The sequence below is a fragment of the Lontra canadensis genome, unplaced genomic scaffold, assembly GCF_010015895.1.
Source record: "Lontra canadensis isolate GAN:19392208 unplaced genomic scaffold, GSC_riverotter_1.0 scaffold130, whole genome shotgun sequence".
Taxonomy (NCBI): domain Eukaryota; kingdom Metazoa; phylum Chordata; class Mammalia; order Carnivora; family Mustelidae; genus Lontra; species Lontra canadensis.
The window spans coordinates 2,396,562-2,468,650 of record NW_022631124.1 but is presented as its reverse complement, the minus strand read 5'-3'; the positions used below and the strand labels follow the sequence as shown (position 1 = coordinate 2,468,650).

Here is a 72,089-nt window from a genome sequence, read left to right as displayed (position 1 = left end):
TCTTTTGCTGTCCTGAAAAGACAGAGTTCAAATTCCAATAAGGAATCCTAATAAAGAAGGCTGGCTTCCCTGAGCAATTTGCATTCTCTATTCTCAACTCTGTCAACATAAGATGTTGCTTTGGGCTAATGCAGCTTTAGTTTCACTCTGTTCCACTCTGCCACCTGCCCCCTCATGGGCAGCACTCACAGAAAAATATCAGCTTTAGCCCTGAGAAGTTCCACAGGAAGAGAAATGGGTTCATGTGACAGCTCTGCCATTTATTCGTCTGTCCCTAGGCCGGTGTTCAGCCTCTGTAAGTGATGAAAGGCTCTGCTCTTTCAAAGTCTCCCAGGTGACAGTTCTCTGTATCTTTGGCATTCTGTGCTCAATATGTAGCAGTCAAGCAGTCCCTGTTTAGCTAAGCTTCTGGTTGTGTTCAACTGTGTCCTTTGTTTTAGCCTGAACACCAGGTCTGGTCGGTGAAGGTGTCCTTCCGTAAGTGAAGTCTTAGAAATGGAGGCTGTTGGGCCAGTGTATAATTCGTGCAGGTATTTCTTCCTTGGCCTGGTTGACTTCAAGGTGAGCAGAAAAAAATCAAATGGAAGAAATTGCAAAATAATGCTGTTCAGTAAATACTTGGGAGTGGAAGACATTGACCCTACCGACTCAAGTCAGAGTTTGGAGCCACCTGTGGGTTTTAGTTTGGTGTTGATATCCCCTGCCTCCTCAAAGTGTCACTGCTTAAGGCTGTGGTAGATTTCCAGAAGCTAGAGTAGATACGTTGTTACTAGAAGCTCAGAGAGCCATGCTATATGTCTCTCAGCAGGAGGGTTACTTCAATTTTTTTTTTTTTTTAATGTATCAAGTGTCAAAAAAACACATCCAGTATTAACATATGGCAAAATTGGCTGCAGAAGCAGCTGGAGCCTCAATATTTTCTCCTTTGGACTGTTTCATTTTTTCAGTAAATTACCCTTGTGGAAGAAAACATATTATCACCATCCACATTTTGATTTACTGTCAATAAGATGACAGCCTAAGACTTACAAATAATTACAGTCATATCTCTATCACTTTATCTTTTTGCGTTGCTGAAAAATAAGAAAACACAAGTATATATACACATATATTGAAATTTTTATATATTTGTAGTTATGTATTATATATTTCTTTGGTTTCTGGTTGAGATTATGTGTGCAATTTTATAGCAAATTATATGTAACAAAAGAGTGAGTTTTTAATATAGTAAAAAATTAGTAGAAGCCTGAAAATTAAGATTAGTTAAAGCCAATGTGACCAGTAGAATTAAAAGGAAACTTGCTACTTCTATTTGCCAAATAGGAATTGACCATGCAATCTTAACCTCTCTGTAAATGTAATAAAAATGTTCTAAGAAGAAATAGCATCTGAACTAAGGGCATTTGTGAGCCCAGAGTTGTGAAATCTGTCTCAGGGCTCTATTTTGATAGAGCAGATTTTAAAATGTGAGGAGGCAGCCTGTAGGAAGCTATAGTATTTTCTAAAGATTTAACTGAAGAGTCCAGGTTAAAATTTTTTTTTTCTTTTAAACCAAATTGTGAGTTGCAGGCCTTTCTTGCATTAACTGGAAGTAACAAGTCCTGATAGTTTTGTTCGGGGAGTTTTGCAAATTCCTGCTGAGAAATAGAACATGGGACCAGAAGCATGAGGTTAGGGGAAGTAGAGTGGACAGTAATACATAAGTATATATATTACATATATAAGTATATAAGTAATATATATATGTTACTTAATCATTATTATAATTAAGTAATCATTTATATATAAATATAATATTCATTAACTAAATTTAATTTACATTATTTGTGTGTAATTATAAATATTATATTTTATATAATATGCATATTTATTTAAGTCTTTCATCTTAGGGCTATTTCTCCAATGGTTTTAATCAAGTCATTTTCAGTAGTCGTGAATTTAGGGCTTTATGCTAAAGAGAGCAGCCCACTTGGGAGGCACTTTCAAAGCACTTCTACCCTGGAGGACAACTGAAAAGGACTATGACACTAAGAGCAATTCCCAGAGCCTCTGCAAACCATGACCTGTCTTCTGCAAGAGTCATTCCGGGCCCAGCTATGCAGTAGCTAGTCAGTGGAATTCTGCACTTAGCTGAGAAGCAGCCTCTGGCCTCCACAATGACGGGATCAGAGATGCCTCAGACAGTGCAATTGTACACTTAGTAATGCAGAAGAGCGAGCTTTAGGTTTCTGTTCTGATAAAGAAAATTCTCAATTCAAGAGAAGCCATCAAAGTCTGGCTCGACCTAAAATAGTTATCTTCTCTGAACTTTGAACTTCTGTTGAGCACATAGCCCAATCATAGCAGTGTCATTTTAATAATCAAATTCACAGTGTCATGCCAGCCACCTGTCCTTGTAAGTTTGGATTAGGCTAACAGTGGGAGTTGAGATAGGATTCATCTTCATCAAAGAACCAAACAAGCTAAGACACCAGTCCCAGACCGCACAGTGCGTCTGAACAACAGACTTCGGCTTCTCTTTGAAACACTTTACAACCACTGGTGCTTTGTTGTGTTTTCTTACTGCAGAAACATCTCTCACTTGTAAATAAAAGTGCATGTGATGAACATTACAGAACATAAAATGGAGCTTCCAGTGTGCCAAGTGTTTCACTCATGACCAACACAGAAAGTGGGGCTCCAGATGGTGAAGAAACTTCCCAACAGCCAACAGGGGTTTGAATCATGATGCTCCCACATCCTTGATCTTCACTGCTATGCTCTATGGAAAAGAGAAAAAACACACCATTTTAAAATTTAAAAAACATAAAGCGAGCTAATTTTTGAAGCTGGTCATTTTATAAAGTTTGGCACTAAAAGTTTCTAAAAATCCTGTTCATTTTGTGCCCCTTAAAAAATTATAATCAGAAGTAGACCAGAACCCTGCAATTGCACTACTGGGTATTTACCTCAAAGATACAGATTTAGTGAAAAGAAGGGCCATCTGTACCCCAATGTTTATAGGAGTAATGGCCACGGTTGTCCAACTGTGGAAAGAACCAAGATGCCCTTCAACGGAAGACTGGATAAGGAAGATGTGGTCCATATACACTATGGAGTATTATGCCTCCATCAGAAAGGATGAATACCCAACTTTTGTAGCAACATGGACGGGACTGGAAGAGATTATGCTGAGTGAAATAAGCCAAGCAGAGAGAGTCAATTATATGGTTTCACTTATTTGTGGAGCATAACAAATAGCATGGAGGACAAGGGGAGTTAGAGAGGAGAAGGGAGTTGGGGGAAATTGGAAAGGGAGGTGAACCATGAAAGACTATGTACTCTGTAAAACAATCTGAGGGGTTTGAAGCGGCAGGGGGTGGGAGGTTGGGGGAACCAGGTGGTGGGTATTGTAGAGGGCACAGATTGCATGGAGCACTGGGTGTGGTACAAAAACAATGAATACTGTTATGCTGAAAATTAAAAAAAAAAAAAAAAAAAAAGAAGTAGACCAGAACAAGTGAAAAGGAAAGGACAAAATACAAAATATCCACTGTGTGTATTAATAAGTGCATTCACCCAGGGGCTGTATCAGTGCATCATGCCCACGTGGTGAAGCGAAGGCATTTTATTTGAAAGAGAATGCTCTGTGCGTAATAGATCAGCTCCCTTTTGTCAATAACCTGGCCTTTAACACCAGGATTGATGGATATGCCCCGACCTTCTCTTCACTCCACCTCTACCCGAAATGAGTGAGTGACCTACAGCATAGTTCATCAAAGGTTGTACATTTAAAGAGCAAACACTTTCACTCAAGATTCAACTAGGGTCACTTTCTGTCACTCTGCCTCAAGTGAAGAAATATATACTAAGGGTGCTTCATTGATGACTGTTTTTTCTCTAAAGAATTTCCTCTTTAGAGAAAAGTCTTTTGGAATCCTTGAAGATAAAATGAGTCTGTTAGTATGTAAATTGTAAATTTATTATATGAATTTTATGGAACTAAGTGACAATGTTAATGAAAATATTTGAGACCAATAAATCCTAATATCTGGGACCCAGGTAGGAGAGTCTGACTTAATGCCTTCTGGAGAGGTGATAGGACCTTGGGTTCTTAAAAGTGTTCCCAGGAAATTTTAATGTGCACCCAAGGTAAGAATCATGGTATGAAACTCTTCAGATTAAATAAGTGAAATATTCCTTTATGAAATTAGAATTCTAGACAAAAGAGAAGAAAATACACAGAAACACACATACATGCACACACAGAGTTCCTAGTACTGTCATACCTGTCAGTATGTACTTGCTGAGCTACAGAGTCTCCTCATGAATGCATGCATGGCAGTGGAGGGTGGTGAAGGGATCTGGGCTGGTGGTGTGAAAGTGCATAACTGGAGGGGCTTTCTGGAGGCAAGTCCAATGGTATGGGCCAGTGATAGGAGCCAGGGCTGGAGTTAGGCCTACAAACAACTGTGTGGGTTTGCTGCAGATGAGCCAGTGGTACAGGCCAGGTATGGGAGACAGGGCCAGATCTGGGCCCACAAGCATCTGTTAGGACCTAGGTTATTTGGGTGTACTTCTGTGTCTGCAGGACCTTGCCATGGGCACATACATGGTGGCAGAGTCTGGTGATGTGTAGTGCACAGCTGGAGGGATTGCCCCTAAGCAAATATATGAAGACAGGGGTTACCTGACAAGGTCTAGGCTGGTGTTTTGTGCTCACACAGCTGCAGAGGTCTGGGCTGGCTATTGGTACAGTTCCTGGGCTCTGGTATGGTGGTAGTGGATGGGGGGCAGGAGGGACTCAAATGACTGGCATCTGAGAATGCAAATACTTATGGGGAGAACACCTGGTAAAATCTGCAGCGGGTTCATGACTGCTGTGCTGCTATACATTTCTTCAGAGAGGAAAGCTACTGGGGTCTTCTGCAGAGGTCATGGGGACCTCAGTCATTCAGCATGGCTGGTACCAGTATCCCTTGCTTTTATTCCCTGACCCTAGCTTCTATTCCTTGATCTCTGTTCATCTTAGCTTTACCAGATTCTGAGTGGGGTAAATTTGAAGCAGGCCTTCATGTGGTTCCCCAAAGGCTGGGAAGCTGGTTGTTTCTCCTGCTCTTTCCAGTGATGAATATTCTTTTTAGCTGGGGAGCTCCCATATGGTGCTCAGCAGTGCTGGCTTGGAGAATGGGATGATGCAGGCAAAATGAAATTGTTCTTCCTTACCTTTTTTGCAGTTATTCTCAGGTTTTCCCACCGTGTTCCTGAAGTTTCTTAAGTGGACTCCTGAGGTCTCCCCAGGATGTTTTTATTCTTAGATATCTGCCTAATTATTGATCTTTGTGGGGGGATGGAGCCTGGGGTCTCCTACTTTGCCACCCTGGTGATGTCCTAGAGTCTTTTTGCAATATGGTTTATTAAATGAAATTGTAATGTGTTTCTCAAAAATATGAACCCTCTGCTTTATAATAATTATAGTTAGAAGTATTGCTATAGCTGGTGCAACCACTCTGGAAAACAGCATGGAGGTTCCTCAAGAAGTTGAAAATAGAGCTACCTTACGACCTAGCAATCTCACTACTGGGTATTTACCCTAGAGATACAAACGTAGTGATCCAAAGGGGCACATGCACCCAAATGTTTATAGCAGCAAAGTCCACAATAACCAAACTATGGAAAGAACCCAGATGTCCATCAACAGATGAATGGATAAAGAAGAGGTGGTATATATATACAATGGAATACCATGCAGCCATCAAAAGAAATGAAATTTTGCCATTTGCGATGATGTGGATGGAACAAGAGGGTATTATGCTTAGCAAAATAAGTCAATCGGAGAGAGACAGCTATCATATGATCTCCCTGATATGAGGAAGTAGAGATGCAACATGGGGGGGTTGGGGGGCAGGAAAAGAATAAATGAAACAAGATGGGATCGAGAGGGAGACAAACCATAAGAGACTCTTAATCTCACAAAACAAACTGAGGGTTGCGGGGGGGAGCGGGTTAAGGAGAGGGTGGTGGGGTTATGAACATTGGGGAGGGTATGTGCTATGGTGAATTTTTTTTTCACCAATAATTGATGATAACCGTCAATTTTTATGGCGAAGTGTGTAAACCTGGTGATTCACAGACCTGTACCCTGGGACTAATAATACATTATATGTTTATAAAAAATAAAAAATAATAAAATTTTTAAAAAAGAAGTATTGTTATAGCTTGATCTTTGATTTCTACTAGTACCCAATAAAATTTTTGCCTGTCTCTTAAAATTGAATAAATGATTCTATTTCCACCCCAGAAATAGCCTTAAGAGCCTCAGTGCCTTTTTGTTGGCTAACCAAGCATACTATGTTTGTACTAGGCAATATCTGGAAGGATACTTCTGACCTGTGGACTTATTAATATTCTCAGAGGGAAGATATCTGAGTTCCATAATTCTCTAAGCATCAGTAAGTTTTCTTTGCATAACAACTGGGTTAATATGGACAAAACAATGTTTTTAGGGAATTGGGTTGGCTTCTGTTCGCGTCTGTTCTCATATAATAAAAGCCAGAATGGAATATGTGTACAGTTCTGTTTCTTCTGCACCCTTAATTAGCTCCCTTAATATCTCTAGTAGGGAACTGCAAAGAGCAAAGGCGAGGAATCTCATGGTTTGCTTCCTCTCTATTCAATTCAATTTTTGATGTATTTACAAAGAACATAGATTAGGACACTTCCCCTGAATTATTTGAAGTCCTTTGTAAGATACGTCTGAAATCAACAATATTGTTCCAGATAAGATGAGTAGCTTCCACATAAATGATAGATGAGTCCATGCTCTCATGGAAGTTATTCCTTCAGTGGAGAGGTAGAAATTAATTCACAGAATATGGTATCTTATAACCGTGTGCATTATGACCGTGGTCTTTGATAAGCAATGGCTTTTGCCTGTAAAATTAAAAGCATTCTTTTTTTTCCTGTTGTTTTAGTTTATTTTAGCTCTAGATTTTGTAGACATGCCTAAATATGGTTTTAGAGACCATGAGAATGTTGTGCTCTTAGAATATTAGCAGAGTTGACACTCCCAAATATTGGGAAAATACATTTTTAAAAATGAAAGCTATGTAGATAGCTTCTACCTTTCTCCTGGTCTAAATAGGGCTTTGTAGGTTTGCCACCTTTATTCTGCTCATCCAAGTATAAAGAGAAGATACAGTCCTCAGGAAGACAAAAAAAAAAAAAATTCCATGAGGACAAAAGGTGACAGGAATTTACTATATTAATCAGATCATTTGTTACTGCCCATATGGCATCATCTGTACCTATTTGAGTAGTAAGAATGTGACATTTCTGTTACATTTTTCCATCAGAATTGTGGGTAGGGAGGTTATACCACTCTGTGGTATAGAAAAAGTTTTTGTTTCAAGTTTAAGGGAAATGCAGATTTTGTTCAATAAAGCAAATACATGTTAAATAGTAGGAACTTTGTAATGTTTGAGTAGGCTGACTCAGCAGTTGGTGAATATCCTTCACCAGTATGTTCCAATGTGGATTGAAGGACCACCTGGAAGGAGGGAATAGGTAAACATTATTTAGAGGTCCAGAAATTTTAACCGACTTTTTCAAGAATGCAGTGGATCTCTTTTCCTGGGAAAGCTTGGAAAAGGAAAGAAAAGGAAACCAACTATAGCCCTACCAGGGCACGTGCTTTCAGGGCCATGACTAACACTCATTGTCTCCCTTCTCTCCTAGACATCTTAAATGCCGTCACTAGCAAGTCTGCTGGTGGTGACTCATGCATACTTCATTCTTGAGGGGTCTAAGGATGGGACTCCATGTCCATTTTCAGGTATATTTGTTGAACTTGCTCATTTTTATCCTCTCAAGTGAGCAAGAGAATACCAAAAAGCACAGAGCAGTCGCTTGGGTGCTAAATGTATTCCTCCCTGCTCTCACTGGATTAAAGCAGTTCTAGCTCCATCTCACGATCAGGACCAATATCCCCATTAAGATGATAACTTTTCTTCTTGCCTGCTAGAGCCTTGGTAAATGAGCTCAAGTGCCCAGGTGACAGCGGTAGCTTTTAATGCAATGAGATTCTTGCTGGTTTCACTGGCAAAAGTGATTCACCTTTGGGGTCAGGATTTCCAACTATGCAGAGTTCAGAGCTCATATAGGGTCATATAGGTCCATTGGGTCAATAGTAGTGTTGTTTAGTAGGATCAGTTCTGCTTCCTCATTCCTTGGTTTCCAGACACATCTATTTTTCCTACTGGGCACACAGCACCAGGTAAAGTTCTCTAATCCAAGGTATACACTGCATCCTAGAAGATGGCACTGTATTTTCATAAAGTCTTTCCTCTGAAGCAGTGTTTCACTTGTACTTTCAGAAGGTTGTTATGTTCTGACAGGCAGGCAGCTTCTGGGTTGTATGTTGTAGAATGTGACCAAAGAATCCCATGGACTTGCATACCCTCTTTGTTGTAAAGTGGGTCCCTTGGTTTGATGTGAGATTATGAGTGATCCTGTGTCAGAGCAACCACTCTATAATCTCTTAGATGGAGATGCTGTCAAGCATCTGTCAATATATATATATATATAATATATATATGTTATATATATTATATATATAATTTTTCTGGGTATGGGTTGACTTTCTTGACAGCATCTCCATCTAAGATATCTATATATCTATATACATATAGATATATATATCTCATTCTTGTCAGAATTAATTGCTTACTCTTCAAGAGTGAAAGAAACCCAATGAAATCAACTTTCCATAGTGTGGCTTGTTGGTTGCTTCAAGGAATGATGTCATATCACACCTTTGTTAGTCTCTGTTCCTGGTAGGCTAGATATGTGGACGGTAGTATCTAGATCAGCTTGGTAAAAAGGACCCTGTGTCGCCAGTCTCATCTATAGCCTCTACTCTTGCCACTATAGCCAGTTCATTCATGTGGTCACCATGTCAGCACTTAAGTGGTCGATGACAAGGAATGTGTTGTATACTCAGTTTTTGGTGTTTCTTCCAGACAAGAAGCTAATTGATGGGGGTAGTTGCCTAAGGTACAGGATCTCTGGCAGGGACCCCTAGAGATGGTGTGAACTCATTACTAGGATAGCTGTAGAAACATGAAAATGTTTGGGCCTGGCTCAGTGAAGTTGAAATACCAGAATTGTCATATTAGATAGTAGAGGAAGGGATTAAAACATTCTGGGAAGTGGGCTTACTGGGGTGGAATACACAGTAGTGCTGGAAATTCAGTGGTGCTTTCCTTTGTAGGCCAAAGCAGATGGTAGCAGGGGCTCATTGAGAACAGTTAGAGTAAGGGGTAGGACCACAAAACAGTAGAGTCCTTGGGGCACCTGGGTGACTCAGTCAGTTAAGCCTCTGCTTTCAGCTAAGTCAGGATCTCAGGGTCCTGAGATCAAGTCCCACATCTGGCTCCCTGCTGAGCAGTGAGGCTGCTTCTTGTCTCTGCCCTTCTTCTGTGATCTCTCTTATTCTCACTTTCTCTCAAATATATAAATACAAATCTTAAAAACAAAGGAAAACAGACAAACAAAAAAGTAGTAGAGTCCAAATGGAGGTACTCAATTATCAGGAGGCAAGAGACACAATTATTGTAATAGGCAACAAGATTCAGGGGCCATTAAGGGTGCCTCATTCATAAAAAGTATGGTAACGGTGTATGGCATACAATGTGAATACTCCACAGTTGAGAGATGAGGAAAATGACTTCTTTTTTACAGAGGTGAAGAACACAGCTGTCTCCTTGGAAGGAATTAAGAGGCATTCCAAAATTTTTTTTTTCTTTTTTAAGATTTCATTAATTTATTTGACAAACAGAGATCACAAGTAGGCAGAGAGGCAGGCAGGGGGCGGAGGGAAGCAGGCTCTCTGCTGATCAGAGAGCCCGATGCAGGGCTCAATCCCAGGACCCTGAGACAGTGAGTTCACTAAGCCAAAGGCAGAGGCTTAACCCACTGAGTCACCCAGGCCATCCTAATTCCAACCCTTTCGATATTAATTAATTAATTAATTTATTTATTTATTTATTTATTTTAAAGATTTTATTTGTTTATTTGACAGAGTTTGAGAGAGATCACAAGTAGGCAGAGAGGCAGGCGGGGGTGGGAAGCAGACTCCCTGCTGAGCAGAGCCCAATGTGTAGTTCCATCCCAGGACCCTGAGATCATGACCTGAGCTGAAGGCAGAAGCTTAACCCACTGAGCCACCTAGGCGCCCCACAACACTTTTGACATTTAAAGAAAATCTCTCCAAAACTCAGAAAAACTCAAAATTTGGCTTTTATGACTTAGAGACTCTTCCACATTCTGAACCTCATTTCTCTTGAAATGTAAATATGTAGTAAGAGAACTCTCCAGGGCTCCTGTCATCCTTGGAGGTAATCCAGAGCCCTCCTGTGAATATTCATTCGGTATAGGAGATGTTTTGTTCATTTGGTATAAGAGAAGTTTTCTTACACTTTGGGTCGGGTCCATTAACTAGAAAAATGGCCTCAGAGCTAATGCTTATGGTATTTAGAGTTTCAGAAGCTTGGGTTCTCACAGGAACACTGAGAGAAGGCAAGTCTTGTTTCCGCTGTTGTATGCAGCTGTGTCAGACGTATACATTTTCCTAACCAGTGCCATAATCAAGTGAGAGGACAGGTCCATCACCACAATTTTCTCTTGCCATTCCCTTCATCCTTTGGTTCACAGGAAATGGGGAATTTGAGATCCAGGAAATTCAATAGTTTGAATAGTTCCAGGATGAGTAATGAAGTATGTTTGAACTGATTTGGAGGAGAGATGTATACTCATGTAGTTGTTAAATTCCTGGTCAGAGAGATGCTTTAAAATCATTGTTTACAGAAAATTACTCAGCACCAAGAAAGGTCAATTAGCTTATCTACCCATGAACAAAGGGTAATATCTCTTAACTTCTTGTTCAATTAGGGATGAAGATAAGAAAGTCGAATTTGTAATAGGTCAGCAAAATGAATTTTGAAAACTTGTTTCACTTCAGCCTTTATTGTTTAAAATTCTCTATTTTTTTCCTTAAATTAGAAGGTAGAATGAGCTAAAATTAATTTTAAGGTTTTTTTCTAGCCACCTTTCTAAAAATAGTGACCTTAGAATTATTTTGTAGGTAATAGGTATAAAACAATAGAAGACTGAATCAAATATGCTACATGGTCAGATAGGTGGTTTTATTTTATATTATGTTTCAAAATCTCTAGTAGGAACTGGTTTGCTGGAGCCTTATAGCTTTCTCTGAAAAGTGAAATGTGGAAAATACTAAACATAGTGTTACTTCATAGAAATTTTATTCAAAAAACTAAAATGAAGTGAAAAACAAGTTGTTATGAAACGGAAGCCTATGTGGGTTAGATTTTTTCTGAAGGCTAAATGTCAACTCAACGTTGAGTAATAGAAAATAGTTCATGTGGTATCCATTGTATCTAATCATGCTCTGTGAACACAGACAAAGGTGGCTGGGGCTGCAATTGCTTTGCATGCGTTCAATCCAAAGTGCTTTCTACACTTAAGTCATAGCTTATATTTTATGCCCATGGCCATCTGTGGTCAGGACATCTTAACCTACATAGATTAATATGGTTTGCAATGCTTTCTTGATCCCAATATTTTTAAATTTCATGTTAATTTCTATTGGTGTCTATCAGCACTTTCCACTCCCACCCCCAGCAAACATTTATGAGCTTTGAAGGCCAGCTTCAAGTGGTTTTCAAAAAACAAAATTTCCTTTTTCAATATCCTATCATTTTTTTCTTCCTTTAAAAAATTTTATTGAGTCATGTGATGCTTTTAAATGGGATGACCAGAAATACACACAACAGCCAAATTAAAGAAACTTTTGATTGACTTTTCCAAACTGCCCACAGACTTTCCATTTATTACTCTGATCACAAAGTACTCTTGGTAGTGGGATTGCCTGAAAATTCCCACACGAATAATGGATAAATTTTCCCACAGACTTCGTCACTCCTTCTTAAGTTCATATTCATACATGGACCACAACTGTGGTGCATGCTGAGCCGCACTAAAATTCTGCTACATTGGGTTCTTGGAAAGACAAATAAAGCAAATATAACCTATATGTCAATGTACTTTAAAAGACAACTCTTCTTTCTTCATCCTTAATTTAGAATCCAGACTTAAAACTAGTTGAATATGACAAGATTGACAGGCAAAATAAGTTCCCAAATAACTAGATGTGTTTTGTCCAATTATCCAAGGTGGAGATCTAGGTTTATAGTTCCATATCTTTACACTTATTAAGTGTGTTCTATCTACCATATAGCCTTTAAGGTATCCTATAATTTCAGCTTAGTAACAGATAAATGCAATTCTCATTTGGAAAACTAAGGCTTTAGAGGTTAAGTGCCTTGACTAAGACTATGACTGTTGTGATCCTCAGTCGGAGGCAGAGCTGCTGTTTGAAGCCATACATGCTTCTTCTGCATTTCTACTCTTACCTACTGTCTTCTAAGTGATGCTGCAATCAGGCCAGAGGCCATTAAGTCCAAGCCATTCACTCACTCCAGCTGCATTTTGCAACACCACTGGGAGGCTGTTTTCAGTTATTCCTTTCATTAATATCCACTATTCTATCATGGTTAGCCTTTTGGTCCTATCTGGTTTATGTTTTTAACTACTTCTAGTTCAAAAATTCATAAATCAACAGCTTCAAAATACATAAGGTGCTACTTATTTTAAATAGATAACCATAGCTTTCCAACCAAAAACCAAAACAAAATTATCACATACTTCTTGATTATAAAGAATTTAAATACTAGAAGTTGGCTGTTTTTACTGATTTGGGGTTCTTCTTTGGGTGATTGTATAAAACGTGAAGAAGTAATCATTTATCATGATCTTGTAATTCTTTGGACCTCTCTCAGAATATCTTCCTTAGAGGAGAATGCTAACAATCAAATTAAACTCTTAACTCCAGGGTTAAAATGAAGAAAGCATACACAGGCCCCAATACACATTGTCTTTTCTAGCTCCGAATACTTTCCTCTGTAGTATAGCTTTGTGATAAAGCAAAATATAGGATCTCTGAAATGTGTCCATAATGACAGACAAACTGGTATATTTCTTCCTGTAACTACTTATTCTTTCCTTCATTCATCCTTAAGCTCATTCTAGGTCGCTCCTCTCTCTCTATATCCAAAGGCAGAATTGCTTATGATTAAGGTGTAAGGGGCAAAGTTCTTCAGAGGATACATATAATTATACTTTTCAAGACACTTAGAGAGAGTTAGTAAGATACATAAAGAATATATATAGAACATAATGAAGACAGTTCTTTACTTAGTGATTGCTTGTGTATCCTAGATCAGTAATTATCAGACAGCTCTTTGGTTTTTAAGATGCAGATATTTTGATATTTATGGAATAGATATTCTGTCTACTGATATGCTTGACTCAAAGAAAGGCCTGCGTGCAGTGACAGAACTTCTTTTCCAGGAATAGCAATTCATATTTCTTGAGATATAATATCATATATTTCCTTAAGATTTATGCAAGGTGAAACTTTTCCATTTCATATTTTTATATGTTCCAGCAGTGAGATGGTTTATTTTAATTCCATTCCATAATTGTCTCCAAGCACCACTTATATTTGTTTTAAGAGAGGGCCGCAAAAAGCCAAGCCTGGACAATGATCTCCTGAATTGCACCAGCACAATTTAATACAATACCATTACATTGAAAACATTTACATGTATAGCTGCAAATCTACTTATTTTAAACACAGTTTATATAATATTTGGACAGACAAAAATATATGTTTAGAACCATTATATGTATCTGTCTGTTCAGTAGCAAACTTACAATAAATTATACATTATGCAGGAATAAATTTTCTCAGAGACTAAAAAAAAGTCACACTTCATGTTAAAATACAATGCCAATTCATTATTTCCAAATAAAACAGCTAATAGCCATTAGAGTAGATTCACTTATTTCAAGCTTACATTCATTTGACATTCACATAAAATTCATTACTTTTAACAATAGCAACAAAGTTGCATTTTGACATTGAGTGTTTGAAAGCTTGTTGACTTATGAGTCCAGCTACAAGCTTGATGTTTTGGAAAATATGTGTGTGGGGAAGAACACATTAAAATTACCCAAAAAAACATGTTACAATTATTGTAGAAGTATGAAAATAAAATATGTGTTTTATCCTAATGTTTTATCCACAGGTATTGCCTCCAGAGGTTAATATAGCCAGTGTCTAAAACGTTTCTGTTGTTTTATTTTCAGAGAATGGGTTTTTGAAAATTAGATCCAGAGTGAAGCTGGAAAAATACAAAGCCACCAGCATTACCCGTGATGTCAAAACAGAGCAGAGATGAGCATAAGGCATTGTCTTCTGAGAGTCACAACTTTGTTCCTTCCTTGGAAATGGGAAAATGTGCGTGTGAATGTGCCTAGCAACCCTGTGATCATTGTTTCATTCCTTCTGATCAACATTTTTTGTCCTTTTAAAAAATCATCTTACTAATATTTAGCATATTTATTAGTGGATTTTATACTAAACTAGCTTTTTCGTAAATTTAGTTTGAGAGTAGGTATGAAACAACACATGAAATAAAAATAAGGCATTATTTATTGGCTTATATTATTTAAGTGACTTAGTATATTATTTAAGCGATTTAGTTTTTTATATTTTGGACAAGGTAAACCCTTTCCCCTGCTTTATCTTTCTATTATTACAAAATGAATGGAATGGAAGAAATTTTCACTGTTAATATTTATTCTATTTCACTGAATTTAAATATGGTTATTGCACATATCTGAACATATTTGGACAACTGTTGCCCAGTAAAATTGTAAACTACAACATCTTCAAAGAGACTAAATCCCTGTTATATTTTATTATAACATGGGTGATGTTTTCCATGGAAGTCGCCACCTTAATAGGTTGAAACAAAAACTCAGGGTGATGGAGTGCATCAAAACAATTATTCAGGCGATGTGTTGGAGAGCATGGCACATCTGAAGGATCAGAGGTACCAGGAACAGCAGTCCCCAGCAAGTCATCACTTCCGTGCCAAATGTTTCCATCATTGTACTTTGTCCTTTGTGAGCTTCCTGCCCTGGGTTCTTCTCTCCATCCATGTCGTAGAATCTTGGGATTCCCACCCTTACCATTTCCAAAAATGTGCTCCTTCCAAGTACTCCATTGGGCACTAGGTGTAAAGAAAATTCTGAACAAACAGAAAAGTGAAAGGAATTTTCTTTTCACTTAAACATAGATGATGTTCTATAAAGATTCTGAATGCAACATCATATTCTCCATCAAGCTTTTATAAAGCATTAAAGTATGGGACATTATAACATGTAAAATTATTTAATTCATATTTTAAAAAATTACCCTGTGAATTTAACTCATTTAATAACAAAGAGATGCATTATTTGATGCTTTTAGACAATTATAATTTACTGAATAGGAATTCTAGCTTCCTGGATACAACTTTTATACTTAATGTTGAACACGGAATTAACTTTATTTTGTCTATAAATTGCAAAACAAATGTTTTTGGACAATGTGCTTTAGTTTAAATAAGTCATGTTGCCTTTCCTTATTGGATCAAATGCTCAGATCATATTTTAGCTCATCAATTCACTCTGCTTTTATAGACTCAGCTCTGGTTATTTCTATAATGTGGCCTCTGAGAAAGAATTTTAAATTCTAAAGTGGATACAAACAATTGCATATATATATTTACACACATGTGTATTTTTTAACTCCAGAAAAGGAGAAAAGTAATATTTAATGACCAACCTCATGAAAGTTATGTGGACACCAAATGTTCAAATTGATGGCTTTTTCCCCTTAGGACTTATTTTTACTTTCTGCTTTCTTCTGCATTTTAAAATTCACTATCTACTCTCTGTAGTGGTGATTTGTCTAGTACCTAAGACTGGCTTTTGCAAGAATTGCCGCAGAGTCACTCTCTTGACACTAAATCATCCCCATGAATGAATGTCCAAAATTAAGTGAGTTTTGTTTTTTTAGTTTTATCAGGAGGTGCTGTTTATCTCTCATTAACCTTAACTGGTGCTATGCTGCTACCTCACCTTCTATATGGCTCAATTTTACTTCCAGTACCAGGTTAGATAGGAAGCCAAGACATTACTTCTTTTATCATGAAGCAAAACTACAAAAGCTTCAGAGGAAGGCGAAAACCCACTCTTCTTCCTATCACTTTCTGCTTAATGGCCTTCTTGATTTACTGCTTTAAGGTTGCCGAATTATCATGACTTCCATCCTCCAGGTACGTGTCTCAATGCATATGGTAGCTGCTAGACACACTCCAAGGAAATAGTGCTCCTCTACAAAGATGGATTCTACTTTTCTATTACCTTGTACCTAAAGAAATGACACAACACAATATTTTTAATGTGTTTGCTTTGTCTGTGCTCAGAATAATACGTGCCACTACCAAAAGAGAAACGAATTGCATATTCAGCAAATGTTCTAGTTAAGAACCTGAAAGAAGGAATTAATCATCACATCAGTGGTTAATTTGTTGCACCATTTATTGGAGTGATGGCAAGTTCCTCTCCTGACTTCGCTGTGACAATAAACTAGACCCACTAGTGCATTAGTAGACAAGGTCTTGATCAAGTCCACCTAAATTCCTTGGCTCTTATCTACTTTTTTTTTTCTCTTCAGAATAACAATAAATACTCTGCTTGGCCCTCTGTTCTTTGAGGGGGGCTTAATTCAATTTTGAATACTTAAGAAAACTAACTAGATCAGAATCGAGTGACGATGAGAAATATTGATGAGAAAGCAAGCTGTTGCTTTCACAGATGCTTCCTTCTCGCTCGGCTTGCATTTGTGCAATTGCACTTCTATATGGATTTTTGTCCTCCTGAATGCTGTTCACTTTGAAAGTATATTTTTTATATGCTGCAATCCATCCCTCCCGGACTAGCCTGCCGTGGTACTCAGTTTGTGAAAGCAGTATTTTATTTGAATGGTGTCATTAAGCGTTATCTTCAGTCCCAGACCCTTCTGGGCTGGAGTCGATGTCGACGAAGGCCTCCTTATTGGTAAACGTGGAGCTGAGAGTTAGGCTTTGTCGGGGCTTCACAGGGGCAAGTTCATCCAATTTAATATTTTCATTTTTGACCAGAATCGTCTTATCCATGTTTTCTTCACTGTGCCTTGCAACAACAGCATCAAACACATCTAATTTGGGAGGCAAGCTTCCACTTTCAAATAGGTATTTGGCTAGATAGGAGATGCAAATGTTGGATAAGAACGAGGTAATCATGGCGAGGGTTTTAAATGGGAATCTCTGATTATATATGCCGTTCTTATCAGAGTAGTAACCAGGGTAAAAGATCAAGGGCTGAAGGTACAGATATGGCTCCCCGCCAGTGATTCTCAGGAAAAGGCCAGACACGTAACCCGCCACAGCCCCGTACGTGTTGGTTCCCTTGACGAAGAGCACACAGAGCAGCTGGGGGAAGATGATGATGTAAACGAGGTCTGAGCTGAGGTACCAGAGCCCGTACACGGTCTTCGTGAGTAAGGCCATGGCTGTGGCGGACGCTCCAAACACAAACACCGTGATTCTCATGACCCAGATGATTTCTTTGTCTGATGCCTGCAAGAAATTGCCACAGTGACAGCTTTTCAGTGCGCTGGTTCATTTAGGTGAAGAGTGAGATGCCTCTCTGAGCTTTAAAACTGGTCTAAAAATTCCCCTGGTTCATACAGTTCAGCATGGGCAAAATCAGCCTAAACCACAGCAGAGGAAGTAAGCCATCTAGGTGGCCTCTCTGGTGGGCCTTTGGGAGGGGTTTCTGTGTGCCATGTGTGGAAGCAAGGGCAGCTACACGTTTCCCTGAATGTGCATGGGAGAGGGGCGTGAGCTACTGTGCCGTCGTAGGGGAATAATAATGCAAGAAAGGACTTCACATAAAGGACTTTACATATTAAGGAATAATTCCTAGGTGGCTGTGAGAAAGCATGGCTCAATCTTGCTTGCTGTCTCCTGGGAGTCCCACCATCTTTAAGTCTAGCCACCTTAAAAACAAGTGGGACCATTTTGTTCGCTATGACCTAGAAAAACTAGAAAGACAAAGCCTTAGTGAAGGAGGAAGGTGAATAAGGCTATTGGCTCCTCAGTGACACAACAGTGCTGCTCTGCACTGACTTGATTCAGTCATGTCAATCACACCGAGAGGCAATTTTCTTACCGATGTAGACTTGGGAGTTCAACTGCACAAATGCCCACAAAATAATGTGCTCACTATGTTCTGCTTCAAACTTGATTAAACTCAAAGTTTTTTGATATTTTAGGTTTCATGACTCTTTCATTAGAAAGACAAGAAATGTAAATTATAGCAATATGAATGTACCTCTCAAAAAATACTAGTGTTGATATGTTCCCTTCCATACGAACATGAATGATAACATGCATTAAAAATGTTTATGTACAGCTTAAATAAAATTCAGCATTATTTAACCTTGTGTGCTTAATCAAACTAGGCTCTGATTTTAATATAGGATATTACTACATATATAATACTATAGACATAATAAACATAAAGGTGACAGCAACAACAACAAAACAACAATAATGTTACGTCTGAAAAAAACATTCTTACATTTTGTCTGAACGAAAGCTGGTAGATGTTCCGGGCAAACATGGAACTTGCTGACAAGATGGAAGAATCTGCTGAGGACATAACAGCAGCAGAAACTGCACCAAGACCAAAGAAAGAAATGTACACAGGGCAGAGGTACTTCAGAACAATTGGTAAAATCATGTCCGCTTCATCGTTGTCTTTGGGATCTAGAGGCCCATATGAAGTCTGGTTCCAGTCTGTTGAACAGAAAAAAAAACAAATATAAAAACATCCAAAGAACCGTATGTTCTTTAACCATCTGGGGGTCATCCTATCTACTAAGAGATTTTGAAATTCAGAATGTATTAATAAGTCTAATTAGAGGAGAAGTCTATAATTTGGTCTAGAAATCTAACTAGGTATGTTGGTCTAAGTGGGTGGGAAGTCCATTGTCTTATATATAATTCTGGCTTCTAATGGGTTTGGGTACACTTAGTCTAATTCATAAGACCTGTTATCTATCTATCTATCTATCTGTCTATCTATCATCTATCTATTTACTAATCATCTATGAATCATCATCTATCATCTGCCTATCTATCTTTCAATCATCAGTTATCTATCTACTTATCTACCTAGTTATTACCTATTTCTCTTCTGTAATTATGACATAAAATTGTACAGAATCACAGAACACAAATGTTATAAGACAAAAGCATGGAGTATTTCTTCAATCAGTTGGAGATGTGAGAGGACACTTAGTGATCCAGGCCTCAGTCACACATGATTTAATGTTTAGGCAATAGTGGAGATATTCTCACCCATCCTCTTCCTGTATATAAACTTGGTTTTGGAGAACCCTCAGCATTATTTTTCCCCCAACTAAATTCCTTCTTGCATTGGATTCCACTTATTGGAAACAGGAGGCGTGGTAGATAAAGGAAAGTCCTTGTTTATCAAGTAGAAAGTGCAAGTATGAGACTGCACTTGAGAAGGATTTTGGAATCTGGGTAAAGGGACTCAAAACATAAAAGATAGAAAAAGTCTCAAAGGAAACAGGAGGGAATGGGCACCAGAGTTGCCCAGACAACAGTTTGCAGCACATCTCTAAGTCTGTGGGCCAGGCTGTTAAAAACAATGTTAAAAGCAAGTTTGACATTGGGAGGATAAGAGAGAAATGGGCAGAAAATGGCAAGTGCTTGATTTTATGAAAGCAAGAAGTAAAAGGAAGAATCATCATTGGATTCATTCAGTGGTTCACAAACCTTAATGAACATTGGGATGTCTCAGGCATGCCTTTACAATGCAGAATATCCTGAAAGATTCTGATAGCATAGGTCTGAATGATGATACTATTTGCCAAGTCTGAGAAGTCACCAAATTATAGTTAGTGCAATATATTAACCTTTGGAGTAAAATTTTATTAAAGAGTGTTACCAGTTTATTTTATCTCACAAAATAACAATGTGAAGCTGATTTAGAAATTACATACATAAATTATACAACCACTACATTTTTATACAATAAATAATATATATGTGCCTGAAAATTTTTTTAAAACCACAAAGCCAAAGTAAACAACATGCAGTTTCTTCAAATATATAAAAAGGTTTTTGAAAAAAATAAAATAAGAAAATGTGCTTTCAAGTTTTTACACTTGAAACTTAGAAATTATATCTGATATTGATACTACAAAGAAAATAAGACACTGTATTTTTTGTTTAAGAAAGTTTATGTCTTTTTATCGTAATTGAAGGAGTTGCATGATCAATTAAACACTGTCAGCATTATTTTCCAAAATTTACCATTATTCTTTTAAATGCAGCCAAAAACCTGAGTGTTTTGACTTACACAAACCTATCCATTACCAGTTGAAGACTCACCAACATTAATATTATTCTTTTTCAACAAAATCTGAGATGAACCACTAGTAAAATAAGGTATAAGATTATTTACATTTTATGATGAGTTGGTCTGCTGAACTGTAGAATTCATAGAAGAAATTACATCTTCAAACTGACTTTTTAGCTGGTGAAATTCTGCATTGTGCTAATTAATCTGTTTTTTTCTTATTAAGTAGAAAATGGCCATTAAGACTTTATTGTAAAGGGTACAAAAATATCTTGTGCACCATGCAAGATAGAGAAAATCATGGTGAAAACAAACAAAAAAATAAGTTTATCTTTGAATATATAGTTCTTTTTTTTATTGTGTTATATTCATCACCATATAGTACATCATTAATTTTTGATGTAGTGTTCCATGCTTCATTGTTTGGGTATAACACCCAGTGCTATTTACTCATACTATTGTGTACTGAACATAATTCTTTTTTTTTTAAGATTTTATTTATTAATTTGACAGAGATCACAAGTAGGCAGAGAGGCAGGCAGAGAGAGAGAGAGGAGGAGGCAGGTTCCCTGCTGAGCAGAGAGCCCGATGTGGGGCTCGATCCCAGGACACTGGGACCATGACCTGAGCCGAAGGCAGAGGCCTTAACCCACTGAGCCACCCAGGCGCCCCCATACTATTGTGTACTGAAGAATACAATGGAATCTTTAAATGTACATTAATATAGCTCCTTTTTTATTTGCTGAACTTTGATGGTATAATTCCAGGACCAAATAAGAGTAGTTTCCCTTGGATCTTACCACTTTTTTCTTCCTCCATTTTCTACTACGGTTGTTCAAAGCTACGCTTTGTTGAAGCCAATTTTATAGCATTCATTGAGACTATTATGGTGCCAGAAATAACAAGCAAGAATGTGTACTCAATCCAAGAAAAAAATAGAGTTCACATTGGTTTTTTCTGTCTGTTGTCCTACAACACACACACACACACACACACACAGGCACACCCATACACAGACAGAAGTCAGATCTGTTTTCTGATTGTGACATAAGTGCTATCTTTTACTCAAAGGCACACAATCACCTTTGTCAGTCATCTTTTTAAGTGTTTGTTTATGTCATGAAGGAACAATTGGAATCTAAAATATACTCTATGAACCATGACTGCTCTTGTAAAGGTTACATAATCCAATAAGTAGCTCTATTAATTGAAAATCAAAATAGCCGTGAGTTTATCACCCTGTATCTTCTCTACAAAACATAGCGGAGTGAAGGGCAAACTTCTTTAGTTTGTTTTAATGATATCTACCTACAGGAATTCTTTGAATTTGGGTTACTGTGATGTATTTTCATGAATGCTCATGGAAGTTATATAACATAGATATGTAAGTGTCAGGAATAATTAACAATTTCAGTTAAATTAATGGTGAGATTTAAAAAATGTTTTAGATAGAGGCTAACTGGGAGATAAGCATCTTATGATGATCTTTTTACCAAATTTGAATAAATTATTCCCTAAGTCCCAGTGCTTTAACTTTACCTTTACCTGCGCACTTATTGATTTATTTCTCCAAGAAAGAAAACTCTTAATTAACAAACAATTACAAATGTAAAGCAAAAATCTCAAGTTCAAACTGGTCTTTAGGTGTCATTAAATTTCTAGGCCAGTAGATTTCAAATCAGGTTAAGTTTGACCAACCAAGGGGCTTTAAAAAAAACCCTGGTCTCTGGCTCCACCTTATATTATTAAAATAAAATCCCTGTGGAGTAGGATAGAAAGAGCTATTTTTTAAAGCATCTCTTCTCCTCCCCAGATGATGTCAATGTGTACTTTTGTTGAGAACCACTGTTGACAGAATTACATATACACAATTGATAAGTATATCAACATGAAGGAGTATGCCCACATATGTTTTATTGGTGGGGAGAGCATTAAAAAAATGGAGACACTGAGCTATGATACAATTACTTGAATGCTATAATAAAGGTCTCTATATGAATATGATGAGAAACATTCAACTAAGTGGAGGTAAGAGGGCAAGTGAGAGAGGGAGGGCAGCTGGGTGGTAATTGGTTATTTCAGTGAAATCTCAGTGGGTCAGTTAGTGAAGTTGCAAGAGATATACCTGTTGATGCTCCAATGGCCCCAATGAGTATGGCTGGTAGAGCCATCACCAGGCATCCAAAAGCTGCCAGGAAAGACAGCACCTGAGCATAAGTGGCTGAGGATGAAGAGAGGACCCTCTGGAAGTAGGCTTGCCATGGGATTCCACCCAGCATCTGCATGGGAACAAAAGGGACTCAGAATGAATTGGAGCCAAGCAATATGTATTAGGTATTTTTAAATAAGATTTTTTTATAGTCACATTCACAATAGTCCTATGTATGATTCTTATGTACCATAAATGGTCCTACCTGCCAAACACCTCAATTGCAATCACGTCATTGTCCTGTTTTCAACTGTGCAGAATTTTCTGAAGTTTTTTCCTTCATCATTACATAGCCCGATCTTTTCTATTCTTTAATTTACCTACTTCAAACTGCACTACAACTATCCAGAACCCTTCAATTTGTTTTCACCTGGAGGTTTTAACCATCATAATTATTTTTCAAAAATATTAAGATTCTGAAAGGAGTAACTTTAATTTGAATTAATAAAACCCAATAAATATTTCTGGACCAGGTAGTAGGATGGTTTTGAGGGGAATGGTTCTTGCTCTGGACCTCCCTGTTCACTGGAAGATTCAATGAAATGCAGCGTTTTCCAAAGCAGGGTGTGCAGGGTGCTCAAGACAATATAAAGAGCATTAAAGGAAATATTAGAATTTCTATTTATACTCAATTTTACCTCATACTTACATGTTACTTTTTCAATTAAATGATATAACATATTAGTACACTACGTGTAAGTAATTCATAACTACACATACCTACATCGGGAGTATGCTTAAAATTCTTATTGATATATATATATATATATATATATATATATATATATATATATAAGTTTTGGAGACAGTGAACTGTAATATAATTTGTTGCCTTCTATAAGGAGGTATGAATGGGAAGAAAATTGAGAAAAATTAATTAATTAGGGGTAACAGCAGGGGGAAAAGTGGGAGGAAGGACAACTGCATAGTAATCAGGGAAACCTACAGAATTGACATGGAGTCAGTTCTTAAGCACTGAGAGGTTATCACAAGGTAGAGATGGAGAGAGAAAAGAGCACCTAGCAGAGAATTCAGTGTGAAAAAGGAAGAAAGAAAAAAAGCAATGAAACAGCTCTGAGACCACTGTTTCTTTAGTTTAATTAAAGGTTAGGGTGTGTGGGAGTGGCTAAAGAGGAGGCTGGGGAATACCTTTCCCATGATTACAGCCCTGGTTCTTTGACTTGCTTAGAGTCGGTGTTCAATAAATACTTATCATATGAATGAGTGAACTGGTGAATGAATTTCCATATTCCAATGTACTGAAGCTGTTTCTTTAATTGCCTGTCTTCTCTCACTGGGCTCTAAATTCTGGGATGTATTGTTTATCACTTTCACCTCTGTGCTAAGAGTGCTTGTCATGTATTGATTCCAGGATAATCTCCTCATATAAAAGCTATACATGTTCAAAAGTTAAAAAAAAAAAAGTAAAAGAAGAAATTCTAAAATTCATAATCCATGCCTCAAGTCTATATTCTTCCAAAACTTTTCCTTTGGTTTGTAACTTGTTAATCAATATAGATCTTCCTTGACTTACGTTGGTGTTACATCTCAATAAACCCATCGTAAGCTGAAAAAATCTGAAGTCAAAATCCAAAATGCATTTAATACACCTAAACTATTGAACATCATAGCTCAACCTAGCCTACCTTAACGTGCTTAGAACACGGACATTAGCCTAGTTTGGCAAGTCATTTAACATAAATGTTAGATACTTTATAATGAAGTCTTGATTATTTTATATAATTCGGTGAATACTATACCTAAAGTGAATAGCATCTTGGTGTATGGGTTCAGAATGTTTGCCAGTGTATCTGTTGTTCACCCTCATGGCTGACTGGGAGCTGTGGCTGGCTGCTGGTGCCCAGCACAATGAGAGAGGATCATACCACATACTGCTAGTATGATTTCTACTGAATGCTATCACCTTCTCACCACTGCAAAGTTGAAAACCTGTTAAGTCAAACCATTACAAGTCAGGACTGTATGAATATCACTAACATTTTCTAGGCCAATGAATATTCACCAATAATTTCAATGCCTGTATGAATTGATACACTCTAATTTTACATGCCAATCCCTCTGGATATTTAAGTCATCAGACCTTTGTAAGTAAGGTAAAATCTGACCTCCACAGACAAACAGAAGCCCTGACATCAAAGGTGGAAGATGGATTAGGACAAGTGAGATGCAGGTGGGCTGCTGCATGGAGACTGGTGAAGGGCTACCACAACAGGCCAGGGGAGGATTGCTATCAGCGAGCAGGTTCAAGGTGGGGCTGGGAGATCCCTCAGAAGGATCCAGAGCAAGACTCCACAAGTCACTTATGACAAGTGGAAGTTCAGAGAGACAGTTGGAAGATCAGAGACCCTTGGTGAAACATTTCTTGGCATACTTCTACAGTTCACTCACTCATTCATTCAACATCTACTATTTCACTACCACTTACGCTACATTTTGAAGAATGAACAGGACTTGGCCATATAATTTGGGGGGATGGAAGAAACTTTAGCAGTCATTGGATATAATGCATTATTTTGAAGATTAATAAATCTGAGGACCAAAGTATAGTGTAGGAGAAATGACTTCAGGGTCTTGATGCTTTATTTCAATACATCTCTCAGACAAGGGTGTGATTATCAACAGACTTCTTCTATCTTCTCTGAGTGCCATAATCTCCTCCATATCATCATAAATATACCCTGCCATGCAGATATAATTTCACATACATGTTATATTTAACTCTTTTCTCCATTCAATTCATAATTATAAGCCATTCTAGAAAAGTGTCAGCCAATACATTTCTTAACAATCCTTGGGAAAGAAGCTCTGCCCTCACCCCACCACTGGACACAAACTGTTTACATGTTTTCCTGTCTTCTTACCAGGAATTTTTCTTTTTCTTTCTTTCTTTCTTTCTTTCTTTCTTTCTTTCTTTCTTTCTTTCTTTCTTTCTTTCTTCTTTCTTTTTTTTTTTTAAAGATTTTATTTATTTATTTAACAGATGGAGATCACAAGTAGGCAGAGAGGCAGGCAGAGAGGGAGGAGGGAAGCAGGCTCCCTGCCGAGCAGAGAGCCGATGTGGGGCTCGATCCCAGGACCCTGGGATCATGACCTGAACCCAAGGCAGAGGCTTAACCCACTGAGCCCCTTACCAGGAATTTTTCTATTGGGACAGACACATCGACTTTAAGTGCTGAAATTTAGCAAAGTGCAACAAATACAAAGTGAAATCACAAAATATCATGAGCCCTTTAAAAAGGAAACAAAAATAATTTCCCCTTCACTTTGATATAAACATTAATCTATTTATTTTGAAATTAAATACAATGTTTTATTTTTGTAAGTAATCCCTCCAGTTAGCAAAATCACAAAATCTGGCAGGTTCTTTTGGCTTTCCCCTCTTCTGTCAATCTGTGATCTGCCTTAATTGTTTCTGTGCCCCACATCTCACTACCAACACCTTCACCCCAAATTTCTGCATATTCCTAAGCTGTCTCTGACTTCCCAGCACTTCTTTCTCGGCATCTTTCTTGAATGACACCTCTTTTCCCAACTTCTATGTGCACTAAAGGCCTTTTGACAATAATTTGCTTATCAGAAATTAGGGACTAAACGGGTTACTTACTCCGAAATACAAATTAAAACTTTCAGATGGCGTGGCCCCAGGTTGGGGAAGTCCCTGGGGGTAGGGCATGCTGTTCCTGACGTACAGCCCAACAGAAATATGGATACACCATACATCACACCATAGACATTCTCCCTTTAAGGCTTCACTTTCTCTCCACTTTGACACTAGTCAGCTGCCATAGTAAGTGGCCCCATCTTCCAACAAGAAGCAGTCAATGCAGAAAGAGATGTGAGCCAGTAGGTGAAATTTACATACAAGCCTTAAATCTTAAAAATGCATTTGATTTTAGGAAAAATGAGATTGCAGTCCTCAGGTAAGGGCATTACTTACCAACAGCAGAAAACTATCAAGCCAAGTGTAGACTTCAAATGATTCAATGGTCCCCAGCCAAGGCTTTTGATACTTGGTATGCAGAGCAGTGTACCCAATGTCAGTAACTGCAGAATGTGACAGGGCAAAAGGGACGCTGATCCACTGCAACCAAAGAGGGGCGTGACAGAGTTAAGCTACGACTTTTGCCACACGTTTTATTTTTTCCACAGACCACACAGCTCAGTTTTTCCTTCTGTTCAGACAGAGAAGAACCTGGAATCACGTTCTTTGTGGGACGCCATGAAATTCTGATTTAAAAAGTTAGAGTAACATATTATCTATACCTGCATTTATTCACACCATGTCCTATCAGTTATAGAAGCAGTCAGCCAACCTTTGGGAAGAAAACATTAAATTTAAGAACTTTAAGTATATCGATATACAAACTTTTCATGTTTTCTTTGAATTAGAGAAAGATGTCCGTTTATTAAAGTGACAAGGAAAGATCTGATTGAGAATTTGGTGGGTGAGACAAAACTCCAAGGATGATCCCAGTGCTAATAAAGAATAAGGAATAGAATGGGGAGGCCTTCTATGTGGAACAAGGTAAAGACGAGAGCATATGGGGTGAGCCCTCAGATCTTTTGCGTGACAAGGTGTGCTGGCATGGGAGTGGCTTAGGGAAATGGGGTAGATAAACATAAACACATGGCAAGAAATTTGAATTGAAAGCAAAGGGATCTATATTTTGTTCTGCAGCAATTGGAAGCTAGAGGCATTTTTCCTGAGTTGTAAAAAGATTTTAGTAGATTTCATCTGCATTTTAATATCGTAGATGTGAATAGTGAGCTTAGGAGAAGGAGGAGTCAGGAGAAATAGTAGGTGCACTGATATGACCCAGATGAAAGCCTTAAATAGAGCCATCATATTGGAAATGGAAAGACACTGGTACTGAAAAGGGTTCTGAAGGGAGATTGAGGAACCCTTAGATTACAGCAGGAAGAGATGAGAGAGAGAAAATGAACAGATGAACTTCAAGTTTATAGTGGTGGAGCTCCAAGGATGGTGATAAAATCAACAGTATTGGAGAATTTGAGAAAAGGAGATAGTTTAAGGTGTGAATTGATTCATTAATTATGTATGCATGTATAGCCATTTGCAGCTTGGAAAACAAACCAAGGTTGGCCTTTTACTTAGTCAAGTCAATAGTCTCTTAACTAGTAACCAAGACAACTCGATTCCTCATCAGTTTAGTCACCTTTTGTAGAAGAAAACCACTTTAACATCTGTCCCCACAGCTATTTGTCCCATCACCTTTATGCTGGCATGCTTGATTTATATCCCTGTGTATTTTAAGTTCTGGTCTCATGAAAGGCAATGAGAAATTACATATATCATCAATAAATAGCTTCATCCCCTGGCATTGTCTTTCTTTCTTTCTTTTTTTTTTAAATTTATTTATTTGACAGAGAGATCACAAGCAGGCAGAGCAGCAGGCAGAGAGAGAGGGGAAAGCAGGCTCCCCGCTGAACAGAGAGCCCCATGCGATGCGATGCGGGGCCTGATCCCAGGACCCTGAGATCATGACCTGAGCCTAAGGCAGAGGCTTAACCCACTGACCCACCCAGGTGCCCAGCTACTTTCTTTCTTTTCTAAAAAAAAGATTTTATTTATTTATTTGACAGAGAGATCACAAGTAGGCAGAGAGGCAGGCAGAGAGAGAGGGGGAAGCAGGCTCCCCGCCGAGCAGAGAGCCCAATGTGGGGCTCAATCCCAGGACCCTGAGATCATGACCTGAGCTGAAGGCAGACTCTTAACTGCCTGAGCCACCCAGGTGCCACAGCATTGCCTTTCTTAAAATACCAAGTGCATCAGCTAAGAGATCTGTCATTGCCAAACCAAACTTGCTTCCAATGTTCCGAACAGACATCTATTTCTGGAAGTTTATGATGATGCTAAGGAGAATTCTGAATTTCAGCACTGTCCACCTGCTTCTGACAATTTAAAAATAAGAAAATAGGAGTCATTGAGCAAATTAAATTGACTTGAATTCAACAAAGCTACTAGTGAAAGATTCCATGACATGCACACAGATGCTAAGGGAAAAAGAGGAAATGTTGTGATCATTGCTAGCATATGTCAGTTTATGGCTAAGCTGTAATTTTAGTTGTAGTCCATTCGTTTAAAAATTTCTTCCCATTATTGAAGATGCTAGAAAATAAAAAAAATGAATATGAGAGTTGACTTCATTTTTCATTTCTGTCTAGTGTAAGCATGAAAATAAAGAGCTTTTCTTTCTGAGAAAAAGAAGGAAAAAAGAGAAGGCTCAAAGGGTGCTTTAATTATCCATGAGAAGGGAGTCATGATGTGCGGTCTCAGCTTCTTCTCTCCGTGGCCTCTCTCCAAGGGAACTGGCTCTACAGGCTGCACAGCTGGGATAACAATCATGTGTATGAACTCACTACAGTGCCCAGCATGGAGTGCTCACGCCATTTTCTTGGATATGTCCTAGATGTTGGATATTATTATATGTGTAATAATACAGTCTTCACATTTAAGATGTTGAGTTTGCAAAGGCTCATCATTGACTAAAATGTGTTCATAATACACAAAAACACTTTTAATGTACTATCAATAATATGTCTCATAATTATACAGTACTTTTTACTGAATAAAACACACATAGATTACATAATCTACTTTAGGACTTAAAAGCAATACATGATAAATTTTGTTAGTGCCTTATATAATTAAACATTTTCTTTGTTTTTAGACCGCCCAAATAGTAAAGATTAATATTGAAACCCACAGTTTTTTGAATGGGATAATTTCCGTCTTATGAGCAGTCTTATGGATCAATTAAAATGATTACAGGGAAAGGTTAAGAGACCAATGTAGGGGGTGCCTGGGTGGCTCAGTCAGTTAAGCATCTGCCTTCAGCTCAGGTCATGATCCTTAGGTCCTTGGATTGAGCCCCACATTGGGCTCCCCGCTCAGTGACATTTTAACTCTGAGTAAAATGTGTTGCCTTCAAACTCAAGGAAGGGCACACGTAGGTTTCCCTCAAATGTAGGCATGAAGGAAAGGAAGCTCTAGACCTTTCTAAGAATTAAACTGAGAGGATATTTTCTGTCAAAAAACAAGAAAATGACTACAGTTTTTTGTCCAATTAATTTGCTGAGAAATTTGAAATTTCAAATGGTACATGACTTACTATGTATTACTCATGATGGAAAATAACATTTCTATTAATTTTTGCTGAGTTCATATAAAATGCCACATTACCGTTTAGAAAGAAGAAGGAGAAGAAAGTAAAAGAAGAAAGTCTGTGACTGGTTCCACTTACCAGGCCTATGAAGATGCAGAAAAGCTGAACAACATCAGTGTAGGCCACGGAGTAGAGACCACCCACCAGTGTGTACAGAGTGGCGATCAGTGCGGAGACAATGACAGAAGCTTGCACGTTGACGTTAATGATCACGCTGATGGTGGCTCCTGAAGAAAGCAGACAAGAGAATTCTGTGGTCAAGGCACTCAAGTGGATTCCACTTTCTGTTCAAGGATATAATGAATGTTCAGTGACAACAGGTACTTCCCCATGTCATGTGAAATGTATTGGATGATAACTGTTAATGTAAGTTTTCATATAAAAATCTTAAAATCTCTATAACTTGCATATGTGTATGTATATATATACTTATGTATATAATACATATATATTTAAAAATATTCTTTCTTTCTGAAATTGATGCTTTGGTAACTTGTTCATGTGGGACACCCAAAATCCATGACATGACTTTAGAATTCCATGATATATACTAGCTATATGCAATATATTTATTCATATCCTTGAAATAAGCACAAGCACCCATTTTCTATTTTGCATTAACTCTGACCCCGCTAGCTTTTAAAATTTACTTTTATTTATTTTTATTCTTTTAAAGATGTATTTGCTTATTTTTGAGAGAGAAATAGAGAGACAGCAAACAGGGGAAGGGGCAGAAGGAGAGAATATCCAACAGGCTCCCACCGAGCACAAAGCCCAACTCGAGGCTTGATCTCATGACCCATGAGATCAGGACCTGAGGTGACACCAAGATTCAGACACTTAACAAACTGAGCCACCCAGGTGCCTCCTTGTTAGCTTTTTTTAGGTAACAGATGGTACAAGGTACCAAGGTTTAAGACAATTTTGTAAAAGAAAATCATAAAATTGTTAAATTTTATTCCAGTCCCACTGCTAGATTTTAACATCATCTTTCTAAGTAATTTTCATTAGCAGAGCTTTTTTTTTCATTAGCAGAGTTTTAAATCTGCCTTAGAAATAAAATTTATGTTTTGCCTATGTTATGACTTTGTTTATTGTGTTTGTTAGTGTCTATATTTCCAGTGAGAATATTAGGGAATGCACAATTGGATCATGGTTCCTGGACTTCCAGTTTGGAATTCACTTGCTGGTTTACAAACCCTTTCCCATTGTTCTCAAAGTTATATAGTTCATATGTTATATTACTAACACAGCAATTATAGGAATGTTAACATACACAGAACAAATATGTGATTTTTTTTGGTATTATTAATTGCAATCTTATGTTCTGCTACTGCTACCATCCCTCAATTGCATGCTAACAGTGTATGCAACCTACCAGAGATGAAAATCCATTTTTTGAAGAAGCAAATAATATATATAATATCAAAGATAACAATATAAATATTTTTCAAGATTTTTTTCTTAGTACTTTGGGTTTGGTTAACAAAATTATTTTCTTGAGTAAAGATAATTAATAAAAGAAAAAGCCTGGTAAGGAATTGGAGGATGAAGACAAGAGAATGCAGTCAATTATTTCAATTATTTATAAGTGACTTTGGCTAATTGAGTTATTTTTGTATAGAAACATAACAAGCTTTTTTTCCCTTGCAATTATTTACTTCATGTTGAAACTTTAGTTGCAATTCTTTGCCATTCCTTTGGTCTGGTTTTCTCCTTTAATAACAACATTTCTAAGCCATATCTCATGAATTTTGAAAAGTACAATTATTACCCTGCCTCTTTGGGCTGCTGTTTAATTTTCTACCCATTAGTAAGTCTTACTTTTACTAATGCTACACCTCCAAAAGGTGGGGTGGGAGGCTACATGCTATAGAAGAAAGAGGACTAGACTAGGATCCTAAAGATTTGGATATTGGTAAATACTACCATTTGGTTGCAACTCAGTGGTTTTAAAGAATTCACCAGCTTTCCTATCACTATAAAGATTGGGATAAATTTTTCTTCTCAAAAATATTTTCTAAAGATTCCATCATTTGTAGTGAATAAAATAAGTTTATACTTCTAGATCTGTTATGAAATATTACTTTATTCATGCAACCACAAAAATAAGCATACTATAAATAAAGTTATAAACATTCACTGAATTTGAGTTGTGAGAAGTATAAACATACATTTCTTAAGGTTTTATGTATTTATTTATTTAGAGTGCATGAGTTGAGAGAAGGGTGGAAGGAGAGGGAAAGAGAAATCCTAAACAGACTCTGTCTTGAGTGTGCAGCTTGATGCAGGGCTCAATCCCATGTCCCCGAGATCATGACCTGGACTGAAATCAAGTGTCGATGCTTAACTGACTGAGCCATCCAGGCACGCCTAAATATGTATTTCTTAAAAAAAAAAATGCATATAGGGCCACCTGGGTGGCTCAGTGGGTTAAAGCCTCTGCCTTCAGCTCAGGTCGTGATCTCAGGGTCCTCGGATCGAACCCCGCATCAGGCTCTCTGCTCAGTGGGGAGCCTGCTTCCCCATCCCCCTGCCTGTGATCTCTCTCTCTGTCAAATAAATAAATAAAATCTTTAAAAAATTGCATATAAAGGATGTGCATTTACGCCAGAAAGACAGTTTAAAATTCTCCTAAGTTTTAGTGCTGAACTAAGCACGTTCACAGGAACGTGGTAATAGATCTTATATTTGTCTATTCTTAAGCATTCCAAGTTATTTCTAATAAACGCTAATTTTGTGTTATGTCCAGCTATCATTTTTGAAGAAAATTTAATCTTAAAAGGCACATTCTCTTTACCAGAGCATATATTTCGAGGAATAGCAGCAGTGTTTTTATAGATGTTGTTTGAGATGTGTATGCATCTACGTAGAGAGGGATATATATAGCAACATATATATATATATATACATATATATATATAAAAATATATATTTACATATATATTGTCACACACACAGACATAGACACACACACACATATACAAAAATAACTAACTGCAGCAAAGTTTAGAGTTTAGGTCAAGTTTATATTTCCAAAATAAAATACTTTCGAAATATTAGTTGGGGCACCTGTGTGGCTCAGTCAGTTGAGTGACTCTTGATGTAGGCTCAGATCATGATCTTAGGGTCGTGAGACTGAGACTTATGGCAGACTCCCTGCTCAGCAGGGAGTCTGCTTCTCTCTCTCTCACCCTCTGCCCCTCCCCCTGCTCATGCTCTCTTTCTCTTAAAAAAAAAAAACTTTATAAAAAAGAGAAATATTAGTTTATTAATTCAATTCTCCTCGTAGGGCTCTATTATATAAATTGGTCTTTATTCCATGAGAGTGAACATTTTGTATTCTGTTAGCTATTCAGCCCACTCGTTTTAAAATACCTCAGCGGGCAGCTTGTCTTAAAATCAGCATTTTTTAGTGTTGAAACTAATGACAAATAAACTACCCATTGCTTCTTGGCTAATGAGAGCAAGGTGGGAAGGGAGGTATATTTTTACACATAATTTCATTAGGATATAAGTGCAGTGGTAACTGTGGAGTATTATTATATTGCACCAAGAATGTGCAACTTTTTCCACTGAATTATACAGTATTTTATAGTTATCAAGTTCTCTTCTTTTCTACATCAAATCTTCCCTTCATTTTACAGTTGAAGACCAAGAAGGTAAGATTATATGGGAATCTGAAAAAGAAAGGAGTGAAAGGTAACATAAACAAATATCTGATATTACAGAGGTCAGATCTGATGATAATACTGAAGCCAGAAGACAAGTTTGTGGTCTGGAATATATACTGTAGAAGGACATTCATCTTATCTTGCTTTTGGTTTGACCACGTGGGTTCTAACTATAGACTGAAGCCCTTTATCTTCCTTTGGAAGAAATGATGGAGAGAAACATACACAGATGCCTGTATGTCAAACATGCACATAGTTCACTGAGGAAGGTGTTGAAACTTCCAACCCTGTTGATCTTCAAGAAGGAAATCAATGCTCAGTGAAATGGTTTATATTTCACCTTGATCAAAAGTCAGGTTATTAAGCCTGACTGAAGATCTCCCAACATGCCACTGAAATCTCTCATTTTCTAAACCTTACACGTGGGCTGAGAATCAGTGAGCCCAGGATGGGCTGTCCCTTAGCATTAATTGGAGTCTAAGTTCATTTTCTAGATCCCTAAACGTGTTTACAACTCAGTACTTTAGGATTACATTGAGAAAAGAAGTACCATTGTTTTTCTTCTCTTTTGAAGAAAGAGATAATTTGCTCACTCATTCATTTATTTGTGATAAAATTACAACCATTAACAAGACACAAATCCTGCCTTCAAGAAATTTATAATCCCTTTTGTGAGGTTGTTTTGGGTGTGATACAGATAAACAGGCACATAATCACACAAAGTGACAAGTCCAGTGAAAAGAGAATTCCACGTGCCTAGGGAAGCCCACAGGAAAGTCATCCAGCAAGGTCAGAATTATGATTCAAGTAAATGAGGTCTAAGAGAAGACTGAAGGTCATTTTCTGGTTAGGTGGGCAGAAATCAAAAAGGCAGAGGGGGAACAAGTCCAAAGTAGAGGGCACCTGCACTTTCACAGTGCCAGAGGCAAGAGAGGAGGTGAAATCTAGAGTTATAGAAGAAGGAAGGGAGGGATAATGAGAGGAATCAGAGCCTAAGTCATAAAAAGCTTTATGCACTCACTTAAAAGTTTGGAAAGGAGCAGTAAAGAGACATGAGCAGATCTGCATTTTAGAAGGATGAGTCTGTACTATGTGTAGACTAGAGGAGGAGCCCTGCACAATAAGCACGGAGATAGTTGCATTCATCAAGATGAGGGAGGCTGCACGTGGCCTGGCCTGTGGCTTAAGAGAGTAAAGTTGGGTATGTGATGTTCTGTTAACCAGAGCAAGGCAGAGGTCCTTACCTAAGGCAGAGAAAATGGCAGCAGCCCAAAACATTTCTCCCATTAGCGCAGGAATAAATAGGAGCCCACCCATGCGTTTTCCATAGATCTGCTGAAACGGGTCTAACATGGTCACATATCCCTTGGAACGCATAGGCTTTGCAAAGAACAAACCACCTAAAATAAATTAAACAAGTGTTTATGAGCAAATAAAAAATTCATAATAAAGTCTTTGCCAACTTTTTACTATGCTGTAATTTCTCAAGGGAAATAATTTTTTTAGAACACTGATATGTGTGGAAGAACCAGTCTGAAATATACTGTGAGTACAGAACCAAGACATATTTAGCAACCAAATATGTATTTCTTAATACATTTGTCATTATACGCATCCAAAGGACCACTGAATGGTATCCAAGGCATGTGGGTTGAAAAACATGGACCGGTGTGGCACTCACTAAAATGTCTTTGTATCACCAAGCATAGCATTCAGACACTGATTAAGCACACGATCCAATGAATGTATTTTAAGTGCAAAAAAAAAAAAAAAAAAGGAACTCTGTTATATAATATTTTTGATCTTTCCTTAGTGTGGCTACAAAAAGAAATTCAGATATAATTCAAGTTGATTCATTGTTAATGATACCTCTATACTATTTTTGAAAAGAAAAAAATCATATGCTAAGAAATTCACTCTTGCCATAGATCAAAGGATTTAAAAAAAAACATATTCCACAATCAAAGGATCAAATAATCTTAAGCATAGTGTTACTGATTTCTGGTAACATCTACTTGAGAGATCTCTGGTAACATTTTCTTTTTCACAATAGTTATTCACAGTTTGACTTGTTATTTCACTTGTTATTTGTACTCCTGTTCTTTATGCTTTACTGGTGGGTCACTACAGTTTAACTTTCACTTACCTAAAATCAGACTAAGAGAATATCCAATTGGTGCCTGAGCCCAAGCTAGACCATAATCTGGTACATACACTGCTTCAGCTGTCCCGTTGATGTAACCTCCTCCAACCCAGGTGGCTGAAATAGAATGAACAGTGAGGGAAAGACGCCACCATACCTATCATACCCTAGACCTGCTCAGGTTAACACAGTCCCCATCATCCTCCTGTGACTATTGAGCTCCTGAAATATGGTTAGTCTGGTTTGAAATGTTCTGAGTATAAAATACACATTGGATTTCAAAGACTGACTATGCAAAAGTAAATGTAAGCTGTCTCAATAATTTTTTTGTGTTAATTACCTGGTGAAATGAAAACATTTTCAATGTATTGAGTTAAATACATTCTATTATTTACATTTATTCCCCTATTTTTTCATGTTCTTTAAAGTGGTTTGCAGAAAATGTAACATTCTTTTTATGGCTCACATCGTATTTCTCTTGGACAGTGTTGCCCTGGGTATTTTCTGAGTCCATTTAGTCATCAATACTTTCAAACAATATTGTTATATCCCAAAGTCTGACATTATATTCAAAATATATGACAATTTCTATTCTCAATAGTAGTACAACTTTTTCCCCCAGCTTTCATAACATGAGGTCAAGTTTCTTTATTTTAAGATCCTTCTGTTTTAATAGTATTCATCTTCTCACATTGATCACAATTACCTTCCTGGGCAGGGGGAGGAGAGGGGGTAGGGCAGGGTGGAGCAGGGTGGGAATGGGGGAGGGGACGTGTGTGCGGTTACAGATGTGTGTGCTTGGTTTTTTTTAATTTTATTTTTATTGATAAGACCACTTCTTAAACACCCTGAGTACATAGGATTTTGGCAGATCTGTTCTCCATCATAGCATATTACTTACTTTCTTAAATTGTTAAAGGAGAGAGGACACTTCTACTCCAAGTTGTCCTAAAATGAGTTTTCCCCTCCTCCTTCCCAAGTGTCCAACATACACTTAGGCATAAGAAATAGCATTTAGTATTTGATGTAGACTGCATACCTACTTGCATTCTTTGTTTTAATCTGGGTCTTTTAGTAAGATATTTGATATTTCATGAAGCATAATAAGAAATACTATCTTCTTCAGGTATTATTTAATAGAATATCTGTAGCAAAATAGTTGAAGGAGGAAGTCAAGGAATCAAAGAAAACACATGTTGGTTAAACAAGGTTGGACCAAGAAGGATCTATAAACTCTACCATTTTCAGTGAGAAAGCAATACCACATCTGATTATTCTATTTGAATTTGATTGTGATAAAGCTAAAGTTAATGGAACACTTAAATCTTTATAGTTCATACCTTTGAAGAATATTGCCAAAATATTTTAAAGAATCCATTGTAGAATTTGTGTAAGATTATAAGAAACATAGGCTGGCTTACAGTATATGAGTCTTAATTCTAGGCTGTATCATCTAATTGGGACTAAAACTTGACTCTGAAAAGTTATCTGAAATCTCATAGAATGTAAGTAGAATAAATAATATGTCAAACACAGGTGTCTCTATTGTGTTCATGCCAAAATTTATCTGACTTTTGATCCAAATACAAAGCAAAAAAGAGAATGTTGTAGGGTTAGTACTACTGTTTAAAAGTTAACATGAAAAGAGCTCCCTACAAAGGAATTTGAAGGGCATTTAAGTGGAAAGTTTACAATCAAAATCCTAAAGTGGACAAGTATGCACTTAGCAGCCGCTCTCATCTGCTTGGGAGCTTTTACATGGGAGTTAACAAATTAAAAAAAAGCTATTAAGAATTAATTAAATAATTAATTTAAATTATTAAAAAATTAAAAAAAATAAAAATAAATAGGGATGTCCCCTCCACTGGGTGTCTAACTGGGACTTGAATAAATGATTCTCACAGGTGCAGAATCAGACCTGATTCTCCTGCCAGTCAACTGGAACTACTAACAACATGCCAACAATGTTTCATTGATTAAGTAAATGGTCTTATGAGCACAAAGCTTATCAGTGATCACTTTTCATTGTGTAGGTCTCCTCTCCCCTGTCCAAAACAAACTTGGCGACTGAATGGTTATCAACTTGGTTACTTATCATGTTAAAGTCCTCATATTTTTACCAGCCTCGTCCCTTCTTTACCAGAATTTATGTCAGATTCACCAGTGAGAACAAGAATTCTTTCAACCTATATGCATTTTTTATTTTTTAAACTTTACTCTTTATCAAATATATACAATCAATGAATCTGACAAGGTTTAGGTAATACAGTTCGTATTTTAAATGAATTATGAGACTGACCACAATTCTTTTCAGTCCTGAAAGACTGAAAAAAATCTTTAAAAAATGAGCTAGACCATGACCCATCATATGAAACATCATGATTCAAATTTTTCTATATACCTTAATAGACTGTTACATCATTCTAGATGACAAGTGAACAAATTCTGAAATATTATCTTTATGAACACAGTAGATACAGCATTAAATCAGAGTAATAGAACATTATAAGAATGAAAAAAAATTAGTCATCAAATACTTTGATATAGAGCAGCTCATTTATTCTTTTCAACAGTTTTTTGAGGGAGATCAACTTTCTTTGTTTTATTTTGTTTTTCTTCTCATTTTCTTTGTACAGAAAAAAACCTGGAGGGAGTACAATCACAATGCTTTAATTCCCTTCCAATGCCAGTATCACATCTGGATCTTTAGGGCAATGAAGAAATGTTTGCAGTATAATAAACAATGAAAATGAAGATGTAAAGTTGTGTCCAGTGTTCATCAGTAGGTGGATAATAAGAGAAACAACATCTGGAAATGTATACCAACGTTTCAGGAAACGTATATGCTGGCAGTAGTCTTATGGATGATTCTCACTCTGTTTTTGTACTTATCTAAATGTGCATATTAAATTTCACAGAAAGTATTTTGCATGATACAATTTGCTCTATGTATGTGTTTATGTAGAAAAACTGAGAAACAGAGGGTTAAAAAGGACCTCTTTACATACCATGTGCCTTTATAAAGAAAGGGGATGCAGTCAGCTGGAGGTCTGCCTGCAGCGCGATGTGCAGGAGACTCAGGGCATGGCTGTCAGAAGACCTGGGTTTGGTGCTAATTCTAGTCCTTGTTAACCACGTAACTCTGTGTCCTTACTTAACCCCAGAGTCCTTTCACAGCACTCAAATATAAAGAATTTCATGAAGATCGTATGAAACCATATATAGTTGACAGAGTTAAACAACATAAAATGTTTGTATCTGAAAAATAAAACCTATAGTCCATAAACTACTCTAGAATATGATAAGTTTCAGATGGCCAGCAGTGACGTAGTCTTCATGGATTGCTTTGGTGAACTACTCCATTTATAGATGAATCACCTTAATAGCACATCAGGCCTGAAACTGGGCATCATTTGGATATAATTTCTGATGGGATATTTTCCAATGGGCCCTCAGAGTTCCAGTTAGTGTGGATTAATTTCCTAATGTTTAAAAACCTAGTAAGAATCAGAAGTGAAATGTGTGTTGTTAGTGAATATGTATCAAATAATGTTAAAGATATAATTTTAAATTGTTGTTTTTCAGAAATATTTTCTACAACCAAGAAGAGTATAAAAGAGAAGCAAGTTACCTCTTAAACAGAACCACCTTGGGGCATCAGATCCTCAGAACCCAGAGGTGGTTGGAGTGGGGCTGCAGATGCTGGCTGGGGCATTTCTGTTAGGACACACCCTAGCTTTTCCCCTTTTATATCAAGGTTCTTGGAATTTTTTTTTTCCCATTGCTGTGGATTCCTAATATGTGATTGTCTTCTCTGAGGGAATTAGTTTACTAAATGGGAGAATTAGGTTTCAAAACAGGGCATCTATCAATTTGGAATTGTGTTGCCCCTAACTGATTTATTCAGTTGAAAGCCCTCACAAGTTAATGTTCACTGACATCCATCATTTAAGATAACCCAAAGTCACAACTTTGCACCTGTGTTAGTGAACGTGATGAGACGCTGACTTTATCACATAACTTTTAAGACCAAGACACTTTTCTCCACCTCTTTGTTTTTACTCTGTTCCCACCCACCAAACTGTCCAGATAGCCCGGATTCCTTTCATTGATATTCTGGCCAGCGATTTATTATAAAATCATTTTGTTCCAGTACTACTGAGTTGCAACCATTTTACCGTTGTTTTAAATAAATGTGAAATTATTTTTAGAATATATAAGCAGTGAACAAAAGGAATCCCCAAAGGACAAAGGCTAAGGTCTGCTTTGTCACTCTGAGAAGCCAAGGAGGGGTGGACAGCATGGAGCGGAGGCATCAGAACCTACCTGTCATGGTAAATCCACCCACCAGCAGACCAATGTCTCGGCCACCAACTATGATGGCCTCGCTGCGCTCTTCTGAGCTGCCACTGTTTTTGGTTCTCCAGGCTGCCCATATTCCAACCAGCAATATTAGAAGGTAGAACACGATGATAGCTATCAGTCCTTCCACATGGAAAGTCATTTTTAGTTAGGGGTCCAGATTCTTCCACAGCTAGCTACTTCATTAAGATTTCTGAAGAAAATACAGTAATGCATTATAAACCAGCCAAGCATGCATAGGCAGCTGGGAATAAGCCAGCTGGCTCATGAGATATCCTGTACCACTTACAGGAACAGCACACTGCAATTACATATGACACTAGCAGTTGCCAACACAGCCCACTATTTTATTATAATTACTATTTAACAGTTTAATATTGTTTTTAGCTTTCAAGAAAAAGAAAAAAATAGAAAATGCTGCTGAACAAATACAACCATCATCACTTTTTGTATTTAATAAATTCTTCCAATTTAAAATTAACCTTGTCTTGTAACTTGGTCAAGAAACCATTTCCAAAGATTATGTATTTGGCTTTTGGAACTAACTTACTATTCCATCTAGAATGATTCAGTAATGTAAAGGGTATTGTAAAACTACTCTGAGAATCTAACATAATCTTACATCCATTCATTCACTCATTCATTCATTCCTCTTCCTCTCCTTTCAAACAATTTCAGGGAATGGTTCCAAAAGTAATGTGGCGTGCAAATCCCAGGGGAAAAAAAAAAGGTTTAAGAACATCAGTTTCAAAAACACATCAATTCAGGGGGGTTATGGACATTGGGTAGGGTATGTGCTATGGTGAGTGCTGTGAAGTGTGTAAACGTGGAGATTCACAGACCTGTACCCCTGGGGGAAAAAAATATATATGTTTATAAAAAATAAAATTATTAAAAAAAAACACATCAATTCCGATTTTCAACAAGTGCCTGTGGTCCAAGTTACTGTACCAACTAAAGATGTTACATTGTTTGAAGAGTGCACCCTCTTGGCCAGCTCTTTCTTCCTCATCCATTGTTCTTTGCTCTGTCATCTCTCCCCCACCCTCTTAATGGTATATACAAGAAAAGGATAAAAAATACAGAATTGCCTAAAATATAAGAGGACGTCAAAGGTATTAAAAACAAGACTCTTAAGAGACAGATGTCAAGTTCTAACGCCTGCACTTTCTGGAATTCTTGTTCTCTGTTATTTTTCAGCCCTTGCGATAATGGCTACTTCATGCACTCGCGTTCACACAAGCACGTTTCTGGGAGAAATACAAGTGTTTGTTTCTGCAGGTGGGTGATGAGAACCTTGGGCGAAAGAACTAGCTAGCCTCCTTCGGATTCAGGGAAGCGAAAGAAGCGGCCTGGATGCGCTCCGCTTTTGTGAGCATCGGAACGGGGAAGTTCTTTCGTTCCCCCGCCTAGCCCGGGGGATCTCCTGCTCCACGTTATCCCTCCCGCGCCCCCGCGGTCCTCTACAGCGCCCGGACTTTCCCGCCCGCAGAGGCGCCTCGAGGGTCATGGGTGCCAGACAGTGGACCCGCCCGCACATCCCCACCGAGAGGCGAAAAAGCCGCGTCCTTGGGACCTAAAAACGCCGGCGGGGCGGCCACGGTGTTCCCGGGGTGCCGACTCCGAGGCACCCAGATGCCCGCTCTGTTCCTACCTGGAGTGGCTGCCGCGCCGGGAAGCGCTCCGCCGTCTGGGGCTCGTCCCGGGGCCGCCGCCCAGGCACCGCCGGGTTGGGGGCTCCAAGGGTGTGGAGAGAGGGGGAGGGTCAGGGGTGCGGAGGGGCGAGGAGTAGGGCCAAGCAGCGGGGTTCCAGCCCCTGGTCTCCCAGAACCTGGGCGCGCGCAGAGTTGACAGGTGTGTGAGCTGGAGCGGAGGGCGCTCGACGCGGTCGAGGTGGTGATCGATCCCAGTATTGGCAAAAGTCCCCTTTATAAGGGCGACCGGCGGGGGCGATCGTCAGAGCTGGGAAGGCGGACGTCAGAGCAAAGTGGTGCTGGGGCGGGTGCTGGGGGACAGTGCCCTCGCGCGCTAGGTGGCTGTGGGGGTGCGGAGGGACGGTGGCCGAGGGACTGGGGCAGAGCCTGGTCTCCCGGCTAGCCCCGCCGAGGTATCCCGCGCCCAGGCGGTGCGGGCCGAGTCCCCGCCACTCCCACTCCCCTCCTCCGGGAAGGAGGGCGTGTTCCCGAGGGTCATTTCCCATTCTGCTTTCCCGTGACTCTAGTTGAAAGCCGAGAATGGAGAGGCTGGGAGGGTCTGAGAGCATCCGGTTTTCAGATGGAGCAGCTGGAAGTCCCACAGAGAGGAAGGGGCGAGAGTTGTATTTCAAGACTTTGCCCGAAATGGTTTCTTAAATCTCTCACGGAGTAGAGGGGCTCTCTCCCACTGCCTCTCATGCGCCCTAGGTGGAGGCTGGTTCCGGCTGCCCTGGTGAAGGGTTCTCTGAAGATAATTCAGGAAGGTTTCCAAAGTCATTTTAAATTCATGTCCCTTCTGCTTAAAAATGGGGTTTAAAGGAAAGACTATTAAGAGTTGTCCAAAAGAACAATGAAGTTATCACCCAAGCCTTGCTTACCTACCAAAATATCCAATTAAGCATCACAAAAAATCTACTGTATAAATTTAAAATGACCTATCATCTATCATATCTATTCCTAGAAATCTATATTTAATGTCTAGATTATTTATATATCCATGAACATAGTTACACATCCATAACTTTCTTTATATATCTAGATATATAGATAGATTGATAGACAAAGATTGTGTATTTATATATATCCGTGAGTCTATGGAAAAAGAGAGAAGAGTCACAAATCACAAAGCCACAAGTCTCTCTGGTTACTTTCTTCCTTTTTTCCATATTCCTCCATGGCAGTCTATTGAACAATGAAATATGTAAATCTAGTAGCTGATAGAATAAGTAAGAGTACTCTTTAATTACTGGTTACCTCTCTCTAGGTGAAATTTTTAGACCATCCCCCATTTTCTTTTTATTTTTTTTAAAGATTTATTTATTTATTTGTCAGAGAGCGAGAGAGAGAGAGAATGCACAAGCAGGCAGAATGGCAGGCAAAGGCAGAGAGAGAAGCAGGCTCCCTGCTGAGCAAGGAGCCCGATGCGGGACTCAATCCCAGGACGCTGGGATAGTGACCTGAGCCGAAGGCAGCAGCTTAACCGACTGAGCCACCCAGGCATCCCCCATCCCCCATTTTCTTAGGCTGGGTTTGGAAATGAACTTTCAAATTTATGTCTCTCAAATTTATAAATACTTCTTTGCTTTGTTCTCTGTATAAACAGTAACTGCATCCAATCACCTTGTTTGAGATAAGAGGCCGATGGAATTCAAACAGAAATTAGGACAAAGGAGAAGGATCTGCACAGAGAATTCTTTCATCTGGTTCATATGATTAGCTCACTGATTTTCTGGAAAAGGTTTTGAAAGTCCTTCAATGTAACCCCCATTTTTACATGGAAGGGTAATGCATTTAAGCAATTTTAAGGAACTGATATAGAGAAAACAGAGATGGAATTTCATATCATTACTCAAGTACTTTTCAACAGAAACTCATTCATTCATTCATTCTTGATTTTGTTTTTGACAGTTATATATAAGTCAATTTCTGATTCTGGACTTTGGCCACAGGTTAATTTAATGTCTTCCCTATCAGAATACACTTAAGGTGATGATGACAAAAAACTTGTGTTGGTAGCAGAGCAGATGTAGTCAATGAGAGTGTATGAAGTAGTGCACGAGGCTAAGGTCTAGGGGGCTAGACTCAAATCCAAAGACGTGGCTGTCCTCAGAGAAATATTGCCAGAGCTTTAGGCTGAAGGAATTGGGAATGCAGCCAGGACACAAAGCTCTCTGTGGGGTCCACCTAATCCACTTTAAGAGGACAGATTTGCCAGCCTGTAGATTCAGTGCCAGATCTGGCAAGGTACAATGACCTTGAAGGTGGCCAAAACAATTCTGACCTGGCGGAGCAGCTATCCTTCATGACAGAAGGCACCAGTTGAAAATAACAACTGCTGATGTAGTGAGTCTACTTCTGTGGAGACATTTCCTCATTTGCTGAGCCCTTTGAGCTTCTGCATCTGATCTAATGATGACGTCACTTGTGAATTTCTGCTCCAGGATGTACCTTCCCAGACACCCATTCCTGTTTTGTCCTCAATACATACTCCTTCATCCACTCTCCTAAGAATATAAAAAGTACATAGCCGTGGAAGCTCAACTGTAGCTTTGGAAGACAAAAAGGCAGATTTTGCTTTTCTAAGTCATTTATTCATTTAACAAACACCTCTTAAGTGCATCTGGTGTCCTAAGCACTGTCCTAAGTACTGAGAAACTTGTGGAAAATTATATTGTCCTTGCCCTCAGGCAATTTATCATTAGTGAAAGGAAAGCAGGAACAAAAAAACAAAAGCTCTACTTGAATATACTATTATAAATGCTGGCAAAGATATTTCATATCCGCGCACACAGATTTTATGGAAAGCACACAAAAAGGTTTTAGCCAGACCAAGGTATCTTTGGAAGAGGGGGAGAGTCAGTCATTCAACAGACACAATGTGAAGATCTACTGTGTGCCAGGAATTATGAGAGATTCCAGGTACATAGAAACAAAGAGAGCCCTGTCCTCATTGAGCTTATAGTCTATGACCTTACTACTCAAAGTATGGTCCATGTAACAAGTGTCAAACATCATCTTTCTCTCTCTCTCTCTCTTTCTTAAAATAACTTTGGTCATTTGAGAAGGACTTTTCATACAAACACTGAACATGACTCAGATATGAATAACAATGCATAATGAGATTTTGGGAGAATCCATTCTCCTTAAGTCATTTTCCTTCATAACGTCCTAGTGTCCTCATACAGTTTTTATTTGAACGTTTCAAAATTTCTAATTGATTACCTTCAGCTTCAATTGCAATTTGGCCTACTATTTGAAAACCAGGGTGATCATCAGAGTCATAGAATACTTTAAAAATTGTAGATACTAGGACCCCATGGCAAAAGTTTTGATTCAGTAAATCTTGTACAAGAGTTCAGAAATCCCTTTTTAAATAGACTATTTTTTTTTAAAGAACAGCTGAAGTCCTCAGAAAATTTGAGTAGAAGGTATTTCTTAAATACTACCTTCCCAACACATGCATAGTCCCTACCGTTATCAATGCCACCCACATCCTCACCCTTCCCAGTGGTACATTTTTTACAATGGATGTACCTACACTGACACATCATGATCACCCAGAGTCTGTAGTTTATGTTAGATTTCACTCTTGTTGTGCTTTCTATGGGTTTGGACAAATGTATAATAACATTTATCCACCATTATAATATCATACAGACTAGATTTACTGCCCTAAAAATTGTCTGTACTCCACTGATTCATTCCTTCTTTCTCACTAACCTGTGGCAACCTCTAATCTCTTTACTGCCTTCATAGCTTTGCCTTTTTCAGAATGTCTTATAGTTGGAATCAAATGGAATGTAGCCTTATCAGATTGGTTTTATTTGCTTAGTAATGTTCATTTATGTTTCCTCTATGTCTTTTCTTGGTTTGATCACTCACTACTCTTTAATGGTAAGTAATATTCCATCGTCTGGATGTATCAGCTTATTTATCCATTCACCTACTAAAGAACATCTTTATTTCCAAGTTTAGGAATAAATAGGAGTAAAGCTGCTATAAATACCTGTGTGAAGTGTGTGTGTGTGTGTGTGAGAGAGAGAGAGAGAGAGAGAGAGAGAGAGAGAAAGAGAGAGAGAGAGAGATACATAAGTTTTTAACTCCTTTGGGTAAATACCAAGGAACATGATTGCAGGATCGCATGTTAAGAGGATGTTTAGTTTTATAAGAAACTGTTAAACTATCTTCCAAGTGTCTGGACCGATTTTTACTTCCACCAGCAATGAACGGGAGCTCCTGTTCTTCCACACCCCTCAGCAACATTTGGAGTTCTCAGTGTTCTGAAGTTTAGCCGTTCTTATACATGTGTAATAGTATTATATTTTTATTTTAATTTGTATTTCCCTGATGTCATATGATGTACAGCACATATGCATATTTTCCATCCGTTTATCTTCTTTTATGAAGTGCCTTTAAGACTTTTAGCCCATTTTTAAATCAGGTTATTTTCTTGATGTTGAATTTCAAGAGTCCTCTGTATCGTTTGGATAAAAGTTCTTTCTCACATATGTGTTTTGCAAACATTTTCTTCCAGTCTCTGGCTTTTCTTTTTATTCTCTTGACAGTGTCATTTGCAGAGCAGCAATTTTTAATTTAATGAAGTCCAGCTTATCGATTACCTCTTTCATGGATTGTGTCTTTGATGTTCTATTAAAAAAATTCATCTTCATAGCCAAGACTACCTATATTTTCCCCTGTTATCTTCTAGGAGTTCTGTGTTTTACATTTAGGCCCGAGATCCAATTTGTGTTAATTTTTGTGTGGAGTGTAAGGTCTGTATCTACATTCATTTTTGTTTTTGCATGAGGATGTCCAGGTCTTCTAGGACCATTTGTTGAAAAGGCTTTCTTATATATATATATACATATATATATACATATATATATGTATATTTATATATATTCTTTTATTTTTTTAAGACTTTATTTATTTGACAGAAAGAGATCACAAGTAGGTAGAGAGGTGGGCAGAGAGAAAAGGGGAAGCAGATTCCCTGCTGAGCAGAAAGCCCAATGCAGGGCTCGATCCCAGGACCCTGGGATCATGACTTGAGCCGAAGGCAGAGGCTTAACCCACTGAGCCACACAGGTGCCCTGAAAAGACTTTCTTTGCTCAATTATAAGGTCCTTACTCCTTTGTCAAAGATCAGTTGACTACATTTATGTGGGTATATTTCTGGGTTTTCTATTCTTTCTCCTTAACGTAGTTATTTGTTCTTCCATCAATACCACTTTGTCTCATTGTTCTAGCTTTATATGTCTTAAAGTTGAATAACGTGAGTCCTCCAACTTTCAGTATTGTGTTGACTATTCTGGGTCCTTTGCCTCTCCATGTAAACCTGAGAATCAGTTTCTCAAATACCCAAAATAACTTTCTGGGATTTTTATTGAAATTTTATTTCAATCAATTTGGGAATAACTGACATCTTTACAATATTTTTTTTATTATGTTCAGTTAGCCAACATATAGCACACCTTTAAAATATTGAGTATCCCTATCTTATCCATGAACCTGGACTATTTCTCCATTTATTTAGTTCTTCTTTCATCAGTTATGTAGTTTTTCTCACATAGATTCTGTGTTTTGTTATATTCATATCTATATTATTTTGGGGGGTGCTAACATGTTACTGTGCTTCTAATTTCATATTCTACTTGTTCCTGTGTATATAGTTAAGTATGAAAGCAGAATCTTTTCCTTTTCTTTTCCTTCCTTCCTTCCTTTCTTTCCTAATTTTTTTTTTTTTGAAACTTTCCTTGGTGAACGTGATAATCAGCTAAGTTTGGGGATCCTGTTGTATTTCAGGGTGGAAAAAGTTTTGAAGTTGAAACACACAACTTTAGTTGATATTTGCTAGTCATGAGAACTTCAGCAAACTATTTTGCCTTCTTCAAGTTTTAATTCTCTTTTCTCTAAAGTGGAAATAAAAACCGTGCAAGGTTAGTGTTGATCTCATAGGAATATGAGGATTAATTGAGACAGTGTTTTTTAAAACATTATGTGCAACACATGTTTTCCCGCTGGTGCTCAGTATACAGTAGGTAATTGCTACCTCAGCAGTAACTTCTGTTATGTTGCTTGATTCACTGTTGAAGCCTGCTGATGTTCCAGCCTCTGGTGTCTGTTGATTACATAGCTAATGTGGTGGATAAATGTTTCTGCCCATTTTCTTACCCAATGGCAAAGAAATGTTTTGCTAATAACTTCAGGGCTGCTTCAGAAGTTCATATATTCCATGAGCCACATCACAGACTAAGGTCTAGAGTCTACTTCTTGATCAATTTTTAACTAAATTCAATTTATGCTTTTGTAGTTAGGGCTGGGAAGACTGGTGTAACTCACTTTCATAGAGACACACGTGGAAGAGACATCCAGCTTCTTCCTCTGCCTGACACTCAGTCCTCACCAACAGTGCTCAGAAGCTTTTCAATGACACCATCCTCACCTTGTATAAGGCTAACACCTTTTCATTTAGATCCCAGCTCAGACATTCATCCAAGAGAAAATTCCATGATCCCTGTCTACACCCAGCCAAGGTGATGTGTCCCTCTTCTAGTCTGTTGTCCTGTGGTCCTTACTACTACTACCTATTAATTACCTACAGATCATAAGCTGATTTCTCTTTTACCCTCTGAACTCTGGGAAGGGAAAGATCACATTCCATACATTTTATATAGTCAGCACTCAGCACTGTGCCTAGAATATCACTAGTCAAAAACTTAGTTGAGCTAAACTGCCTTATTATTTTACAGAAATAAAAAATTGAGATTCAAAATGAAGACCTGAGCACATTAGAATAGACCTCCATGTACTACAATAACACTAAAATTAATCACTTAGAAACAAATCAATTAGACTCAAATGCAATGGCCCAGCAAATGCCAAGTTTTTTCTTCTGTCCTTATGATAAATGGCATATGATGACTAAATCTTCATACTTTTAAAACAAGAAGTCATATGGGAATTTTTAAATTGTACATCTTCATCACAGTTTTTTAGAAAGTTTAACAGTAATAAATAATGTATTTTAGGGTCACCCTCCATTGGTGGTGTCAAAGTCATTCTGTACAACCATTGCTATCATTCTTGTAGTTGCAGAAGATATCTTTCCTTCTTTTTTCCCCTAACATTTTATTATGAACATATTCAAATAAACATTAAAGTTGAAACATGTATGAGAGTTAACGCTTGTCTAGCCACCATTTAAATTCTACCAGAACTTTTCTACTTTTGTATCTATCTATCTATTCATCCATTCATCTTATTTATTTAATACATTTTGAAATAAATGACATAAGTAGAATACCCCCCAAGTAAGCATATCATTAACTAGAGTTCAATAATCATTTACAGTTTTTCTTCTTCCTTATAAAAGTAAAATTCACATGCAATGAAATGCATGAATCTTGAGAGTATAGTAGCTGGGTTTTGATAAATGCCAGACCCGGTGTAACCCAAACCCTGATCAAGATAAAAAAACATTACTTGTGCCCTCAGAAGGTCTCTTTCAACCCTTCTGAATTAATCCTTGACATTGTCCCTAAAAGGCAAATGATGTTCTGATATAGATTAATCTTGCCTATTTTAGAACTTCATGTAAATGGAATCAGTATGTACTTGTACCCAGAATAGTCTTTTGAAATTCATCCATGTTGCTGGCTGGCTAGGTAAGGTGCTCCTTTTTTGCTGTCATTTTCCATTGTGTGAATATACCACACTTGGTGATCTATCCTTTTATTTATAGGCAAATGGCTGTGTCCAATTTTTGACTATGATGTATGCTATGAACAACTATTTTTGTGAACACAAGTTTTTATTCCTCTTGTGTAGATGCCTAAAGTGATATTTCTGGGTCACAGAAAATGTATGTCTGTATTTTTTTAAATGCCAGATCTTTTCCCAAAGTAGTCACACCATTTTATACTCCCACCAGTGACATATAAAATTTTGCTGTATATCTTTGCCAGCATTTGGTGTTATCAGTCCTGTCTGAAAATAATTTATTAAGGAGGGCATATGATGTGATGAGCACTGGGTGTTCTACACAGCTAATGAATCATTGAACACTACATCAAAAACTTATGATGTAATATGTTGGTTAATTGAACAAAATAAAAGAAATAAAGAAATTATAAATTTTTGTGAAATCCTAAAAATATATATATATGTTTTTTCCTTTGAATTGGCCAGTCTGGTATTTATGTAGAGATATGTCATTGTGGGTTTAATTTGCATTTTCCTGATGTGCTTAATGATTAATGCTATGTCTTCTTTTGGGGCACCTCACTGGCTCAGTGGATAGAGCATGTGACTCTTGATCTTGGGGTTGTGAGTTTGAACCCATGTTTGGTGCAGAGATTACTTTAAAAAATAAAATCTTAAAAAATAGCATGCCTTCTTTTGTGAAGTGTGTATTCAATTTTTCCCCATTTGTGATGAGTTACTTGTTTTTTAAAAATTATTATTAGTTGTAGACATTTTTAATATATCTACTTATTGAGGGTCAGAAGTTTTAAATTCTGATCAAATCTAATTATTTTCTTTAGTTTTATTAAAGTAATTGAGTAGTTTCTTTAGTTCCTAGTTTCTTAAGCTAAGTTTCTTTCATTTCTCTAAGACTTTTTAGCTCAAGTCAAAGAATATTCTCCAATATTTTCTTTAAAAAAGCTTTATAACTTTAGCTTTTACATTACTTTTGTAGTCTATCTCAAATTGATTTTTGTTTGTGGTATCAGGAAATTTTGTGTCATTAAAAAATTCCATTTCTGCCCCATTCTCTCTTTTCTCCACATCTGTGTCTCCATGTATATGTGTATAAGACTTTTAAAATTTGTCCCATGGATTCTTAAGATTCCAGTTGTATTTTCAGTTTTTTTAATCTTTGTTTTTCTTATTGGATCATTCTTATTGAGATATTTAAGCTCACTGACTTTTGAAATTTGGGCGGATCAATCATCTCCATTGTGCTTTTACCCTATCCAATGTTCTTTAAAATTCACACATTGTATTTTGTAGTTCTGGAAATTCTGTTTGTTTTCTTTCAATTGTTTTTATCTTTGCTGAATTTCATATCTTTCCAGTCAGCATGACATATTTTCTTTATGTAATCAAACATAGTTCAAAATAGGTGTGCTACAAAGACATGAACAGACATTTCTGCAAAGAAGATATCCAAATGGCCAACAGACACATGAAAAAGCGCTAAACATCACTCAGCCTCAGGAAATACAAATCAAAACATCAATGAGATACCACCTCACACCAGTCAGAATGGCTAAAATTAACAAGTCAGGAAATGACAGGTGTTGGTGAGGATGCAGGGAAAGGGGAACCCTCCTACACTGTTAGTGGGAATGCAAGCTGGTACAGCCACTCTGGAAAACAGTATGATGGTTCCTCAAAAAGTTGAAAATAAAGTTACCCTACAACTCAGCAATTGCACTACTAGTTATTTACCCCAAAGATACAAATGTAGTGGTCTGAAGGGGCACGTGCACCCCAAAGTTTATAGCAACAATGTCCATAATAGCCAAACTCTGGAACGAGCCTAGATGTACATCAACAGATGAATGGATAAAGAAGATGTGAGATATATATATATATATATATATATATATATATATATATGTGAATATTATGCAGCCATCAAAAAATGAAATCTTGCCATTTGCAATGATGTGAATGGAACTAGAAGGCATTATGCTAAGTGAAATAAGTCAATCAGAGAAAGACAATTATCATATGCTTTCACTAATATGAGGAATTTGAGAAACAAGACAAAGGATCATAGGGGAGGGAGGAAGAAATGAAACAAGACAAGACCAGAAAGGGAGACAAACCATAAGAGACTCTTAATCTCAGGAAACAAACTGAGGGTTGCTGGAGGGGAAGGTGGTGAGAGGGACAGGGTGGCCGGATGATGGACATTGGGGAGGGTACGTGCTATGGTGAGTGCTGTGAATTGTGTAAGACAGAGAAATCACAGACCTGTACCCCTGAAACAAATAATACATTGTATGTTAATTAAAAATAATAAATCAAAGACAAAAGTTTAAATAAATTTACCTTTTTTGTGAGAAAGTAAAGATAGTACGGGTACTAAAAAATTTGTAAATCATATATCTGATTAAAGACTTGTGTCCAGAATATAAAGAACCATTACATATTAGTCAGAGTTCCCCAGAGAGAAACAGAACCAAAAGGATATATCTATATACTATATATATACACACATACAGTTATATATTATATATGCACATATATAATTAATATATATGCTAATTATAATTGATATATATCTATATATACTTCATATATAATTTGTATTAATATTTATAATTCATATATTATTTATAATTATAATTATATTTATAATTTATATATTATATATAATTATATGAAAATATATTAATTATAATTAACATGTGTTAATAAATAATTAACATTATATACACATATATAATTATATGTAGTATATATGTATTTATGCACATATACATATATAATTATTATAATATATAAAATTATGTATAATGAGCCAAAAGGAAGATTACATATTTTATATACATTTTCTATCTCTCTCTCTCTATATATATGAAATACATAAAATAATAGATTGCTATCCCAGCTTACGCAGTCAGGCAGAAGGCAAAGTCAATCCTCCTCTGACTTTTTGCTCTATCCAGGACCTCCGTGGATTGGATGATACCCACCCTTTTGGAGAGGACTATCTGCTATACTCAGTTCACCAATTCAAAAGCTAATTTCTTTGGAAACACCCTCACAGACACACCCCACATTATAGGGGCATTCTGTGGTCAGTCAAACTGACTCATAGAATTAACCATCACACTTAAACAACTCAATAATAAAAAGACAAATAACTCAAATTTTTAAATGGGCAAAATATCCAAAGAAGCATTCCACCAAAGAATGACTAACAAGCATATGAAAAGATGCTTTACATAATTAGTCACTAGAGAAATACATATTAAATACAAATTAAAACCTCAATGAGATACACACTTACTACAATGGCAGTAATAAAGATAATAGCCAGTGTTGAGAAGGATGCATAGTAACTGGTGTCTCAAATGTTATTGGGGGGAGCATAAAATGATGTAGCCACTTTGGAAAGTAGTTTGGCAGTTTCTGAAAGTTTTAAATAATAATCATAACATATAACCCAGCAACTTCAGACAACTGAACTCAAGAATCCACACAAAGATTTACATGTAAATGTTCATTTAACATTTACATTATTCATAATAGTCTGAAAGTAGATACTTGAAATATCCATAAATGGTGATGGAATAAACAGGATGGGGTAAGACCATACAAAGGAATACTACTTAATAATAAAAGGAATGAACTACTGATACAACCTACTACATGTATGAACCTCAAGAACATTATAGTAAGTGAAAGGAAGCCAGACTGAAAAGACTACATGCTTGTGATTCCACGCAATAATCAGTCAATAGTGGCAGAAAAGAAATCATTATTTGCCTATGGCTGGTGACTGTGAGTGGGAATAAATTGCATACTGGCATGAGGGAACTTTTGGGCTAAAGGAAATATTCTAAAATTCAAATGTAGTATTATTGCCCAACTCTATATATTTTCCAAAAGTTCCTTGAATTTTACACTTAAAATAGGTATTTTTCTTTTTAAAAAAATATTTATTTATTTATTTGACAGAGAGAGAGAGCGAGAGAGGGAGTACAAACTGGGGGAGTGGGAGAAGGAGAAGCAGGCTTCTAGCTGAACAGGGAGCCCGATGCAGGGCTGGATCCCAGAAGCCTGGGATCATGACCTATGCTGAAGGCAGATGCTTAACGTCTGAGCTACCCAGGCACCCCAAAATAAGTATTTTTCTTAAATACAGAGAACAAACTGATGGTTGCCTGAAGCGAGGTGGGGGGATGGATGAAATAGGTAACACTTATCTTGATGAACACTGAGAAATGCATAGAATTGTTGAGTCACTATATTTTATGCCTTATACTAATATAACACTGCATGTTAATTATACTTGAATAAAAAAGAATTTCATCATATGTAAATTATATTTCAATGAAGCTGTTATAAAATTTCTGATCTATGAAACAACATGATGAATTCCAACATCAGTTTGAGTGTAACATGCCTTCGGAAAAGAGTACAGACTGTATGAGAGCAGTTACATGAAGTTCTAGAACTGGCTGAACTGATTTGTGGTTAGTAGAGCACTAGTTCCCTTTGTTGGGGTGGGGTGAGCACTGGCTGGAAAGGAACATGAAGGAAACATCCTGTGCAATGGTAATATTTGATATTTTGACAGCAGTTTGCTAGTATTTTGTGTATCTAGAGTTGCTAAAATTCTTTAAGTGTATACCTGAGACCTGAGACTTAAATATTTCATTTTGTAAATTCTGTCTCAAAGAACATAATCAAATATTGATATTCATAATGAAATGCTTATATGTGAAATATGTCTATAGCTTACTATGAGATCCAGAAAAAAAATAAAGTAGAATGATTGATAGAGGAAAGTTTGAGTAGATGTGTGAATTTGCAAATATCGCAAGATGTTAATTACAGAATCTGGGTGATGAGATGGTGCATGTTTACTATACAGTTCTTCCAACTTATTTGTATATTTGAACATTCTCATAATATAATGGAAAGTGACCCAATAGATACTGTTCTCGCTAATATTATTTGGTAAAAGTCATAAGCCAATTATATTTAAGGCCAACATATTCCTTAATATATTTGGTCAGTGTAGGAATCTTCCCATTTTTATTGAGAAAGAAACACTTGTAATTTCTACAGAATTCTTGTTATCACCAGAGGTTTGTTCACTGCTGTTACTTAAAGCTTTGAGAAGAGTTAGGATTGCCACTGCTTGTCTTTGTTTCCATTCCCGATTCTAAATAAACCGTGGAAATAAGATGACTATTGGAGCAGAAAATAGCTTGGTGGTCTACAGGGTAAAATTTCAGAATCCTCTAACTGGTCCTAGTTTTCTGCTTTAGGGCCTGCTTGGTTTACAGAATTGAAGTGTTATCTGGAATGTGATACCTGGAATAAACATTCTTGGGACAATTATTTAATTTTTTTCCTTTAAAAATTGTAGCCTAGTGGCACCTGGTTGGCTCAGTCCATTAAGCGTTGGACTCTTGGTTTCAGCTCAGGTCATGATCTCAGGGTCATGATACTGAACCCCAGGTTAGACTCCACACTCAGCACAGTGTTTGCTTGAGATTCTCTCTCTCACCCTCTGCTCCTCCCCCCATATTCTCTTTCTCTCAAATGAATAAATAAAATCTTTTTAAAAAATTGTAGCCTACTACCCAAAAACTTATTAAGGTAGTTGGCTGTAATTCAAAGAAAAACATGTGAGTTAACCAAAACTGTATGCTTACATTACATAAAATACTTGACACTTTTCCTTTTATAAACCTTTTCTAGTCTTCTTGCCAAAAAAGTAATTTTAATGAGTTTCAGTGCTACCTACCCTTAGAAGGATATAATTATATTTCATCCCACCCCTTTATGTTTGCTTGGTTCTTTGACATAAAAAATTTGCAGTGAAACTATGAAACAAAATAAAGGCTTCTGTTATACTTAATAATAATATTAATTTCTTTCTCTCTACACATGAAACGGTATGTATATTTTATTGTACCTAGAGTTACTTAAAAGGTAGAAGGCTTTTATTTTTCAAAACTAGAATAACATTTTTCTTGTATTCTTTTGAGAATTTTTTCCATTAAATTTAAATTATGCTGTTTTGAAAGAATAGTTTGATGTGTACTTTTTATTGATTGCAAAACCTTCCATTTTCAAAGAACATAGGAACATGATATATGATGGATGGGCTGTCAAATGAATTTAATAAACTGTTGCTAAAGCAACTTCAAAATGAGTCAGTGAGCTGCCTGAGTACATTTGAACTTGACTGGTTTGTGACGGCAGTAACACCACCAGATTTTTGGCCTTAACCACCAAAATGTTTCTTATTATTGCAAATATAATTTCAAACATATTATGGGATTCACTTTCAGGTATCATCAGTAAGGATTTGGGGAAAAGTAGACAGTGCAAGCCAATTTATAGCACTGAAGTCAATAAGGGATTTTAAGTGCCAAGAATATGGAGAGAAAACAATCTTTAATGTAAAAGAAAACCAATCAAATACAAATTCTACTATTATCATTATTCCAATAGGAGAGAAACCAACGTCATGTTTTTTTCAGTGAACTTTTATTTTAGAATACTTTTAAATACTAGAAAAATAGTGAGTAGTAGAGAATATATACCGCACAATTTCCCTTATTGTTAATATCTTATGATAGCATGGTACATCTGTCATCATTAACTAATATTGAAACCTTATTATTAACAAAAACCCATAATTTATTTAGATGTCTTTAGTGTTTACCTAATGTCTTTTTCTGTCCCAGGACCCTATCCAAGATGCTATATTACGTAAGTCATCATATCCCCTCAGGTTCTACTAGACTTTGACAGTGTCTCAGATTTTCCTTATTTAACAGTCCCAACAGTTTTATAGAGTACTAGTCGGGTATTTTATAGAGTGTACCTCAACTGGGTTTGCTCAAAGCTTTCTTCATAATTAGACTGTGATTATGGATTTGGGAGAGGAAGGGCACAGAGGCATAATATCATTCCTATATCATACCAAGTGTACATGCTATGAGCATGGATTCTCACTTGGCTGAGATAGTGTTTTTCATGTATCTCCACTGAAAAGTTACTCTCCCTTTCCCTCCCTCTTTCCATACTATACTTTCCGGAAGGAAGGAACTAAGTTACCATTTAAGGAGTGGAGACTTACATTCCAATTCTTTGAGGGGGAATTTATTTACATAATCATATACATAATTATTCACATAAACTTATTTATATAATTTTAATTATTCACATAATTTTAATAATTTACATAAATTATATACATAATTATTTACATACATTTCTGGGAAGTCTTCTGCATGAAATTATATAGACTAGTCTATTCTTCCCAATTTATTCATTTATTTGTTTAATCATTAATTAAGATTGGTGTTATCTCATGGATATATATTTTATGCTCTGGGATTATGAACCAAAACCAAATCATTTATTTTGTTGCTTAAATTGTTCCAGCTTTGGCACTGGATCTTTTACAATTGGCTACTGTGTCCTTTTGACATACTGCCATTATTGTGTGTGTGTGTGTATGTGTGTTTTAACATTTCTTTACCTTCTACCATGGCAAGATGGTCCAAGCTGATTTTATATATTCCCTGCCCCAGTTGTAGAATAAGCTAGTTTACCAGGGAATTCTAGTTCCTTTTTTTTCCCCTTTCATTTCATTTTATTTCTTTTCAGTGTTCCTGCATTCATGGAGAATGGTCAAAACAAGTTATAAAGCAAGTTATGGTCTCTGGGTGTGTTCCTTGTTTCTGAAACATCATTATTTCTACTTCTCTTAGATAAGAGTTTGGAAATATGTATGAATACTAACCATGTTTACACACATATTTATAAATATTCTACATATATTCATCTCTATCTATCCATCATCTGTTTACTTACATCCATCTATATGTAAGTATGCATGTATGTATGTATCTATCAGTCATCTACATATATCCATCTGTATCTATATTAAAACATGAGTTCATATTGTTGTCTCCAACTCGAATCCAGACCCAGTTGGATCATTCTAGCCATTGTTACCTCTTTTCTGTAACTTCTCGCTTGAACAGTGATAAACCAGGTTTCCGTCATCTTCCATGTACTTACTTACTTAATTCCAGTGTACTTGTGTAGGAGTTTCAGAATTTCAACATTATATTTTAAGATTTTATTTATTTATTTGTCAGAGAGAGAGAGAGAGCACAAGCAGGCAGAGTGGCAGGCAGAGGCAGAGAAAGAAGAATGTTCCTGTGGACTCCATCACAGGATCTTGGGATCATGACCTGAGCCAAAGCAGATGTTTAACCAAGTGAGCCACCCAGGCGTCCCTCAACATCACCTTTTAATAATAAAACAAAATCATGTTAGCCAAGGCCATTCTTGAACCTGTATATTTTTCTATAGTAAAATAAAATACTCTGTACTAAGGACTCACAAGAAATATTTTATGAATTTAAGGAAGTTAAATCCAGTTTAGATGACTAATTGAGAGTGAACCTTAGTTTTCACCTCTAATTCGTGGGAATTATTATTAGTATTTACTACTTAAAAGTGGAGAAGTAATTAGAGGAAAAGAGAAAAGCCAATTCTTCATCCATCACTCTGGGGCCACAAAGAAGTAATGTTCCTAGTTCACTGTTGAGAGAAATGTAATATTATGATGAAGAAACCCAGCTTTGATCCACCAGACATAAAGACCTACACCTTAACCATGAAAGAGTTTCTTTTGTTCCCAGAACCTTGATTTCATCTAGGATATATATACTATCTATTGGAGATACTTATGTTTTGAATTACAGAATCCTAGATTTTTAGAGGACAAATATTTTAAAACCTGGAAACTATAGGTATACCTCAGATCTCTTTGCTTATTTTTTTTTCCTGATGATTGGTATTGATTTAATTTAGGTATTTTAAAGATTAAAAACTCTATAAGCATTAACGCCTCACTTAATTCAATTTTATAGAAAGTCTGTGAATGTGAATCTAATGGGCCATTTGGCGAGTCTTCTCTAGTTCCTAACAGTAAGAGACATTAATCATTTGTATTGTGTATTGTGTTCTTCATATCGTACTTGATGATTGGAATCTGTTTCCTCTGTTCATGTTGAATGTAAATACCTTCTGTTAGTAAGTGTTTTTGACATTAAGCACTGCTGCTCAGTGAGGAAGAAAATGAAAATGAACATTATCTTTGCCACTAGTCAACCAATGATTCAAAAACTCAGAAGTGTGGAAGTTCGGAAGGTATTTGGCATAAAAATTAATAGGAATTACTGCTGAAATCACTTATGTTACTGACTTCTTTAAGATAACAAATAGAAGATTTTCAAATTTTATTAAATATAGATATTCTACCTATATTTCCAATGTTTTAGAGACAACCTGAGTTATTAAAAGGAAATTTATTTTGCATGCAAAGACTTTAACCCAAACAATAATAAAGCAATTTGACCTACAATTTCCATTTTGGATACTTTCATGTTTCTATTCAGATTAAATTTTACTAGCTGCCATAAGTCTGTAATTGTTTTCAGATGGTCACGTAAGCAGATCCAATTATATGTTTCTGTTAATTTTAGTATAGATGATTTAGACACGTGTGCGCTCTTGCTGAACATGGTAAAATAATCCATTTATTCTTTCAGCAAATATATATTAATCACATGCTATGTGTCAGGCTTATGTGCATAATAGCTTTTTAATTATTTTTTGTATTTGCCATAAAAGTTGAATACTAAAAGTAAAACTTTAAAGATGCCTGTAATGATGCAATTGTGACTCTCTGGCAATAAGCATTTCTTCAAATTGTGCTGATATTGTGAATAAGCAAAACAAAACTCATTTTACCGTTTGTCTTTTTTCTTTGCTGAACTAAAGCAGCACAGACTACAAAATCTCACATTGGCAGCGTAATCCTGCTGATTGGCCTAATATTTGTAACTGCACTCTTATTTTTTAGTTGCGTGGAGGGTGCTCAGGGAGCAGAAGCATGGCAGAGCTGGCAGTGCACAATGGCTTGTGGCAATTAGCTTCGCACGTGGCTGAGAGGGAGGGTGGAGGAGAGGGTGGGCCCCGGGGTCCTGGAGCAGAGCCTGCATTGTTGGTGACATCCCTGAACATAGCTGCCACCGCTTTCACCTGGCCTGCCTATAACCCTCCACCCTGCTGTCCTAGGCGCTCAATAACAGCTTCATCTGCTCCTTCCCTCACTGCAGGGCCAATCACAGTAAGCCTGGAAGCTAGACGGGCACCCACGCAAGCACAGGGGGAGGCATCCTTTGTGTATGACCACTGAGGATGTGGCAAAGGGACTTCATCAGGGACTGTCATCTGAGCCGTAATGTCCTGATTCACACCGAGGGAAAGCCATTTGTACAGCTAGTGGCTCTTCTGGCAGTGAGGTAGTGTTCCATGAGCTGGATTCAATCTGCAGATCTGTTTTTGGTCTATCCTAACATCTTCAAATCAGATTTCATATAAAAATTCGGATTTTCCATGAAAGTTGAAAAGCCTGCCTGGCTGATTGTCAGTTTCCACAGGAAAATGCTGGGTATGGCTGAGTGATCACTGCTCCCTTTACATGTGGAGCCATAGACCTTTGTGAGTGCTCTGGCTTTCCTGAGACCAAGGGCTCGAGTCAACTTGCCTTCACTTCTGAATACTTACTATGCCTTTCTCGGAGTGAGGGCTAGGAGAAAAATAAAGTAGTTGTTGAATTAATATCTCTGTCAAAAATGGGAAAATAAAAGATAGAGAGGGTCAATTGTTTCACCATTTCTCTCTCCCTTATTGGATTATCTGCCTGGAGCCCATGCACACTTAAGTTTGTGACGTCTAGTATACTTGAACGTTATTTTGAATAAATATGCACTTGTGTATATAGGTGTGTTGGGGTTTTCACTAGCCAAATTCTGTACAGTGGCCATTGAATTAATGAGATACCAGGCACTTTGTTAGGAACTGAATTTACATTAATGAGGGAGACGTTATTATAAAGGAATGCATAGTTCAGGCAACTGCAGTGGAAGTCCATAATAATTGTTTCCTCTTTCATTTAACATTCTTTAAAATGTACTTCCTTTTATTGTGTGTTGCATGGTAATCCCTTGAGCCAGAGTTGCATTCCTCGTGTCATTAGTTAGTACAGATATATACTAGTCTTTAGATAGCAGCTAAAATCTAAACTCACGTATTTCAAAGATACTCTCCATTTAAGTCTGCCAGCAGATTTCTCAAAACTTATTGATAGTGTACAGTGAAAAAATTTTGATAACTGATTTATTGAGGAGGATTTGATTATTTTTATTGAGGAAAAAATAATTCCTGTAAAGAATTATAGAGTGCGCCTAGACAAAAGGAAAATATCCCTCAAAGAAAAATAAAACAATTCATCTGTCAGTGCTTGAACACCAGTCAAATCTATGAATGGATTTATATATTATCTGGGAAAGAAAGTAAAAAAAAAAAAACCAGTATAAACATCTATAACTCCAGGCAGGTGTCACCATCACTAACTTTCAGCAATTCTATTGTACACACTGGCGGTTCACAAAACGATGGTGTCTGTTTCCTAATCCTTCCACCAGGAAAGGCCCACCAGAGGGAAGTCAATTTATAAGTCACAAAGGCAGTGGATTTAGCTGATACCCTTACATTTAAAGCCATAAGTGATTGCCCTGTTGAGAGTTTGATAATCCTCGAGATGACTATAGGATGGTTGATGCAGTATTAAGGGTGAGGCTAGAGACTCTCCAACATAGAGAAACAAAATGAAGCTAAAGAAAAATCCTATGGCTTGATTTGTAAACTAGCTGTAAGGTAACAAGGGTGGACATTTGATAAATTCTTAGGACATCGGAAATATGCCTTCCGACAGCACAGCTGTATCCTTGTTTCCTTTTTTTTCCTCTTAAAACTTTTCCTCTTTGAAAATGGTTAAAGCAAAACACTTGTCATAATTGAGGACCATATGAGAAAAGCACACATTTAATCTGATGTCTTTAATGCCTCTGGAAGGACAAGAATGCTGTGATTTGATTACTTTTTACTGCCGACAGTCTTTTTGTCTCTAGAGCACAGATCACGTTAATAATTTTTAAAATAATATGACTAAAATGTCATTTCTGATGTCTGAAAGTGGCAAATATTAAAAATGTTGTAAAGATTTCCTAATTTATTGTGTAAAATTTTTTCCCCACACTGCCTCTAACCACACTGGGAAATGATTTCTTTGTACTTCTCTTCAAGCAAATGATCTTGCAAGTAATTTTCTTTTATACTCAGTCTCATGCATGAATTATCTGCATTTCATAGCAACATTTATTAAGTTATTATTAGATTTCTGGGTGATGATCTAAAAGTACCACCTGAATAAAATGTCATATTAAAGGCTGAGTGATTAACCACTACCAAAGACAGGTCTCCTTAATATACTTATTCTGTCTTTCCTGGGGATTATTACAAAACTCCTTTAAGGTTCAGCATCTTCTTGAATATCCATGGTTTCCTTTTTATCATCATTACTACTAGATTGGACCATGACCCAATTATCCAGGTGATAGGAGCCAGCACACTACTGAGCCTGCTGACTATTGTTCTATGTTCTGTATGCCCAGGAAAAAAGTGGAGAAGGAATGAGAAGAAAGAATTGACTACTTATCAGCTTTATATTAATACTTTGAGTCTTCCTAGCAATATGAGGTAGTATCATTATTCTGATTTTGTAGATGAGTCCACCAAGTCTCTCTTGAAAGTAAATCATTTGCCTGACGTCACACAGCTGGTAAGAGAGTGTTGGAACCAAGATTCAGTTGTGATTCTCCCTGACTCCAAAGACCATGCTCTGTTCCTCTGTCGCTATAGTGTCTCTGAATATACAGAATGGAGCATTTCCTTTTTCTTCCTTGGGTTCTTCCTCACTCAATAGGATAAGTTCTAAGATACATGGCACCCAAGCTACCACTCTAACTATCTGATCACGCAGTGGATATCATATTCAGGCCTTTGCCCCCCACCACAGGGATGGAAAATTCTAGATAGCTTCACAGGAAATGTCACATAAAAATTCTCCTGAGATGGGGCGCCGGGGTGGCTCAGGGGTTAAAGCCTCTGCCTTCGGCTCAGGCCATGATCCCAGGGTCCTGGGATTGAGCCCCGCCTGGGATCAAGCCCCGAATCAGGCTCTCTGCTCAGCAGGGAGCCTGCTTCCCTTCCTCTCCCTCTGCCTGCCTCTCTGCCTACTTGTGATCTTGTCTTTCAAATAAATAAATAAAATTTTTAAAAAATGCTCCTGAGATAAGCATATCTTATAGAATATACTCCTATTGGGGACACTATAGGTCAATATTTAATAAATAATGAATGTAAGTACAATAAAAAGAATTAGTTCAAAAGATGTCTATTTGTTGAAGCTTGAGAATGAGAAGGGAAGTTAAAGTGTATGCCAGTTTTTCTCAAATTGATTTGTAATATAAGAAAAATAAAACAGTCCTGTGGTCATGTAAGTTTAGGAATTCTGGTCTCAAAAAGTCTGAAGAGGTGCTCCCTAACCACTCTTTAGGAAACACTGGTTTATGTTAACAAAAAGAGAAACCATAAGTTTCTGTCTGTCTTTGCCTTTCATACAACATAATGCAGTTGCTGAAAATTACAGTTTCTACTACAATCTCTCATTTGATTCCCATACAATTTGTGACCCATTCTGAAACTTGCTTGCCATTTTTTAGAAGAAAGAACCTGGTGGACATCAATGGAGAAGTCTTCATTTTATTGGAAAGACACCAGATTAAGCCAATATGATCCCCTTCATTAGATTCTAAATGTTGACATCTTCTAATGACTACTCTGGGTTATGTGCATTAACTATAAGTCAGACTTACCATGACGGGTGATAAAATATTTTCATTTGTTGAATAAGAATTATCAGTTTCATGATGGCATTGAAATCAAGCAATTGGGGAAACCAAAAATCCTTTTTTCAACATCAACTTACTGTCTTCCCAATAGACCTCTGTGACAATGTATGGAAGCAGTTTTCCTACAGATAAGAATAGAATCTATAGAAAAAAACTGGCTCAAAGTTAGAGACTGTCAGTAGTAAATTCTAATACAATCTCTTAATCTTTACCCTTTACCTAAAACTATATTCATGAGACTGCAGGATTCATCAACATGTTTTGAGATAATGAATATTATTTAGGAAAGAGAAATTTTCTTTCTTTCTTTCTTTTTTTTTTTTTTTTTTGTAAATGAAAGAAAATGCTATAGTACTGCTGTATCACTACTCTGGTATCTGAACTTATGTAGTTGTCCACAATTTCTTGCCCATATAAATTTGTTCACATAACTGTCCTACGCAAAACACCCCATTCCTCCTCCTCCTCCCCTTCCTCTCCTTCCTTCTCTCCTCCTTCTTCTTTTCCTCCTCCTCCTCCTTCTTCTTCTTCTCCTCCCCCTCCTTCTCCTTCTCCTCCCCTCCTCCCTCCTCTCCCCCCTCTTCATTACCCTCCCCCTTCTTCTTCTTCCTATTCCTTTCTTCTTTTTCTTCTCCTCTCCCCGTCTCCCTCCTCCACCTCCTCCTTCTTCCTCTTCTTCTTCTTTCCATATCCATATCCTACCTTCTTCTTCTTTTCCATATCCATATCCTACCTATAGTTAAGGGAGTAACTAAAATGCCAGTTTATCCATGGAGTCTTTCCTAATCCCTTTAACCAAAAATAGCTCTCTTCTGAGTACTCAAACTACTTCATCTGACTTTTCTGGTATCAGTTAGGATGTTTTGGGTTTGGGGAAGAGAATCTGCCTTTAATTTAGGCCAGAAGAAAATGTTTGAGGTAGCTCATTTAATCAGTGAAAACAAGAGTTGTGTTGATCTGGAAAGCTAGGTAGTAAGAACAGATGTTGAGCATCTGCAAGATGCTCATTGGAAATACTCAAGCAGATTATTGTCCATCCTCATGTAGGTTTATTAAAATCCTGACGCCTCTGAAGAGAGTATCAGATTGAACTCACTGGGTCAAGAACCTATAGCTTGGGTAGCAGGAGCTAGGGTACCATGGTGGATGTGCCTCAGGAGTAGGAGTCCCACCAGAACAGTGGAAATGGCCTGCTTCTCCTGTGGAAAATAAGGTATTCAGTTAACACAGGAAAAAGAAGGGGAACCTGAATTATAGAAACCAGTAGATGATCACTACACTTTTATTATCCATTACTTTTGACCTTTAATGACAGATATGTTGATAAGTCTAACCTTCTGCATTTAATTAAATTTTGGATACTTACCACACAAGCACATAACACACACACACAGACACACACAGAGACACATTTTTTCAGCAATTATAAAAAAAAGTGACTTCTTTTCATAGGACAGAGAAAAACCCAAGGACAGAATGTCCTAAAAAGTTTTGAGCAACATACATGGTAAATGTTAGATGAGTTCTTCCCTTCCTGTACATTCATATTACTCTGTATTTAGGGTATTTTTTAAAAATTAAATCTATACCTTCATTATATTCATATTTTTTAGTTTCTAGGGTACTTTTTATTTTCTGTTCTCAAAATATTTCCTTTTTTAGAATTTACTCAAAGCTATAAAAGGAACAAAGTTCTTTCCTAGTGGGTGTGTCTCCTGATGTCCATGATGAATGGGAATAAAGTTATAAGTTTGGGACTTGGGAGAAAGGTTTACAAGTTTTTGTTTAGATTATAATTTTAGTCACTGAGGTCTTATGGACAAAACTTTTAGTTTATTCATTTAAAGATTTTCATTGTTCAGTGATTAAAAAAAGATTTGCAAGCTTTTCCAATTAGGAATTGAGGACTTTAAGTGGAAGGACAAAGTCCTTGCTGTGAATGAGCTTGCAGTCTGGTGGGGGAGCTAGGAGCTGAGTGGTGGGGGCTCTGTTTAGGGCAGGCACCAGGTATTGTGCAAGTAAACTGGCAAGCATGTCAATCAAAGTGTACAGCAAAGAAAGTGTCCTGGAGATGGAGGTCAACAGAAAATCTGGTCTTGAAGGTCACAAAAGTTAGCCAGGTACAGAAGGTGGCAGAAATTTCAGGGAAGAATTAGCATGGGTAAAAACATGGGGACACGGAGGACATGATGTATTTAGGGAATTACTTATATTTCAGTTTTTATTTTATTTTATTAACATATAGATCCCAGTGTGTGTCAGGCTCTGTCCTAAGAGTTTTAGAAGTTTTTAATTCACTTAAGGTCCCTTAATGTATGTTTAGAATTGGGGCTGGCAAATTAACAACCTAAAGGCCAAATCCAGCTCATCATTCAATTTTGTAAATACAGTTTTATTGGAAATAGTCATGCTCACTTATTTATATGCTATCTGTAGCTGCTTTCATCTTACCATAGCACAGGTGAGAAATTGCCACAGAGGTCATATAGCCCATAAAGTCTAAGGTATTTACTCTCTGACCCTTGACATAAAAAGGTGCCAACTCCTAGTGAAACTGGAGAGGGACCACAAGGTTAGGGAGACAGGGCAAGATTATGGAGGTTGTTATCTTAAGGAGATTCATTTACTATGTAGGAGACCTGCCTTGTGAGTGTCCCTGCAGCCCAAAACAGACATGATTTACAGCGATTACAGACTGCTCAAGAAGAAAAGTTAATGTTCTTCTGAAACGATAGCAATTTCTCTTCTGCATGAAGTAGGAAGCTTCAATAAGCTATGTGTTCACATCTACAGCTGAGGTTTTAGTTGACTATTGAGCAGCAACAAAGTGTTTCTAGATTGACAATCTAATTTTACATAGATAACATAATGCTTGGACTGTAGGGGTTGTCTTAGCCAAAAGACAAATTTTAAAAATGTTTTTCATCATCAGTGATATTTAATATTTCATACAAAGATTCTGTTCATACATAGAACCGCATGCATAAGACCTCATTCATAAGTTCTTACTAATCTCTTGACACAGGGCAAATTACATAATCTTTTTGAACCTCACTTTCCTTATCTTACTGCAAGATAATGTTTTGAAGATTCAATGAGATAATAAAGGTACAGAGTTTAGTACAGAGTTTAGTACACAGTAGGAACTCAATAAATAATGTTTATTATTATGGAAACCACAAAGCTTGAGAGCTCTCTATGTATCTCCTTAAAAGTATTTTCTTATAACCTAGTTTTTTATTGAAGGAAAGCTTACAGTTGGAAGTCAACAAACTTCATGTCCACTAAAAGCTCAGTAACAGCTCAAAGATTGAAAACACAATAGAACTTTTCAACCTGTACCCTAAAGTGAGCTGATTACCTACCAAAGAACTCCGATCACCCATGAAATCAGCCCGAGATCAGAATTATACACATCTGGATCTCTACAGGGGCAGAAGACGCCAGTGGGCAGGTAAAGCGGAGTGGGAAAGGTGGACTGATATCGGAAGATAAACAAAAGGGGGAGGGAGCCACCAGAGGTGACCGGTTGGAAAGTAATACCCCTAATACAAGCGAGAGTGCCCTGTGTCTGGGGACCAGCATTAACTTGGAGACTGGTTGAAAGCACTCCAAAAGAGCAAAAGATCGCGTGGGGGAAATTGTGGGAATTGGGGCGGCTAGGAACAGGGGCTTAAGTCCCTGGTCCCAGGACAGCCTCCCCTGGCGCGGAGCCAGAGAGAGTGCGGCGGTGAAACCAGGTCTTGGTCCCTGAGCCGCCAGCGTGCCCGAGAACGCGTGGGGTCCGGCTCCTGTGAGGGGCTGGGAACCTTGCCAGTCAGCAGAACACCGAGCCATGCTACAGAGCCTGAGACACGCGTGCGCCCCTCACGCTCCCCTGAGAGAGGTGCGCAAAGGCCCAGCCTGGTGCTCTCAGACCCGTGTCCTGCTACCAGAGCCTGAGATGTGCACGGGACCCACACCCTCCCCTGAGAAAGGTGCGAGCAAGCCCGGGGCTCTTAGACCCAGAAAGACCAGGCACTCCCAGCCCAGGCCAGCAGGAAAATCTGTGTGCGATCGCTGCTTGGAAGCTCTCTGGCGGTCTGGAGCTGCCCAGAGAGCCGCCGCTGCTGACGTGGTTTTGGGTACAAGCAGAAGATCCTGCATCCCCAGGGACCACGACTCAGAACCTGCTCTGCCAGCGGCCAAGGGGGTATTTATATGGGCTCTGCAACACCCACAGAAGAACGGACTGAAGCTTCTCTCTGAGAGGGAGGTCAGCGTGCAGTTTGCTTTCCTCTAAACCTACAAAAACCATCAAAAATGGTCAAGGCGAGAGGAAAAAAAAAAAAAAAGGTGAACAAACATAAAAACCTCCAGAGAACAAAAGCCTGAAAAAACCGGTTTTCTCAGAGCCCAACCCCTTGAGGGGGACTGGAGGACTTAACTCAGGGAACATCATTGACTGAAAACCCACGTGGCAGGCCCCTCCCCCAGAAAACCAACCAGGAAAGAAGAAGAAAAAAAAAAGACTACAAGAGAACCACCACCACTACTTCATAAGACAACTTTTATTTTTAATTTGTTCCCACTATTCTGGCTCATTTTTTTTAAGATATATAATTTTTAAACCTATTTACCATCACAGCAAGCTGTCCAGTACATCAAATTCCATAATAACCTTCTAACCTGAACTTTTTGATACATACACCTGTGTTTTTCTTTTGCATTTCTATTTTTTGAATTTTTTTAAACTTTAGTTTAGTTTAGCCTAGTTTATTCCTTTTTTATTTTTATTTTCTAATATTCATATAGAGTTAAACTTCAAAGTAATCCCCTTTCCCCAATAAATACTACCCCTATAGGTAAACCAATTTTTAATCCCCCTTTAGCCTAGGAAAGTTGAGTCCTTTAACAATGATATCAAGATACATCCAGGAAGAATCAATACAACCTTCCTCACCCACACTGAGAATTTGTAACCACTCTCCCATCTTTTTCTTCCACCAGTGTTTCTGTGTATTTGTGTTTGTCCTGATAGTATATAAATCTTACACTTGGGGTTCTTTTTGACAAGGTTCTTCCTTTATTTGCATATATATAATTTTATTCTCTTGTTATATACCTTTATCAGTCTTTTTGTCTGTTTTTATTTGTATACCTCGTAAATCTTACCTTGGGGCCCATTTGGGCTGAACCTTCTCTTTCATCTTCCCTTTCTTTCCTGTCTCTCTCTCTCTTTTTTTTTTTTCTTCTTCCTTCCCTTTTTCTCTCATTTGGGTGGGGAGTCCTGATTGCTCAGAAGTGTCCAGAGTGCACCCAGACTGCACCACGGTTGATAAAACCAGCTATATCTGTTCAGTCATCTCTCACCAAAATGACTAGGAAGAGGAATGCCCAACAGAAGAAAAATACAGAGGATGGACCTTCTGCAACAGAGCTAACGGCTATCAACATAGACAATATGTCGGAAAGAGAATTCAGGCTAACAATTATGAAGGCAATAGCTAGGTTGGAGAAAGCCATGGATGACCAAACAGAATTGATTAGGGTTGAGCTGAAAGCGACCAGACAGGATGTTCACAATGTTAGGGCAGAGCTAAAAGCTACCAGGGCTGAGGTTCACAATGCTCTCAATGAGTTCCAATCTAATCTAAATTCTCTCAAAGCTAGGGTAACTGAGACAGAAGATAGAATTAGTGATCTGGAGGACAAACAGATAGAAAGGATCAAGAGGAAGCCTGGAACAAACAGCTTAGAAACCATGAAAACAGAATCAGGGAAATAAATTATGCCATGAAACGTTCCAACGTCAGAATCATTGGAATCCCTGAAGGGGAGGAGAAAGAAAGAAGTCTAGAAGATATAGTGGAACAAGTTCTTCATGAAAATTTTCCCAATCTCGCAATGGAAACAGCGTTCATGTACTAGAGGCCAAACGGTCTCCACCCAAGATTATAAATTCCAGAAAAACATCAAGGCACCTGATAGTCAAATTGAGGAATCATAATTGTAGATATAATCTCTTGAAGGCCGCTAGGACAAAGAGGCTCCTTACTTACAGAGGAAAGCCCATCAGAATAACGTCAGACCTGTCCACAGAGACCTGGCAAGCCAGAAAGGGCTGGCAAGATATATTCAGGGCACTAAATGAGAAGAACATGCAGCCAAGAATACTTTATCCAGCAAGACTGATATTCAGAATGGATGGAGAGATAAAGAGTTTCCAAGACCAGCAAGGCTTAAAAGACTATGCAACCACCAAGCCAACACTGCAGGAAATATTAAGGGAGGTTCTATAAAAGAGGAAAAATCCTAAGAATAGCATTGAACAAAAATATAGAGACAATCTACAGGAAGAAAGAGTTCAAAGGTAACACGATGTCAATAAAAACGTATCTATCAATAATCACTCTCAATGTGAATGGCCTAAATGTGCCCATAAAATGGCACAGGGTTGCAGATTGGATAAAACGACAGGACCCATCCATATGTTGTCTACAAGAGACCCATTTTGAACCTAAAGATAGACCCAGACTGAAAGTGAAGGGATGGAGAAGCATCTTTCATGCCAATGTGCCTCAAAAGAAGGCTGGAGTAGTGATTCTCATATCAGATAAATTAGATTTTAAACTAAAGACTGTACTCAGAGATACAGAAGGACACTACATCATTCTTAAAGGGACTATCCACCAAGATGATCTAAAAATTGTAAATATCTATGCCCCCAATATGGGAGCAGCCAATTACATAAGAAAATTGTTAATTAAGATAAAGAGTCATATTGATATGAATACATTAGTAGTAGGAGATCTTAACACAGCTCTCAGAAACAGACAGATCATCGAAGCAGAAAATCAGTAAAGAAACAAGAGCATTGAATGACACATTGGACTAGATGGACCTCATAGATTTATACAGAATATTCCACCCTAAAACAACAGAATACTCATTCTTCTCAAGTGCACAGAGGACCTTCTCCAGAATAGACCACATACTGGGTCACAAATCAGGACTCAACCGATATCAAAAGACTGAGATTATTCCCTGCATATTCTCAGATCACAATGCTTTGAAACTGGAGCTCAATCACAAGGAGAAGTTCCGAAGGAACTCAAACACCTGGAAGCTAAAGCCTACTTTGCTTAAGAATGCTTGGATCAACCAGGAGATCAAAGAAGAACTGAAACAATTAATGGAAACCAATGAGAATGAAGACACTTCGGTCCAAAACCTATGGGATACAGCAAAGGCGGTCCTAAGTGGGGAATACATAACCATCCAAGCCTCCCTCAAAAAAATGGAAAAATCCAGAACACACCAGCTGTCTCTACACCTTAAAGAACTGGAGAATCAACAACAAATCAAACCAACTCCACACATAAGAAGGGAAATAATCAAGATTAGAGCTGAGATCAATGAGGTAGAAAGCAGAGATACAGTAGAACGTATCTATGAAACTAGAAGCTGGTTTTTTGAAAGAATCAATAAGATCTATAAACCATTGGCCACACTAATCCAAAAGAAAAGAGAGAAAGCCCAAATTCATCAAATTATGAATGAAAAGGGAGAGATCACAACTAACACCAAGGAAGTAGAAACAATCATCAGAAGTTATTATCAACAGTTATATGCCAATAAGCTAAGCAACCTAGATGAAATGGATGCATTCCTGGAAAACTGTAAACTCCCAAAATTGATCCAGGAAGAAATCGACAACCTAAATAGACCGAAAGAGCCCAGGACCTAACGGATTCCCTGGGGAATTCTACCAAACTTTCAAAGAAGAAATAACACCTATTCTCCTGAAGCTGTTTCAAAAAATTGAAGCATAAAGAAAACTTCCTGACTCTTTTTATGAAGCCAGCATTACCCTGATCCCCAAACCAGGCAAAGACCCTACCAAAAAAGAGAATTTCAGACCAATATCACTGATGAATATGGATTCATCAACCAACAAGATCCTAGCATACAGGATCCAACAGCACATTAAAAAGATTATCCACCATGACCAGGTGGGATTCATTCTACAAGGATGGTTCAACATTTGCAAATCAATCAATGTGATAGAACAAATTAATAAGAAAAGAGAGAAGAACCACATGGTCCTCTCAATTGATGCAGAAAAAGCATTTGACAAAATCCAGCATCCGTTCCTGATTAAAATGCTTCAAAGTGTAGGGATACAGGGAACATTCCTGAACTTCATCACATCTATCTATGAAAAACCCACAGCAAATATCATCCTCAATGGGAAAAAGCTCGCAGCCTTCCCGTTGAGATCAGGAACACAGCAAGGATGCCCAATCTCACCACTCTTGTTCAACATAGTATTAGAAGTCCTAGCAACAGCAATCAGACAACAAAGAGAAATAAAAGGTATCCAAATTGGCAATGAAGAAGTCAAACTCTCTCTCTTCGCAGATGACATGATTCTTTATATGGAAAACCTAAAAGACTCCACCCCCAAACTACTAGAACTCATACAGCAATTTAATAATGTGGCAGGATACAAAAGAAATGTACAGAAATCAGTTGCTTTCTTATACACTAACAATGAAAATACAGAAAGGGAAATTAGAGAATCGATTCCATTTACTATAGCACCAAGAACCATAAGATACCTGGGAATAAACCTAACCAAAGAGGTAAAGGATCTGTACTCGAGGAACTACAGAACACTCATGAAAGAAATTAAGGAAGACACAAAAAGGTGGAAGACCATTCCATGCTCTTGGATCAGAAGAATAAACATTGTTAAAATGTC

General features: G+C 37.5%; 1 protein-coding gene across 1 annotated transcript; it reads right to left on the bottom strand.

Moving 5' to 3' along the window:
* Window positions 1–17,003: 17,003 nt before the first annotated feature.
* SLC5A7 (solute carrier family 5 member 7) lies at window positions 17,004–42,123 on the bottom strand. The gene is made up of 9 exons (XM_032842419.1): window positions 41,699–42,123; window positions 40,009–40,237; window positions 35,686–35,799; window positions 34,784–34,939; window positions 29,944–30,092; window positions 26,616–26,759; window positions 22,574–22,727; window positions 18,637–18,854; window positions 17,004–17,630 (listed from the first exon to the last, which is right to left on the bottom strand). Exons 2-9 carry the CDS (start codon window positions 40,184–40,186, stop codon window positions 17,004–17,006), a joined length of 1,740 nt encoding a protein of 579 aa, XP_032698310.1. The 5' UTR covers window positions 40,187–40,237; window positions 41,699–42,123.
* Window positions 42,124–72,089: the final 29,966 nt, after the last annotated feature.

Coding starts and splice junctions, on each gene's coding strand:
- SLC5A7 (XM_032842419.1), bottom strand. CDS start 40,186: ATGACTTTCCATGTGGAAGGACTGATAGCTATCATCGTGTTCTACCTT. Junction 18,855..22,573: donor GGCCATTGGAGCATCAACAG/GTATATCTCTTG, acceptor TCTGTTCAACAG/ACTGGAACCAGACTTCATAT. Junction 17,631..18,636: donor AGCTTTCGTTCAGACAAAAT/GTAAGAATGTTT, acceptor AATTTCTTGCAG/GCATCAGACAAAGAAATCAT.